This window comes from Dendropsophus ebraccatus, chromosome 10 (genome assembly GCF_027789765.1).
Source record: "Dendropsophus ebraccatus isolate aDenEbr1 chromosome 10, aDenEbr1.pat, whole genome shotgun sequence".
NCBI classification, from domain to species: Eukaryota; Metazoa; Chordata; class Amphibia; order Anura; family Hylidae; genus Dendropsophus; species Dendropsophus ebraccatus.
In genome coordinates, this window is record NC_091463.1 from 85,844,950 (window position 1) to 85,911,732 (window position 66,783).

General features: G+C 44.9%; 3 protein-coding genes across 3 annotated transcripts; all 3 read right to left on the reverse strand.

Annotated features, from left to right (window-relative positions):
* Positions 1 to 16,917: 16,917 nt before the first annotated feature.
* LOC138765683 (3-galactosyl-N-acetylglucosaminide 4-alpha-L-fucosyltransferase FUT3-like) lies at positions 16,918 to 41,548 on the reverse strand. Its single transcript, XM_069942655.1, has 2 exons — positions 41,446 to 41,548; positions 16,918 to 18,005 (listed from the first exon to the last, which is right to left on the reverse strand). Exon 2 carries the CDS (start codon positions 17,985 to 17,987, stop codon positions 16,935 to 16,937), a length of 1,053 nt encoding a protein of 350 aa, XP_069798756.1. The 5' UTR covers positions 17,988 to 18,005; positions 41,446 to 41,548; the 3' UTR covers positions 16,918 to 16,934.
* Positions 41,549 to 52,812: 11,264 nt separating this feature from the next.
* LOC138766467 (olfactory receptor 8D1-like) lies at positions 52,813 to 53,784 on the reverse strand. Its single transcript, XM_069944058.1, has one exon. The coding sequence runs from the start codon at positions 53,782 to 53,784 to the stop codon at positions 52,813 to 52,815; it is 972 nt and encodes a 323-aa protein (XP_069800159.1).
* Positions 53,785 to 58,088: 4,304 nt separating this feature from the next.
* LOC138766468 (olfactory receptor 5AR1-like) lies at positions 58,089 to 59,030 on the reverse strand. Its single transcript, XM_069944059.1, has one exon. The coding sequence runs from the start codon at positions 59,028 to 59,030 to the stop codon at positions 58,089 to 58,091; it is 942 nt and encodes a 313-aa protein (XP_069800160.1).
* Between the last annotated feature and the right edge of the window lie 7,753 nt (positions 59,031 to 66,783).

Sequence of the window (66,783 nt, forward strand, 5' to 3'; positions counted from 1 at the left end):
TTTTTATTAATTATAGGTTATATTATACACCAAGTAGGTTATCTAAAATGGCCCCTAACAAAGAAATAGTTTGTCCCCGCTGCAATATGCCAAGGGTTGGTTTCTTTCATCTATATTATGAATGTAAGAAAATGGAGAGAAGTTGGCAAGTAATTTTAGAGGTTATTAAAGATCGGCTCCAACTAGAAGGTTGGGAACCGGCAAAGAGATGGTTGTTGGGGGTATGGAGTGATGTCCGCCCAGGGAAAAATAAGAATATTCTAGTAAGGAAACTGTTGATGGTAATGAGGCTGTTGGTGGCCAGAAAATGGATGTCTAGAGATAGCCCCACCCTTAGGGAATTTTTGATGGAGGTTAGAAGGATGATTAATTTTGAGTTTTGTTTGATGGTAAAAGGAGGGAGGAGGGTGAATTTTTGTAAGATCTGGGACCCATGGTTGGATAAAATGGACCAACAAGAGAAGATGGGATTGGTTGTGGGGTTAAGAAGAGGAGAGGGCTGAAGAGTTCCTTTTTTTTTTTTTTTTTTTTTTGTTGTTTCTTTTTTCTCTGCACCCAGGGAGGGGGGGAGGTGGGATGAGTTGGGGTGGGGGCGGGGGTGGGGGGGTAGTAGGGGGGAAGGGGGGGGGGGGGGTAGTGGGGTTAAGACCATGTCTGGGCACAACTAAAAAGTAATAGGTAGAAAATGTAATAGGAGAGATGTTAAGTGTAACCGGGGGTGCGGTTCCTGGACACCAATGAGAAATAATGAATATGGGTGATAGGTGTTGTGGTTGGTCTCCGATGTCTGTGCGGGAGGATTGTGGGGGTTTGGATCTTGGTCTCCTGGCTCGGGGCCCTATGTCGTGAGGATCGGGCTCAGGTCTCGGTTGGAGGAAGAGGAGGGGTGTTACTATGTTTTTTTTTTTTTTTTTGTTTGTTTGTTTGTTTGTTATTATTTTCTACTCGGAGGTCCGCTGGTGGTTGATTGGATATGAGATAATAAGCTGGAGTGGGCGAGATGGAGCAGCGGAGGGTTCCTTTGGCTGGGTCCAGATAGCCTGCTCCGGAGTAACGCCACAAGTCTATATAAATATATGTGGGCGGTGGTGTTGGAGTGGTTGGAAGAAGGAGGAGGAGAAGGAAATAAAAAATAAGAAATCCCCAGTGGTGGCTTGGTACCGTGGAGGGCTTGGCTCCCAGAGGGGTGGAATGGTATGTAGTATGCATGAAGTATGTATAAGGCTGGACACGAGAATAATAAGATTTATAGTTTGGATTGTTTAATTTTTTTTTTTTTTTTTTTGGATGCTGGTGACTGTACTCCTTCTCGGCCCGGCGGAGGCAGGGGCCTTGGGGCGGAGGGGATACCCGAGCCAGTGGGGGCAGGTTCTGTCCTCCTGTGGTCCCCGGCGCGGAGGAGGGGACCGGCTGGGGCACGAAGGATTAAGGTAAATTTAGGGGAGGGGAAAAGTTGAAAGAGAGGTTATGAATTGATGGTGACCATGGATAAGCACCCTTTGGAAGGAAAAAAGTTTTGTTAACACTTCTGATGAAGGGTTATGAGGTGAAGTACCGAAGAAGATATTTGGTTTAAGATATAGAAAAATTGTGGTTGTATCCAGACTTGGATGAAGTGGTTTTAATGTTTGTATGGTAAATTCTGTAATAAAGGTTTAAAAATTTAGATAAAAAAAAAAAAAAAAAAAAAAAGAAAATAGGATAGATCCCAGTTTTTCCTCTTTGATCTGATCTTTGTTTATAGTCTGTTCCTGGCTTTGGCTTCAAAGATCTGCCAGATAAATCTGTCTGTGTAAATGCACCATAAGCCTTCTTCTAATTTAGCATGCATTTAAGATAATCTATGTATCACTAATCACCCCATCATATAATATACTAAACTAAACCATACACCAGGGCTACTCAACAACTTTTAGTTAAGGTCCACTTACCGAGGTCTATTGTCAGGTGAAGGTCCGAGCTAAACATCAGTAGGAAACGTGTTTCGTTACTTTTCACAAACGTTCAACTATTTACATACAGAACTGCTGCTTATTAGCGGGAAAACTGGCATTTTTTCTCTCTCACCAGCCCTTTGATATTAGGTACAAAGGGGGTGCCCCCCTGTTGCTCCCCCAGTAGTATATTGCCCCCCTGTGCTCTCCCCCTGTAGTATATAGCTCCCTGTGAGCTCCCCCCAGTAGTATATAGCCCCCTGTGCTCACCCCCTGTAGTATATAGCCCCCTGTGAGGTCCCCCTAGTAGTATATAGGGCCCCTGTGAGCTCCCCCCAGTAGTATATAGCCCCCTGTGCTCTCCCCCTGTAGTATATAGCCCCCTGTGAGCTCCCCCCCAGTAGTATATAGCCCCCTGTGCTTACCCCCTGTAGTATATACCCCCTTGTGAGGTCCCCCCTGTAGTATATAGGGCCCCTGTGCTCTCCCCCTGTGAGCTCCCCCCAGTAGTATATAGCCCCCTGTGCTCTCCCCCTGTAGTATATAGCCCCCTGTGAGCTCCCCCCCCAGTATTATATAGCCCCCTGTGCTCACCCCTGTAGTATATACCCCCTTGTGAGGTCCCCCCTGTAGTATATAGGGCCCCTGTGCTCTCCCCCTGTGAGCTCCCCCCAGTAGTATATAGCCCCCTGTGCTCTCCCCCTGTAGTATATAGCCCCCTGTGAGCTCCCCCCAGTAGTATATAGCCCCCCTGTGCGCTCTCCCCTTATAGATGGCCCCCAGACAAAAGAAAAAAACAAACAACTCACCTAGCACCTCGTTCCCCGCTGCGCCGTCTTCTTCTCTTCTCCTGCCGGTCCGGCCCCCGGCTGATACGCGCTCTCTGGGGACGTCCCAGGTATTCCCCAGCAGAGCGCGCACCAGTGACCTCAGTGTACACTGCCGGCCGGCAGTTCCGGGAAGTACAGGCCGGCGGCGTACACTGAGGTCTTTGGTGCGCGCTCTGCTGGGGAATCCCTGGGACGTCCCCAGAGAGCGCGTATCAGCCGGGGGCCAGACCGACACTGCCCCCAGCCCCACAGGCGTACTGACATCTAAGGACAGTACGCCTATGGGGCGGGAGGCAGTGCGGTGGGGAGCGGGACCAACTAACCGCCCCGGATCCAGTCCGCCTCAGGGCGGTTAGGAGGTCTGACCAGGGGTCCGGTCAGCTGGCTTTCCGCCAGTTGAGAACCCCTGCCATACACAAAGCATATTAATAGACATGTATACATTACAAATCAAATCCACCCAGCAGTCTTTTCTTACACAGCTTCTCTGCAGTTTTGGATACATGCGTAATATGTACCTACTAGATTTCCTACTACTTTCTATTGTGTGAACGGAAACTATACATATTGACATTGCACTCCAGTATGTCTTTACAATACTGTGTGATGGATATGCAAGAACCAAACCAGTACCACCAATGTAGGGTGAAAAGCTGACATACCACGGGTGAGGAGAGGGCAGTCGAATTTAGACCCACCAAGAATATTTAGTTATGATCCTTACAATGTATTCATTGCTATTTGCTATTCCTTATTATACAGTAGCACATAGTTCTACAATATACTGGGTCCCTTACTGGGGGCATCTACCTAATGAAGGGGGGGGGGCTGGTTTGAATGATCTAACTGCTTGGTTCATCTATCTAATTGGGGAGGGGGCTAACTACCTACCTAGTCGGGAGAAAAAACTGCCTACTGTGGACATCTACCTCCATCCACTCCTTTGGTTTAACTTGTTGGACGGATGTTTTTTCTCCCAACCCTACTATAACCATAGGGGGGAAATTATGTACCTACTAAAGACATCTACCTAATGAGGGGGAATTACCTACCTATTGTGGTCATTTAACCTATAGAGGGGAAATTACCTACCTATTAGGGGTGTCTACCTAATGTAGGGGACATTACTTACCTACTGGGGGGCATTTAACTAATAAAGAACAAATTACCTTCTAGAGGCATCGAGTTAATTGGGGAATTACCTACCTACCGGGGACATCTACCTAATGGTGGGAACTACCTACCCGCCTAACCCAATCCACCTAACCCTGTCCACCATTCCACTTACCTTTTCACTATTAGGCTGTTTCCACAATATTTTTTTTTTTAGGTAAAATAACGGCCACTGTGTTTAAAATAGCGGGATGTTATTTTCTAATAGCGGCCACAAATAATGATCATTTTCATTATTAACAGCCGCCATATTAACGGCCATTTTTTTGCCTAAAATAAACATTGTGAGAACAAAGTCTTACAATGGAGAGCACAAAGGGAAGCATTATTTGGGACACTGGATGTACCTGCACTGTAATCAGTTACACAGTTTGCAGAGCCTGTGAAAAATTGGTATCTTCTTTTATTGCGTCAATGGAATATTATATTGCTAATATGCATTAAGCTTGCCCCGGCCGTTGATACATCCACATTTATATAAAAGTTATTTTTACTTACAGTCCAAAGAAGATGGATAAGCAATTATCCATTTGGTAACATTCTAGACACACTATGGGGGAAGTCATTTGGGCGATCCCATCTGGCTTCTCCCCCACCCCACTAAGCTTCATCGACAGACCTGTTCCTATACACAAAAGGATGCCACACCATAGCTTTTCAGAGTGGATTAAAGTTTGTTTTAATGATGGATCCCTTTCACTTCTGACGGGTTCTCTATGACAAATCATTAGCTCAGTTATTATTAGCTAATGCAACATGTAAAGTCAATGTCTGAACATGACGGTAAAATGACAGAGAATCCTACCAACAAATTACATAATTACTACATGAATTGTTTGGACTATGACATGTCTGATCGATGCCTTTGCCTACAGAATCTATTAAGTGTCTGTAGTGTCCTGGTACAGGTGTGCACTAAGTCTTATGCCGCCTGGTTAAAGGTAACTCACTCTGGGATGATGGGTGCCTTTTGCACTTTCACCACTTGGTGTCTCACTCTTCCTTGTTTGTCAGAGCACAGCTGAGAGTCTAAGGGTTAACTTATGTTTTCTATGTTCACTGTTAAACCAGTCACTGTGTGGTGGTGCACGGCTAGATGTTGGTAGCTACTAGGGATGGTCCGAACTCTCCGAGGTTCGGGTTCGTACGAACCCGAATGCTCGGCACCAGATTACCGCTGTCTGCCCGCTCCGTGGAGCGGGTGGATACAGCGGGAGGACTGCCTGGAAAACTGGGATACAGCCTATGGCTATGGCTGTATCCCAGTTTTCCAGGCGGTCCTCCCGCTGGATCTGCCCGCTGCATGGAGCGGGCAGACAGCGGGAATCATTACCGAGAGTTCGGGTTCTTACAAACCCGAACCGAACTCGGTTCGGACCATCCCTAGTAGCTACTCCTTGGCCAGGGATGTTATTTGTCGTGACGCCGGTGCTAGTCCAGGGTTTTCAGAAAGAGAATGATCCCTCAGCAATGGCCCTGGAGTTCCTGGCGTGGGCTAGGGTGTTCCTTGGTGGCTGCTCTCCCCTAGTGTTGCTTAGCACTGCATAGTTGCGAGAGTTGTTGGTTTAGAGGAAATCTTTAGTTGCATCTGAGCTTGGTTCCTGTCAGGGGTCCTGGCATAAGCCAGGCCCTGGCTTAACTACAATACTAACTTGGTTTGGTTGTGTCCTCTCTCACTGAAAACCTGACAAGAACTAAACTCACTTCCTCCACCAGTGTAACTCCTCCTACAGGGACTTTTGTGTACCCTGCTGTGAGTGGTGGGGATGAGTGTGTGTGAGAAAAAAAGCTAGAGAGGATAGGATAGAGAAAGAGCACCTCCTAGTGGCCAGAACATAACACATGGTACAAATAAATTAACCCATTACTTCCTTCAGCTGTGCAAGAGTAGTAATAAATATACATATAAGAAATACTTTGATGGTTACCAAGCCTTGGTTTATCCCTTGTCATTACATTGACTTAAAGGGCCACTTAACATGGTGGTTTTGGTGGTTTCCTAACAGGAGCTGCCCTTTGGCTGGGTCCTTCCCGGAGGGATATCTGGCTAGTCCTGTGTTTTGAGACTCTTTTTAATGAGGCTCCACGGGCTCCTGTTTTGCATATTCATGTTTCCCAGGGGGCAATGCACCTAGGACTTCACTGCATTGAGCACTTTCACTAGCAGCCGGCAGTGTTGTCGTTTGGCTGGTCTCCCTGAGTTCAGCAATCTGTTTTCCTTATGGCTCTACTAGGCATTGCTCCCACCTAGCCAGAATCCTGCTCCACACTGATGAGGGGCAACACCCCGAAACAGCTGTATGTGGATGGTTACCAAGCCTTGGTTTATCCCTTGTCATTACATTGACTTAAAGGGCCACTTAATATGGTGGTTTTGGTGGTTTCCTAACAGGAGCCACCCCTTGGCTGGGTCCTTCCCGGGGGGATAACTGGCTAGTCCTGTGTTTTGAGACTCTTCAATGAGGCTCCACAGGCTCCTGTTTTGCATATTCATATAAGAAATACTGACACCTAGTGGGGAAACTTAAAATACCTCATCCCCCACTTGTTTAACCTGAGTGAGAACTTTAGGACAGGTGCATAAGAGCGACACTAGCAGTGGGACACCACAACTGACGCAGGCACCTCACACACAAACCACCAACTGCACCTCTTCCCTCTCTTCTACACAGTCCCTAAAAATAGGAGGTAAAACCTGGTCACCCCTATTTAAGGTTAGTTAGTTCCTGGTGGGAGGTCTTTTGTCAGTTGTCTGCAGAGAGGAGATACCGGAAGAGTTGCTGTTTTAGTTTCCAACCAGGGCCCTGGGTATTCTGGTCAATAGAGGACTTGGTGTGAGACAGCCACACCGGCATAGGCACCCACAAACTGTGCTACCTTTGCAAGTGCCAGTGTCTGTGTCCGGGGGTGGGTAACGCCGCTTTTGGCCACCATGTCAAGTGCCGCAGAGAAAACACCAGACCCCACCTGCTGTATACTACCTAAGCATCCTGGGCCACAGCATATAGATGTACATGTAGAAGTTGCTGAATCCTGCTGTTTTCCACACTGTGGGCCCAGACACTCACCAGTTCTCCAGTCTCCACCAGCAAGTATGGGAAAAAACAGACAGACCACCACAAAACCACTGGTTCCTTCAGCCATGGCTCTTTCTTTTCTTAGCACCACAGCCTGCTATTTGGATATTCAGGTGTCTCTGTGACTGGGCACAACCAGGCACTGATCACACTACTTTCTCTCTGAATGCTAGTATACGCAGCTGGCCGTGTCTTGTCTCAGCCTCTGGCACAGCTCATGTGAAAAAACACCTTCCCATTTGCCTGAAATCTGTCTCTCCTGTTCTCCCTATATACATATCAACATTTAGCATGACGGAATGCTCACACATTCTCAATGGAGGGAGGAGGCCCACATATGTTATACCCAGGAAGGTGTGTAGTGTCTCTAGGGACAGGGGACAGCTGGGAGTTGTAGTTGTCGGTTGCAAAGTCACAGAAGCAAGGAGTGAACCCTCTGGGCCTAACCCACTTTGGTGGTAGGTGGTAGTAGTCTACACCTGACAATTGGTTTTGTTTCACATTATATTTTATAGTAAAATGAAGGCTGCCCTTAAAATGTATAATTGCTTCCGCCAAAAACAAGCCCTCAAATGGCTCTGTAGATAGGAAAATAAGAGTTTTATAGCAAAGACGCATAAATGAATATTTACTTGGTCATTAAGGGTTAAGTGGTTTTATGAAAATATGAGAAGGTATATTATTAAAATTGCAATCAGTAACTGCTCATAAAATCCTATAACAGCTAGGTATTAGCACAGCCGAAAGTTATGAGCTATTATCAGAAATCTCTGACCTACCTTAAGTAGGTTTTTTTTAAAAATAAAAATAAAAAAAATCTGCTTTCCCCCATAAACAGCGCCACATGCCAGGCTGTGTATTGAATTACAACTGTGTTTCCTTTAGTGGAGTTGAGCTGCAATACTACACAGGACCTCAGGACAGGTGTGGTGCTGTTTCTGGAAGAAAGCAGACATTTTTTATTTTCTAATCCTCACTAATTCCTTTGAAGGTCATGATGAATTTTGGTCTATACAGTGGAAGAAGACCTTTTCTGTTGCTCCATATATCCAGCGACTGTGGGTTGAATGACCTGAAATATTATAATCTTAATGATCTGTGATACTTTTAGCTCAAGTCATCGGACTACAGGATCTGTATCCATCATATGGGTGCAAACATGGCCTGTATTATACCACAGTAATGTGACAAGTAGTAGTACTTACATATACATGATACCCAAACACAGTTTAGAATGAAAAGCGTGAGAATGATAATATTCCTCAGCCACACAACAACCTTTTACATAAAGAAGCTGGGAAACGGGTATCGGGACACTGCGCTCCTGGTTCGTCTTTTCATCTCTATCTGCTAAACATTTTTATCTACAAACTGTCCACCATATTACACCTTTCTTTCCACATATCTACATGTTCCTTTTTTTCCAACCTACCAGTCCTGACCAACATTCACTGCTGATCTTTTATATATATATAATATTAGTAATGAGTGAACTTTTCAGAAGTTTCCACAACAGCCATAAATGTTCTAAAAGCCTCTGTGTCTGCTATGGTAGATCTACTATTACAGCCTGCCACAGATCACTGATCTAACAGTCCCCTAGGAGGGAGGACTAAAAGCGTAAAAAAAAAAAAAGTATAAAAGTGCAAATCAAATCCATTTCCCCATGTTTTAAATAAACAAAATTTAAATGAATGAATAAATAAATAATTGGTGGGTGGGCGGTGCAGGGATTTAGCAGGGTTCATCACTTTAAGCCAAGTCCCACCTATCTATCATGCTGCAGGGAGATGTGGAGTTACAAGACAAAGGTGTTTTGGGCCTAGGGAATGGTGTGTTACATAAAATGCGTTCTTTTTTTTTTTCTAAATAAATACAAAGATGCAGGATATAAAGCTATTATCTGTGTTGTATTATCTGTGACATATCCCTGTCATTAGCTTTTTCAGGGGTGATATATTTAATTTAAATAGTAAATTAAATTGGTCCCGCAAAAAACAAGCCCCTAAATGGCTCTGTAGATAGGAAAATAAAGGTCTTATAGCAAAAACCCATAAACATTTCCTTGGTCACTAAGGGTTAAGTGGTTTTATGAGAAGTGGGCCTGTCTCCTTGACAGGTATGGTATATTTTTATAGTTTCAGTCAGTAATTACTGATAACAACATACAAAAGCTAGCTATTAGCAGAGCCATAAACCCACAAATAAAGCTGCTTTAGCTTCTATTTTTAGTTGAGTGTCGTTTAATTGTCTTCTGTCCAATTACAATGAAACCAGAAGAAAAAGACTTTTCAACTTTCACTGTCCCACTGTAACAGGAACACTGTAAAAGGGAATTCAAGAATAACTATTAAAGGGGTTGTCCAGCGAAAAAAAAATGTATTTTCAATAAACTGGTGTCAGAAAGTTTTTTAGATTTGTAATTTGTTTCTATTTTCAAATCTCCAGTCTTCCAGTACATATCAGCTGCTGTATGCCCTGCAGGAAGTGGTGTGTCCTTTCCAGTTTTACACAGTGGTTACTGCTTTACCTCTGTTGGTGACAGGAACTGTCCAGAGAAGGAAAGGTTTTCAATGGGGATTTGCTACTGCTCTAGACAGTTCCTGTCATGAACAGAGGTGGCAGCAGAGAGCACTGTGTCAGACAGGAAAGAATACATCACTTCCTGCAGGACATACAGCAGCTGATAAGTACTGGAAGACTTAAGTAGAAGTAAATTACGAATCTGTATAACTTTCTGACTACAGTTATTTTGAAAGAAAAACAATTGCTGGAGTACCCCTTCAAAGGAGCTATCCAGGATTAGAAACCCAAAGGTGAGGTAACTGTCACCTGGGAAAACCTTGCCTACACCTGGGGTAACCATCCTACCTATTCAGGACAATTCACATATCCAGGATAGATCTGCAGGGGAGCAAAGTGCCTAAGCTGATGAACTCGACTAATTTCTGCTCGACCTACTCGGGTAACCTTGAGAAGTTAGCTACACCCAGTTGTCCAACCCTCGGAAACATACTACCAGACCTGTCACTCTGTGGGCTCTTATGGCATAAGGCGGGTTTCTTCTTCTTTCTTCTCAGCCCTGTGAAGATGAGTTTCTTCACCACAAGTCACACTTGTCCTGGCAGAGTTCTGCACTACTAGGCAAGGCCCCAAGACAGCCCCTAGACCTTACTGCACCTAATTTACACCTACTATCTACTACGTACACAACAAGTACCTTGCATCAAAAATTTGCGTCAAAAATTAAATTATGGGCAGGGACTGGGGAAAAAATAAAAAAGCTAATATTTTTATGCTTTGCACCGCACAACGGAGCTCCCGACCCCTCCACCTGTCATCTTTTCCCAGGTTTCGGGTATGTCATGACCCTGGCTGAGGGGGGCATCCGTCAGCCGAGTTGTGACGTGGCCAGAGGGGAGCTCAGAAGACAAACGGCAGGGTCCAGGAGTGGGACGCAGGTCTATGAGGGCACTGGGACAGGTGACTATAACTTCTTTTATAATTCCACCCCACCCCCTGCATATAATGAATTTTTGACCCCCCCCACGCCACACTTCCCCTTTAAGAATGTCTGCAGACATTACTGTACAATGTGTTCTCTATATCCTACCTTTGTACTGAAGAATTATGAAATATAATCTTTGAGCTCTTCTACTGATTTCTGTCCTTATTGCCTCTAAGATAAGGGTGCCCTGGAGTATTACATGATGTCACACACATATAGGCCGATAACACAGTGATGTAAACTACAGAGAGCAAACTACTTATCATTTATAGATTTGTACAATGGAGTCTTTGCTTTTGGTTATTGAAGATCTAACATACTGGGGCTGATTTACTAAGTATCCATCAATTTTAAGCTGGTATGCTGTGGGCTGTGTCTGATTTTTAGCAAAAAATTCTGTAAAACTAAAACCCAATTATCCCACCACTCTAGAAGTTGCTGTTTTTTTTTTACAATAGAAAACCCATCAAAGAATGACAGTTTGCTTAGTAAATCTGTTGGTTGTGGCGGGTTTTAAAGGACACACCCATGACACACCCACGGCACACCCATATGGTGCACTTTTTTCCGGGTTTTTGGAAAATTTGTGTCGGAACACCAAACCGACAGGGAAAATGGACAAAAAACCAATCTGTATAATAGGCTGGAATTTCCACAAAGTATAATATTACAGAGGTATAGCTGACATATAGCAGACGCACAATATGCTTACGTGGAAACTTAATTGGTGTGTCAAAGTCTGGGACTCTACCTGGAGAACAATGTCATAAAAGGTACCTGGTAAACTGATTTAGCAAGTGTCATAAAAAGTCATATTATACAGTGTATATAGGTGGCATGACTGTATAAACATTAGCAGATCCCTATTATGGCATATAGTTTTATAAACCTTTGACAATTGCAGACTAAATTGAAGAGAATGTGTCATCTGAAAATGATCTCCTTTTAAATCAAGTTTTTATGTTAAAGAATTTTTGGCGGATTGCTGACATCCCATAAACAGGTCTCTGACTCACACCTGATTACTTGCTATTAGTCTCTGTTGAGCGTGCTGGCATTTCCTTTATCTCTCATATATTGTTTATAGTTCTGTACTTCGTTGTCAAACTGATTCTGACCCCTGGCTTATTTGATTCAAACCTTAATATATAAAAGCAGCACTATCAGCAGGTTCAGCCCAATATTCTTTACCTGATGACTGCACAGCTGGTAATGATTCCTCTCTTCTCCCCTGCAGTCTGTAGATAGCCCCTAATTGCCCCTATGCTAATCAGGGACTTAGGAGCATTTGGCGCATCACCCGACGGCCCGGAGCACCAGCTTGGCCCACCCAGTCCACCCCCTCCTGTGCATAGTGGGCAGCACGAGAGGGAGCGGGCTGGGTGGCACAGGAGGGGGTTGCTTTGGGCGGGCCCAGGGGGTTGTTCCGGGCCCCCCACTATACATATGCATATATGCAAAATGAGCGGCATGGGAGGGGGCAGACTGGGCAGGCCGAGCTGGTGCTTCGGGCGATGCCCCAAATGCTCCTAAGCCTGAACATTGTCATGTTGAACATATTATCCAGCATTCCCAGGTTGGAGATGATTATTGGCAGTTCCATATGGAGCCCACACCCAATGTTGATAAGGATTTCTTGGCCGTTGGGGCAAAAACACAACAAGACACGAGTCTGATTGGCCAGTGTGGATATACTTTTTCTGTAAAGAGCAATGTAAAGTGACAACATTAGAATTACTTCAGATGAGCAAGGTTAGTCTCAAGCATTGGCATTCTGTATGTTTATTTGAAATGAACCTACAATTCACTATTACTATTTATGGATTTTCTTCCTAGGGATACTATATTTCCAATATTTTTAGCCTTACTAAAAATGAATCTTGTCCATAGGGGAAGATATTCTCTTATCTTGAGAAGATCCCAACTCTTTTTAATATAACTTTTAATACATCTGCCAGACTAGTGTTTGTTAAAATCAAGGCAACATTTATAATGTTCACTTTATTATCTGTCTGTCCATTCTTCTTTGTAATGTCCTTTGTAATTTTTTTTCCTTATAAGATTATTACATTGCATATGAATTCCTCATAAAATTTCTTCAATATTACTCCCTTCCGCCTCTCAACCTTATGCTGGAAAACTCATTTAAAGTAAAATACAAATGTGGTAACCCAGAGGCCTACAAATGTTGTGTGAGCTGGGACGAGGGGTTATGTACCAACAAGGCACTCATCACTGTGGCCAGGAGTGGTAGTGCCCCCCCCCCCCCCCCCCCCCGGGTATACTGTCATACAATTTCTTTAAGATAGAACAGGTGTAGGTGCACGGATGGAGTAACCACAGAGTCCAGTACTTAACAAGGAACAACTTTTACTGAAGGTTAAGTGTGCAATACGAGAACAGTGAACTTGGCAGTAAGGTGCAATACAAAAATAGTGAACTTGGCAGTAAGGTGCAATACAAAAATAGTGAACTTGGCAGTGAGGTGCAATACAAAAATAGTGAACTTGGCAGTGAGGTGCAATACAAAAATAGAATATTCTTTCACAAAGGTGACGACACTGATGACTTGAACTGGGTGCTTGGTTATATAGATAAATAGTAGCTTTATGGTTCAATATGATTTTATTTAAGAGTTTACATAATAAACATACATATAAAGAATATGCATCCAACAAGTAATGTCGGCTAGGTAACGAGTGCCAACAGAATGGTACAGAAGCCAAAAAAAAAGGGGAAAAGAAAGGTCAGGAGTTGGTAAAATAACATGTCACTTGGAGCCTGCCGTAATGTGAGGAGTCAAATCACTCCGACTACAACTACTCCATGCAAGATTCCCGCAGGTACCTGATGATTCAACATTGTTTGTACATATACAAGACATCAAGCATGCATCGACAAACACTGAACACATGGAAGAGGATAGAGTACGGGAAGAAGGGAGAAGAGAAGGAGAGAAGGGAGAAAAGAGGGGGGGGGGGTTAGGAGGGAAGAGAGGGAGTAGAGTAGCCCATCACCATCCAGCCACCGGGCATCCGAGGGAACCGGATCAGAGATCTATGTATCCCCAAGGGAATCGTCTCCGGCCAGCCATCTAGTCATCTCAGGGGAGGACTGAAACATCATCCAGATCCTCCATTTAGTGGAGAATTTCTTACTCGCGTTATGCTCGTCCGCCATTATCTCTTCCATTCGCATCAGTGCGCCAAAAGCCTCGGCTAGAGTCTAGAGGGGGGAGTGGTCAACCGCCACAGCCTAGGAATGATTTGCCTGGCTGCCAGAAGGAAAAAGCCCAGTAGGCCTTTTTTAATCATAGGTAATGAACCAGGTAAGATGGAGAGAAGAGCCATCTCTGGCGTCAGTGTCAGGTTACGAGGTGTTGCCCAGTTCCTGCAATTTTTACTTATCTTGGCAGGGGGTGCATCAGATTGCTGGGTGTTTCAAAAGAAGGTACAGTACAGCCTGGCATTGGCCATTAACTGTATTATTAGGAAAACAATGTGATGATTAAACAATTGTGATGATTAATGTGGTATATAATAAGGTCACACCTGCACAGTGATATAGAAACCTGTATAAATAGGTGCGCTTTGATTAGTTAAACCTAAGTGGCTACATGACACAGCAGGCTCTGCTATATCTCTTCAGCAGTACATACATAAAAAAAAAACATATTAACTGGTATAGATATTAAGTATAACAAGTACCTGGGATATTAAGAGCCTTAAAGTCAATAAAAGATATAAGATACTAGCCTTGACGACAGTAGAAGGGACCAGACAAGGCGGAAGTCTACGTGCCAAATGGAACATAATACGTACAATGCTAATGTCGGCCATACAACTTCATCATAAAGATGGGCAAATCCATAAAATTTTGCTTTCAATTCTGCCAAACTGACCGATGGTTTAAATTCAGATTTATTTGCCGTTTCAGCAGTGGCACAGCATGGGGGTAGTCGGTTACCCCGGGTCTAAATTTGTGTGTAATATTTTTATTATATTCTATTTTGGTAGGAATCTGTCTATTAGGGGTATTATGTACATAATGGGGACTGCGGCACAATAATGGGATTACCTATTTACTAGGGACAATTAATTAGGGGGTGGATTACCAACTTACTTGAGATGGTACCCTAATTGGGTGATTACCTATCTACTGGTACATCTTCATAATAAGGGTTGGCAATTATTTACCTAATGGTGGCAATTGCCTACTGGGGTCTTCTATCTAATTAAGGGAGAATTTTTTTAACCTACTTGGAGCTTCTACCTAATGAAGAGGTAGGAATCCCCCATTAGGAAGAAGCTCCCAGTTGTTAGATACCTCCCACCATTATTAGTCTCTGCAGTAGTAATATATGGTCCAGGTGTGGGATTATTATTATTTTTATTTAATCCCCAACACTTAAGGCCCTATTACACAGAATGATTATCGGCCGTATTAGTCCGATATTGGGCCTTACGCCAATAATTTTCGCCCTGTGTAAAAGGGGCTTTAAGAAAATCCTGCATGCCTCTGGTGAATGGTAATGGATACATTGTATGCATTGCCACTCTCTTACATTCCCAGGCCAGGTAGGGGGCACAATACTTTGTCTTGGCCTGGCTGCTGCCAACCCTTGCTACCCACTTGGTTTTAGATTTTGAATAGCCAAAGTAGCCAGGAAAGTGTATTATGACGCATTCTATGGCTGTCTGCAATGTATTTTTGGCCCATTTACATTAAGACAGCCTTTTTTTTGGCATTTAAGTTGGTTGTTGGGGATTAAACAACCAGACTTGCAGCAATCAGTCGATCTCTAAAGGTTGGCTAAGTTAGGACAGTGGATGGATCGCCTTCTCTATACCATGTACCTGGTATCAGGGTTGTATCTAATGGATCAAGATCATGAGAATATAATGGAAACACAAAAACAGGAGAACTTTTTTCCCCATTTCACTACAACAAGAAGTGACTTGCTTTGTTGTCTCAGAATCACAATTCAGATTGTACTGGAGACAACTTATTGTCCATCTCTTACTCCATTTTAACCCAAGTAGAAGTTTAATAAATACTGTATGTTACTTAATGCATACTGGAAACATCCACCTTTCTGTTAGTAGTGAACAGGATTTGCCTCAGTGGTATCTAACCTGTGGCACTTTGGCTGTTAAAGAAGTATGGAGGTTAAAAGGGAACTATCAGTAGGTTAGAGGATTCTAACCTGCTGATATGTTCCTATTACACAGGAGATGCCAAGAAAGAACATATGTCTCTTACCTTCATCCTTGGCAGCGTTTCGGTGCAGTTAGTAATTTCCTCCATGGTCCGGTAAGGGCCCTATTACACGGAGCGATTGGCCGAATTGGGCCGATTTGGCCAATTATCGCTCGGTGTAATAGAGAGGATCAGCGGATTAAACATTACCGGCTGATTGATTGTTTAGGTGCAGACCTAAAATCAATCGGCCGCCAACGGCTGACGATGTCCATGCAGCCCTTGATAAAAGATTATCAGGCCATGTAATAGGCCCAGTAAATGAGCACTGATTTAGTAGATTGGCGCTCATTTACAGTACTGATCGGGCCTTCATCAGCCGGTGTAATAGGACCCTGAGACTGTAAGGAACACTGGAGCACCCTTTAGGGGTACTGCCCGCCCCCCCATAGGGCCAATCTGGCCCGCTTTATTGATTATAATTAGAAAGGGGTGGATTGACACTATGGGGGCAACTACTGGTGCAGAGGATGAAAGTAAAATAAATACCTTCCTCCTTGGCGTCTCCTGTGCAATAGGGGGCTATCAGCTGGTTAGATTAGTCTAACCTGCTTATAGTTCCCCTTTAAGGAACACTGGAATTTTTGGTTCTGCAATAGCGGGTCACACACGGGAGATTTTGGCTTTGCATAAAAAATGTATTATATGTGATAAAAAAATACATATTTTGCTGAAATTTGTCCATAATACCCATTGCCTTGGGCAGGGCAATCTACTTTGTATGTGATCTGAAAAACAAGTATGAGGAATTGTATTATGACTGTCTCAGGGCTTGAGCAGGCCTATCCATGACATAGGGATTCTATCTATAGTCGTCTTTGAATCACCCAAGTACCTGCATTAGGTATAACACAGTCTGGATGGAGTGTTCTTTTCATATTAACAATAGAGATGAGCGAACCTGGAGCATGCTCGAGTCGATCCGAACCCGAACTCTCGGCATTTAATTAGCGGTGGCTGCTGAAGTTGGATAAAGCCCTAAGGCTATGTGGAAATCATGGATATAGTCATTGGCTGTATCCATGTTTTCCAGACAACCTTAGAGCTTTATTCAAGTTCTGCAGCCCCAGTTAATCAAATACCGAACGTTTGGGTTTGGATTGACTCGAACCCGAACCCGGTTCGCTCATCTCTAATTAACAATCTTTACATCTTACAGAAACCACTTTGCCACACTACGGATGACCTGATACCTTGAGCTCTGCTGTATTGCCTCACAAGCTTTACAGAATGAATATGACCATCCCTTCCAAGAGCTCACTTTGTATCGCGATCTCCAATTGAAATACTTTCCGTATTTCTCATCATCCTTATCTAATTCATGTAGGTAGGCAGCCAGCTCCTTTGCAGTTGGGAAGTCATCGACATGTATAAAGGCATCGCCAGGGATAAACCGTTCATAATTTTCACGAGAGGTGCCAAGTACAACTGGAACTGTCCATGAATCCAGAGCATTCACCCATAGTTTCTCCGTGATATAATCCTGGTAGATGGAATTCTCGAAAGACAAGTAGAATTTGTACTCAGATATGGTTGACGTAAACTGCTCTTTGTCTAGTTTCCTGTGTTGGGCCCCATAAATATCAACAGATATGTACTTCTTTAGCTCCTCATAATAAGTTATGCGCCTTATACCAGGGTACCATTTGCTCACCACCCACGATACCAACTTGGATTTTTTCGGAATAGTGAAGTGTTGAGGTTCCTCTAATAATTCAATATAACCATATGGGGTAAAAATATCTGAATCGTGACGGAACGTCATTGTCATGTTGAACATATTATCCAGCATGTCCAGGTGTGAAATGATTAGTGGTGGTTCCATGTTGAGCCACACCCAACGTTGATGAGGATTTCTTGGCTGCTGGGGCAATAACCCTTTTTTGTGCATAATATCTGCATGGTGTATGATGACGCCATCTGCGGCACTATACAAACGTCTATCTGTGGATAGCTCACATCCCAAAATTCCAAAGTCTGTCTCACACTTATCTAATGGAAATCGTGCTCCCCATGGCCAGTTCCAAACCAGGATAAGAGTCTCTTTAGGAGGAGGAATGACTGGTGGTGTCGGAATGGTTACATTTATTGTTGTCCTTGGATAAATTGAACATTTCAGATGAAGGTTTATATAGTCCCAGGTATATCCAAGAAGGAATAAAATCAAAATAAAGACAATTATGATATTACGAGTCTGATGGACCATTGCCAATATACTTTTCTCCTGTAAAAAGAAAAGAGATGTTATATTTAATTTATGTCCTAAGCACATTGGCCAAAGAAAATGAGAACAGCAAGGTTAGTCTTGAAGTATAAGACTGTTGTGTTTGTAATATATTTTATATAACAGTGCGCTTTTATGTATATATTAACCAATTCTTTGATCGAAATCCTCCATGTTTTTTTCTTCATACAGATAATCTGCTAGAAAAGCATTTTATTAATTTTTTTCTCCAACGCATATACTATAAGGCCTCTATGTGTGTCCATATAGTATCAAGGTCCTCGCTGTGCCCCTAAATGGTTTTACGGCCTTTCTGTGCCACCATAGTAGTTACGCCTCTCTGTCCCCACATATTGTTGTTAGACCCCGCTGTGCCCCCATATAGTAGTTTGGATCTCTTCTGTGCCCCATATGGTAATTTGGCCCCTTTGTTTTATATATATATATATATATATATATATATATATATTAGTAGGCCCTCTCTATGAATCATATAGTAGTAAGTGCTCCTCTGTGTCTTCATATAGTACTAAACCCCCTCTTTGTCCTAATATAGTAGTTAGCTCCCTCTTTGTCCTCATATAGTAGTTAGGTCTCTCTATGCCCCAATATAGTAGTTAGTCTCTCCTTTGTCATACAGTAGTCAAGCCTCCTCTGTGTCCCATGTTGTAGTAAATTCCCCTTTATGTCCCCGTACAGGAATTGGATCCCCTCATTGTTACGATAAAGTAGTTTGGATCCCTTCTGTGCCCCATATGGTAGTTAGGCCCCTTTTGTTTTGTACATCTATTTGTTAGTTAGACCCACTCTGTGTATCTATATAATGGTTTGTTCATTTCGGTGTTTCTATTTAATATTAGACTTCCTCTGTGCCCTAATATAGTAATTAGGTCCCTCTTTGCCCTAAAATAGCAATTAGGCCACTCTGTGCCCTGATACAGTAGTTAGGTCACCACTAGAGATTAGCGAACCGGGTTCGGGTTCGAGTTGATCAGAACCCGAACGATCTGCATTTGATTAGTGGGGGCTGCTGAACTTGGATAAAGCTCTAAGGTTGTCTGGAAAACATGGATACAGCCAATGACTATATCCATGTTTTCCACATAGCCTTAGGGCTTTATGCAAGTTCAGCAGCCACCGCTAATCAAATGCCGAAAGTTCGGGTTCGGATCCACTCGAGCATGCTCAAGGTTCGCTCATCTCTAGTCACCACATTTAACTGTGAGCTGTTTACGAACATTTACAGTTGAATGGTTTGTGGACAAGTGGGCCTCTCAGCAACACTGTGCCCTGGTACTTGTACAGGTTCACAGGGGGCTGTTGCCGACCCTGGCCAGAATAAACAGTTTATATACTCAAGAGTCATTCTACACAGCTTTTCACTGCTCCCTGGACCAGCTCAAGCCTTGAAACTGGCAAACTGGGGTTGGAAGCTTTGGCACATATGGGGCAATGTGCGCTCCTGTCTATTTTACACATTGAGAGAGCTGTGGCTGGCTGTGCATGTGAGGCCTGTGCTGATAAACATTTGTTACAGATATGCTTGGTAGGATTAGAATACCCCTTTATATTTATTCTTGCCAGCTACACATCCTTGGTTTAGACAGGGAGTTGTGCGTCTGATGATGATTTTATTGGCTACACAAAACGGAATGAGCATTACAATTAACATTCATTTGCCCAATGATCGGCCTTAAGACACCACAAAATAACAGGTTACTATGCACTAGACGGAGTGAACGTACTTATTGTCAGTCCTTTAATCCCCATTGTGTTATCGCAGCTATAAAAGTGATCCACAGAATCGCAATGTGAATGCGAAACAGCCATCACCGTGCACTGGGCTGGCGTCTGACTGTTTGATGTCTGTACTTGTTACGTGATATGGTTACACGGAAATAAAGAAGTGCATAAAAGTGCATGCTATATGCAGCTATAAAAGTCATTTTGTTTCAGAATAATTGGAAATTATGTATCCTATGTGTAACAATACACTGATAACAATGCGGGATGCCCGCCAGCCTGCTTAACTATTTATTTATTAGGCTATGTTCACACAACATATGGAGACCGCCCGGTCTCCGGCCGGATAATCTTGGCCGGTACTTAAGTACCGGCCGGATGATCTTTCCGGCTGCAGAGCTGATGCGGGCGCATTAGCGCGCGCCCGCATCAGAGCTTCCCATAGCACACAGTGAAGCAAGTGGCCGGAGCCGCTCGCTTCACTGTGTGAACTGACAGGGCTTTCTGCGGCCCTGACATGTCAGTTATTTGCGGCTCCGTATGCGATCCCGGCCGGAGCGTATACGTAGTGTATACGCTCCGGCCGGAATCCCATTCAAAGTAAGGCATTGTTCCACCCCGCAAAAACTACGGCCGTTGTTGCCATCGGCAACAACGTCCGTAGTTTTACGTAGTGTAAACATAGCCTTAAAGGACAAGTGCCATGAAAAACTTTTTCCCAGTAATTGAAGCACATTACAAAGTTATATAACTCTGTAATATGCTTCAATCACCTATCTGCCTCCCTTCCCTGCCTTTTCCCCCCTCCACCCCCCACCAGGAAGTGTTCTGACTCACACAGACCTAATGACTGCCGTCACCAGCTCTTCTCTCAGCTCCTTCTCCTGTTACACTAGCCTCCCCCCTCCCCTGCCTTGTCAGGTGACAGGCTTGCTCAGCTCCCATTGGCTGAACAACTGCAAGCCATCACTTGTCACATCTCACTTGCTTATCTTCCCTCTGACTGACTCCGGCACATAGGCAGCTCCCCCCTCCCCTCATACCCTCTCTCCTGCTGCTGTGGACTCAGTGAAGGAGTCATGTCACTAGAGAAGATAAGCTGAGCAAGCAGAGTCACCTGACAAGGAGGGGGAGGGGGAGGCTGGTGTAACAGGAGCTAGAGCAGCCCTCCTGCTGATGACTCATCCTCACAAGAAGGAGCTGCCTGGTGACGGTGACGACAGTAATCAGGTCTGTGTGAGTCAGGACACTTCCTGGTGGGGGGTGGAGGGGGGGAAAGACAGGGAAGGGAGGCAGATAGGTGATTGAAGCATATTACAGAGCAGTGGCGTAGCCACCGTGGTCGCGGGGGTCGCCGCCGCGACCGGGCCCGCCACAAGGGGGGCCCGCGGGGCCCCCCGATCAATCACTCTTGTGACCGCAAGCATTGTTTTGCTTGCGGTCACAAGAGTCTGGCTCCGTCTTTCCCCGGCTGCTGCGCGGCTGCCGGGGGTGTCGCGTCTTACCCCCGGCAGCGCGCGCATCCCAGAGCTCCCTGCGCGCCTTGGGCCCTGACTTCCGGTTTCCGGCGCGCAGGGAGTTCTGGGATGCGCGCGCTGCCGGGGATAAGACGCGACACCCCCGGCAGCCGCGCAGCAGCCGGGGATAGACCAGGAGGAGTGAGAATCAACGTGGGAGCGCGATGTCAGGTGAGTTAAGTTTTGTTTTTTTTATCAGCCTGTACGGGTGGGGGGAAAGGAGGGGGCCATCTATGAGGGTGGGGGGAAAGGAGGGGGCCATCTATGAGGGTGGGGGGAAAGGAGGGGGCCATCTATGAGGGTGGGGGGAAAGGAGGGGGCCATCTATGAGGGTGGGGGGAAAGAGGGGGCCATCTATGAGGGTGGGGGGAAAGAGGGGGCCATCTATGAGGGTGGGGGGAAAGGAGGGGGCCATCTATGAGGGTGGGGGGAAAGGAGGGGGCCATCTATGAGGGTGGGGGGGAAGAGGGGGGCCATTTATGAGGGTGGGGGGAAAGGAGGGGGCCATCTATGAGGGTGGGGGGAAAGGAGGGGGCCATCTATGAGGGTGGGGGGAAAGAGGGGGCCATCTATGAGGGTGGGGGGAAAGGAGGGGGCCATCTATGAGGGTGGGGGGGAAGAGGGGGGCCATTTATGAGGGTGGGGGGAAAGAGGGGGGCCATCTATGAGGGTGGAGGGAAGGAGGGGGCCATCTATGAGGGTGGGGGGAAAGAGGAGCAATCTATGAGGGTGGGGGGAAAGAGGGGCCATCTATGAGGGTGGGGGGAAAGAGGGGCCATCTATGAGGGTGGGGGGAAAGAGGGGGGCCATCTATGAGGGTGGGGGGGGGGGAAGGGGACCATCTATAAGGGAGGGAGGAAGGGGACCATCTATAAAGGGGGGGAAAGGGGACCATCTATAAGGGAGGGGGGGAAGGGGACCATCTATAAGGGAGGGGGGGAAGGGGACCATCTATAAGGGAGGGGGGGAAGGGGACCATCTATAAGGGAGGGGGGGAAGGGGACCATCTATAAGGGAGGGGGGGGGGAAGGGGACCATCTATAAGGGAGGGGGGGGGGAGGGGACCATCTATAAGGGAGGGGGGGAAGGGGACCATCTATAAGGGAGGGGGGGGGAAGGGGACCATCTATAAGGGAGGGGGGGGAAGGGGACCATCTATAAGGGAGGGGGGGGGGGAAGGGGACCATCTATAAGGGAGGGGGGGGGGGGAAGGGGACCATCTATAAGGGAGGGTGGGGGGAGAGGGGGCCATCTATAAGGGAGGGTGGGGGGAGAGGGGACCATCCATAAGGGAGGGTGAGGAGAGAGGGGGCCATCTATAAGGGAGGGGGTATAGGGGGCCATCTATAAGGGAGGGGGTAGAGGGGGCCATCTATAAGGGAGGGGGTAGAGGGGGCCATCTATAAGGGAGGGGGCCATCTATTTGGGGGGGCAACATAGGGGGAGAGGGAATACACAGAGGGGGGCATATATTATTAGGAGGTCACATAGAGTCAGGGCTACCCACTAAATAAGGGTGTAAAGGGGACAGTACAGATGTGCAGTGTGTAGAGAGATGGAGATGGTGCCAGAGTGTGGAGACTAATATGTCTGTCTGGCAGATTCTGTGGATTCGTGGCTCGGAGAAGTTCTCATAACGGCCTAGGACGGATGGAGAAGATGATGAAAAGGAAAGAACTCCGATCAGAGAAGACGTCTCCTGTGAGTCACCTGATATAACTGCACTGTAATGTATATGGTGTATAGAGCCTGTGTAGAGCTGGGGCCACCTCTATATGACTGGATGAGGTGATTTAGTATACTGGATTTGGTCAGTAACAATATGGTGGTGATGGTAGTGGTTGTGGTGTGGCGGTAATGTTTCCTCCCTATATACTGGTATTACTGGTAATATTGGTCTCAGTATACAGGATTTGGTCGGTAACAGTATGGCGGTAATAGGTAATATCTGTCTTGGTGTGTGTGTGTGTGTATATATATATATATATATATATATATATATATATATATATATATATATATACATACAGTGGTACCTTGGTTTAAGAGTAACTTCGTTTAAGAGCGTTTTGGTTTAAGAGCTCACAGTTTTTCAAAATTGTGACTTGGTTTAAGAACATTGCTTTGGTTTAAGAACTTCCTGTATTGGGTGGGAGCGCGAGTGGAGAAGGGGCATGGCCTGCATAGCGGGGTCTACAGCACTGTACTCTAAACACCTTCCAAATCATAGCAGATCCCCTTCAGGCTGGGGCTTACATCAGGGGACAGGACTGTGGGGGGGGGGGGGGGTAATCTCTCCATAGCTGTAACCCCTCTCTCCCCGGACAGAGAGTGCTGCATGTATGTGCCCACATCTGTACTGCTCATTCCTTCATGCTCCCTGCAGTCTCTGTCAGCCCTTGTGTTTCCCATCCTCTCCATTACTGTACAGTACAGAATAATAAATATATTTGGGGTGCGGAACCAATTGTCTGCATTTACATGATTTCTTATAGGAAAATTTGCTTTGGTTTAAGAGTGGATTTGGATTACAAGCACGGTCCTGGAACGAATTATGCTCATAATCCAAGGCACCACTGTGTGTGTATATATATATGTATATATATATATATATATATATATATATATATATATATATATATATATATATATATACACACACACACACACACAACAATAGCATCACTTGGTCGTGAAAGGAGGGGGGGGGGGGCCCAAGTTGGCCTCTCGCACCAGGGCCCAGGAGACATTAGCTACGCCCCTGTTACAGAGTTATATAACTTTGTAATGTGCTTCAATTACTGGGAAAAAGTTTTTCATGGCACTTGTCCTTTCAACAGTGGTGGCACTGTCTGACAATGTGCCCATAGAATTATAACAAGGGGGATATTTATTAATCCCTCAATCAATTTTTAAATAGCTGTGTGGGGGATTTCTTTTATTTATTGCCAAACATAGCTGAATAAGGATATACACATATATCTTTGTGCATCACCATAGAAAAAGCAGGAGCTATAAAACCTTCCTTTATGAGAGGCACAAATGTAGCTCAGTGTATACATAATAGCACCCTTGCATACAATATCTGTTCTCCTTCATAAATTGATATGATGCGTCCTTATAGGTGTATACCGAAACACTATGGGGGACATTTACAAAGGTCCCACCCGAGGCATATGCCAGGGAGAAGGCGCAGATTTGCCCCTTTTCCCTGGCGTATGCTCGCCCAATGGGGGGGGGGGCAGGGGGGCTCAGAGGGGCGTGACAAAGCAAAGAGGAGGCGTGGCCTCCTCTCGCGCCTCATTTATCATGATTTACACCTGCTATAGACTTTAGTCTGACTACTTTCTGCCCTACAGTGTCGAGTGACTTGTCCTCCGAGGGTGATACAAGCCCCAGTTGTGGTTACCTGGGTGAAGATAAGCTCCCAGGGGTGTCCCAGTTACCTGCACTGCGAGATAGGATGCGTAGACCTTCTGGTAGCTTTGTTCTGTCCAGGATAGTTCCACTTGGGTATCAGGTTACTGCCCTGCACTTTTTAGACTGGTTCATGGCGTGGGTCAGGATGTTCCTAGACTCTTCTCCCTTTGTAGTGTTTAGCACTGCATAGTAGATATAGTATAAGTACTGAAAGAACTAGGTGTCTCTAGTTGCATCTGACCACACGTGTCTTAGACTAGACCAGACTGAACTGCACTGACTTCCTATCGGAGCTAACTCCTCCTACTGGGTGGTGTGTGTGTGGAGAGCAAGGGTAGGGAGAAAAAGAAAGAGCATCTCCTATAGGGCAGCACTGAACACATGGTACAAAAATAACATTAACCCATTGCTAACTTCATCTGTGCATGAAATAACACGACTTAGAAGTAACAGACACCTAGTGGTGAAACTATAGAATACTACCTTCATCACCACTCAACCTGGAGTGAGACCTTTACGACAGGTGCCTAGGGCACTTAACAGTGGGACACCACACTAATAAAGATGAAGACTAAACAGAGTATCACAAAGAGCATCACAGGATGGCAGGGGTTGCTTTACAGAAGCACTCAGGGTCTAATAAGAGTACTGCTGACAATGATGATGGCTAAAAGGAAGGTATAAAGAGAATCCATTGAGGCAGCACTGTGTACATAGGAAGAGCACAAGTATTTACAAGGAATAGCTGTCCAGAAATTTATGGGTGGTAAGAGATTAGCTTTTTAGTCTAGGCTGTTACCTTTGAATAATATTTTCTAAGCCCAGCCCTCACTCCCTGTGCTCCATCCGGGTCAAAATTCTCTTAACAACAGGAAGTGGACAGCAGCTTGCAGAGAAGTGAGACACCTAGTGGCCAAGTCTGTAGAGATTTGTTTTGGAATAATTTTTATTAAATTAATATCGTTACATTTGCTGTCACATGGAGGGCAGTTACCTGAAATTACTGTGACCGTTTAAGGAAAAATTGGATTCTATGTGAAAATCCAAGGCCGACGGTTTGTAGGCTACCCATGGTGGATTGAACAAGTAATGGGTTCTTTAATTCCATTTGGGGCAGTAGCTACTGTCTCAGCTACTCGGATGACTATAAATGTGAACAGTATGTTAGGCCTTTATTCTACTGCTTATAAATGTCCCAAAATGAGCAAACTATCGTGATTGCATTACATGGCTATACTTATGTCAGTATACAGCTATACTTATGTCAGCAGCACATTGGCAATGAAACTTTTTAGAGATTTCAAGGTCACTCAGTAACTTTAAGGGGCTCCCATCTTCCTAATGAAATATTCCCTTACCTGACTTACCATCACCCCACTACTAGCGGGCCATAAGGGACACCTTATCAAACAAGTTTGCCTTTACCCCTAAGCCATAAGCCATTTCTCGACTCTCTATATTCTACCACTAGCCCGGTGAGCAACACACTCCTCTCTAAACCATCAATTGCCCCATACACCATACATTATATACTCCATATAACCCCATACATTATATACCCCATATACACCATACATTATATACCCCATATACACCATACATTATATACTCCATATACACCATACATTATATACTCCATATAACCCCAGACATTATTTACCCCATATACACCATTCATTATATACTCCATATAACCCCAGACATTATTTACCCCATATACACCATTCATTATATACTCCATATAACCCCATACATTATATACCCCATATACATCATGCATTATATACCCCATATACACCATACATTATATACCCCATATACTCCATACATTATATACCCCCCATATACACCATACATTATATACTCCATACATTATATACCCCATATACACCATTCATTATATACTCCATATACACCATAGGACATACACAACATAATCTGAATTGCATGTGAGATAGTGTTTGATCTTGTATTCTTTTTTAGTTGCAGGATGTATGAAGGAGGTACCTTTGGACATGTACCTACAGTTCACACAGCCCATTTTTTTTTTTCTTATATTTTTTTCTTATATCTTTCATCTGTGTGTGTTCACAAGGAGCGTTTTACCCGGTGTGTTTTTTTTGGAGCGTTAGTCTGAGAAAAGGCCTGGAGTGGCCATAGGAACCCAGGATGACGCGGTACCGAATACTTCGGGGTGATGCGATATCCAGATAAGGGCTCCTTAAGTATCGGAACATACGCTACCAGACACACGTATGGGATCACTAAAAACTGGTGACTTTTTAATAAACTCTGGAATCCGAGAAAAGACATGGGAGGCAGCGGTACCGGGCCAGAAAGTTCAGACCCGGGGTGAAGCGATCTCTCAACAGAATTGTTCCTAGTACCGGAGACCACACCAGTATGTGAACAGTGCTCAAGAAAACGTTGCTACACGCAGTAGATGCACTGACAAAGCATTCCACTTTAGTGCACCTGCGTCTGTCTGCCTGAGGTTCCTGAATTTCAAACAACCAGAGTGGTGAGCCGGATCACAGTGTGATGTTATATATAAAAATTTTTTTTTGCATTTATGTTTATAATTTTGTGATTATGTAATCCGCCGTCTGGCTTAAGCTTGATTCTTTATTATCCACTAATTTTCTCACTTTTGTATTATACACTGAGAATGTATTCACATTGTGTTTGCTTGTCAAACTCTGATCAATCCAATACCTGTGCACCAATCACATCCCTACACTAATTAACACACATGTATAAAAAGGTCTGTTGTTTTCTGTTAGTCATGCTTGAAAAAGACGACGGTAGGTCGTCGAAACGTCGCACTTTTTGACTTGTATGCTGTGCTGCACCATCATGGAATAAAATATTTGTGAATTTTCAACTTATCTGGAGTGCTGTGGGCGATCCTTTTTATATCTATCTATCTATCTATCTATCTATCTATCTATCTATCTATCTATCTATCTATCTATCTATCTTCTATCTATCTGTATCTATCTATCTATCTATCTATTTCCCTATCTCCTATCTATCATATGAACATGGTGAGACCTCTAGTTCTCCTATATTCAGGCCCTGCAGTGATATACAGTGTGTGTGTGTGTGTGTGTGTGTATATATATATATATATATATATATATATATATATATATATACATATATACACACACTGTATATCACTGCAGGGCCTGTATATAGGAGAACTAGAGGTCTCACCATGTTCATATTATAAATAAATAAATATATATATATATATATATAATGCTGGTGCTGCTAGTTCTCTAGTATACAGCTCCTGCTCTGTGTGTGTGTATGTATATATATACACACACACACACACACACACACACAGAAGGAGCTGTATACTAGAGAACTAGCAGCACCAGCATGATATATATATATAATCCTGTGACTGGGTCTGATTCCTCCAGAGTCCTGACTACTGCAGAGATCAGGAGATACAGGAGGAGAAAGATATGCAGCAGCCGCATGTTTCTTCTGCTGCAAATCTTTCCTCGCCTGTCTCTCCATGATTTGCTCCTCAAAGGGGCCCGCCGAGGCTCTGTCGCCCAAGGGCCCACAAAAAGCAGGAGCCGGCCCTGCCCTACTCCATCTATACAGTACATGTATATACAGGGCCCCCTACTCCATCTATACAGTACATGTATATACAGGACCTCCTACTCCATCTATACAGGACATGTATATACAGGGCCCCCTACTCCATCTATACAGTACATGTATATACAGGGCCCCCTACTCCATCTATACAGTACATGTATATACAGGACCCCCTACTCCATCTATACAGTACATGTATATACAGGACCCCCTACTCCATCTATACAGTACATGTATATACAGGGCCCCCTACTCCATCTATACAGTACATGTATCCAGGACCCCCTACTCCATCTATACAGTACATGTATATACAGGGCCCCCTACTCCATCTATACAGTACATGTATATACAGGACCCCCTACTCCATCTATACAGTACATGTATATACAGGACCCCCTACTCCATCTATACAGTACATGTATATACAGAACCCCCTACTCCATTTATACAGTACATGTATATACAGGACCCCCTACTCCATCTATACTGTACATGTATATACAGGACCCCCTACTCCATCTATACAGTACATGTATATACAGGACCCCCTACTCCATCTATACAGTACATGTATATACAGGGCCCCCTACTCCATCTATACAGTACATGTATATACAGGGCCCCCTACTCCATCCATACAGTACATGTATACACAGGGCACAATAGGTATACCAAACTGTGACTGGGTAACACTGCCACACCAGACCTGACAAATACCGCCATACTGTGCTGGATAACACTGTCATACCAGACCTGACCAATACCGCCATACTGTGACTGGATAACACTGCCATACCAGACCTGACCAATACCGCCATACTGTGCTGGATAACACTGTCATACCAGACCTGACCAATACCGCCATACTGTGACTAGATAATACTGCCATACCAGACCTGACCAATACCGGCAAACTGACTGGGTAACACCGCCACACCAGACCTGACCAATACCGCCATACTGTGACTGGATAACACTATCATATCAGACCTGCCAATACTGCCATACTGTGACTGGATAACACCGCTATACCAGACCTGAACAATACCACCATACCGTGACTGGATAACACCGCCACACCAGACCTGACCAATACCACCATACTGTGACTGGATAACACCGCCATACCAGACATGACCAATACCGACACACTGTGACTGAATAACACTGCCCTATGGGTAAATACAACCCTGCAGGTATACAGGACACTACAGGTATACAGGACCCCAAAACTATACACTACAGGTGCACGGGACCTCCTCAAAACTATAAACTACAGGTATACAGGACCCCAAACTTTACACTACAGGTATACAGGACCCCAAAACTATATACTACAGGTATATAGGACCTCCACCAACTATATACTTCAGGTATACAGGACCTCCACCAACTATATACTACAGGTATACAGGACCCCAAACTATACACTACAGGTATACAGGACCCCAAAACTATACACTACAGGTATATAGGAACTCCACCAACTATATACTACAGGTATATAGGACCACAAACTATACACTACAGGTATACAGGACCTACACCAACTCTATAATACAGGTATACAGCACCTTCACCAACTCTATACTACAAGTATACAGGACCCCAAATATACTACAGGTATACAGGAACTCCACCAGCTATATACTACAGGTATATAGGACCCCAAACTATACACTACAGGTATACAGGACCTCCACCAACTCTATACTATAGTTATACAGGACCCTCAAACTATTTACTACAGGTATACAGGACCCCCGAACTATATACTACAGGTATACAACACCTCCACCAATTATACACTACAGGTATCCAGGACCCTCAAACTATAAACTACAGGTATACAAGACCTCCACCAACTATACATTACAGGTATACAGCACCAACTATATACTACAGGTATACAGGACCCCCGAACTATACAGTACAGGTATACAGGACCTTCACCAACTGTACACTGCAGGTATACAGGACCTCTCTCAACTATACACTACAGGTATACAGCCCCCCCCAAATACACACTACAGGTATACAGGAACCCCCCCCAACTATACACTATAGGTATACAGCCCCCCCAACTATGCACTACAGATATGCGAGACCCCTAAAAACTATACGTTGTGGGTATACAGAACCCCTCCAACTATGCACTACAGGTATACACTAATTCCACTGATTAACTCAGATGAAACAATACCTTTAGCTTGGCCTCCTGGGCACCTTAGAACAAATCTAATTAACACACTGACACTTTATACCCGGGCAGCGCCGGGTACATTTTCTAGTACATTATATACCCCATCCTTCTTATACTGATACATACATTATATACCCCAGCCTTCTTATACTGATACACCATACATTATATACCCCAGCCTTCTTATACTGATACACCATACATTATATACCCCAGCCTTCTTATACTGATACACCATACATTATATACCTCAGCCTTCTTATACTGATACACCATCTATATCATAAAAATGAAAGTCTGTCTGTCTGTCCCGTATAGACTTCCAAACGCCTGAACCGTTTGACCCCAAATTTGGCACACAGATACATTGGGTGCCCGGGAAGGTTTTAGCGAAGGTCCCGTCCCCGCCAGATGTACAGGAGGGGAGGGGAGGAGGAGGGGGAAGAGCGGCGCCCCATAGAGATGAATGGGAAAATCTCCTCACTGCAAACACAGGTGATATAATTAGCTGCAGCTGCCGAGAGAAAACGGCAGTTGGAGCCTTAGCAACCAATAGGATTACTGCTCTCATTTTCACAGGGAGTTCTGGTTGCTAGGGAAGCTGCCTCACACAGGACCTCCTACTCCATCTATAGAGGTATACAGGGCCGTATAACCAGCTGCTGCTGCCCTAAGCACTAACCCTAAAGACACCCCATCCTCACTCACCAATTAGCATCAGGATTGGTAGGTAATAGCTCCACACGTCACATTTAACACCGCCACACCAGACCTGACCAAAACCACCACACCAGACCTGACCAATACCGCCATACTGTGACTGGATAACACTGTCATACCAGACCTGACCAATACCACCATGCTGTGACTGGATAACACTACCACACCAGACCTGACCAATACCGCCACACTGTGACTGGATAACACTGTCATACCAGACCTGACCTATACCGCCATACTGTGACTGGATAACACTGCCATACCAGACCTGACCAATACCACCATACTGTGACTGGATAACACCGCCATACCAGACCTGATCAATACCGCCACACTGTGACTGGATAACACTGCCACACCAGACCTGACCAATACCGCCATACTGTGACTGGATAACACTGCCACACCAGACCTGACCAATACTGCCATACTGTGACTGGATAACACTGTCATACCATACCAAATAGGACCGCCACACCAGACCTGACCAATACCGCCACATTGTGACTGGATAACACTGCCATACCAGACCTGACCAATACCACCATACTGTGAATGGATAACACCGCCATACCAGACCTGACCAATACCGCCATACTGTGAATGGATAACACCGCCACACCAGACCTGACCAATACCGCCATACTGTGACTAGATAACACCGCCATACCAGACCTGACCAATACCACCAAACTGTGACTGGATAACTCTGCCATACCAGACCTGACCAATACCACCATGCTGTGACTGGATAACACTACCACACCAGACCTGACCAATACCGCCACACTGTGACTGGATAACACTGCCATACCACACCTGACCAATACGGCTACACTGTGACTGGATAACACTGCTATACCAGACCTGACCAATACTGACACACTGTGACTGGATAACACCGCCATACCAGACCTGACCAATACCGCCATACAGTGACTGGATAACACCGCTATACCAGACCTTACCAATACCGCCAGACTGTGACTGGATAACACCACCACACCAGACATTACCAATACCACCATACTGTGACTGGATAACACCGCCATACCAGACCTGACCAATACCGCCATACTGTGACTGGATAACACTGCCATACCAGATCTGACCAATACCACTATACTGTGACTGGATAACACTGCCACAGCACCTCCACCAACTCTATACTATAGGTATACAGAACCCCAAACTATAAACTACAGGTATACAGAACCCCAAACTATACACTACAGGTATACAGGACCCCCGAACTATATACTTCAGGTATACAAGACCTCCACCAACTCTATACTACAGGTATACAGCACCTCCACCAACTCTATACTACAGGTATACAGGACAGGGTACCTGTATCGGTGTAAAAATATTCCCAAATGATCTATTTGCGAATATTTTTTTTGCATCGGGCCCATCTGCGCCACCTTTGCCAGTGGGGTGGAGAGGAAGCGTTACAGGGTTGCGGTATCATGCAGAGGGGACACGGCCTCTGCGTGCGCCACATTTATCATTTTCCAGTGGAAAAATTATACTGAAACCTACACCATCTCTGAGCTGGCGTAGGTTTAAAAATTTTTTGCAACAACGGGCTCTGTGTGCTGGCGCCTCTACATAAATCCTCTGAGCTCCAGATCTGCAGGGACATTTGTAAGCCCGGTGTAAAAAACGCCGGACTTCATAAATGTCTCCCACGGTGTCTTACTCTCCCCTGTCTTGTGCACAACTGAAGGAGGTAAAGAGTAAACTGGGTTCATTATCAAATCAAAGGTGCCAGTACTTCACACGTTCCACCTATTTCACTTCTTCCTTCTCCTCTTTCTAGCATTTTCCCCACCAATAGGAGGTGGGTCCTGGTCACCCCTATTTAAGAGAGTTAGTTTCTAGTGGTGGTGGTGGTGGGGTCTTTTTCCTCTAGTAGTCTGCAGTGTGGGAGATATCAAGAGAGGGTTGCTGCTGCGGTTATCCAGCCAGGTCTGGCTTTGGCTAGGGCCCGGGGTCTTTTGTCCGGTGTAGGGCGGGAGAATGAGACACTTCTTGTTGGGGTTTGTGAGAGAGAACTATGGAGTGATAAGCCCAAAGTGGGGTACTTGTAGCCTGGGGCTAACCTTGCCTATGCCAGGAATCCTTCAAGTCAGGACTAAGCCAAAACAGGGTTAGTCTACAGTGGAGCAAAACGCATTTAAGATGAAGTACTCTCTTGATGTCTGCCTGGCCTTCTCGGGGAACCTTGAGAGGTTAGCTTCAACGCATGCTGGCTGGACTTGTTTGGCATAAAACTTTCTTCTTCACTTTCACTTTCCTTAACCTTGCTTACGAAGTTTGCCTTCCTTTTATCCCCTAGACGACCCTTGTCATACAGTTGGATGGATGTCTGTCACCAGACGACCCATGATGTAACTGTACGTCCTGGGTCTCTAAGGAGCTATGAAGAGCGCTAACGAGCGGAGTGTGCTTCATAGCAGGTGGGGGGCTGCTGCATTTAGCAGCTGGGCCCTCACTGTTAATGACAGGCTGCAGCAATTGCGCCACAGCCAGTCATAAACCCCTAAACGCTGCAGCACAATCACAGCATTTAAGTGACAGGAGCAGCTCCTGTCACTTACCGATCGGGACCCAGGTCCTGATTGCTTTCACGGACCGCCGGAGGTCTCTTACCTTCCTCCATGCAGTCCGATCGGCGCTCTGCTGATTGAGTCTGCCATAGGCAGGCTCAATGGCAAAGAGACTATAGCACTGATCAATGCTATGTCTATGGCATAGCATTGTTCAGTGTATGCAATCTATTGATTGCATGTAAGAGTCCCCTGTGGGGACTTAAAATGTGTAAAAAAAAGTGTAAAAATAAAATATATGAAAATAAATAACTAAATAAACATATTATTTACTGTTAAACCAAGAAGAAGAAGCTATACCAACAATATACTAAAGCACACCAAAAATATATCAAAATAAAAGTACTTTATTATAACAGGTACAATGTTAGAAGAAAATTCTGATCCCACAGTTTAAAAACAATAAAAAAATATATAACAACCATGGGGGTACCCGGTGTGGCACCACCCAAAATGATTGGTGACTGCTATTTATCACATGGTTTTTTTTCTCGGTTACAGCACTGGTATATCTTATTATCATTGTTTATTTGAGTGATATAGTTTTCTTCTTCTGATTTGATTATTATATATTGCATTTCATTTATACAGGGTGAGTGATATACTCGCATAGGGGTGTCATTTTGGGTGGTGCCACACCGGGTACCCCCATGGATGTTATATATTTTTAAATTGTTTTTAAACTGTGGGATCAGGATTTTCTTCTAACATTGTACCTGTTATAATAAAGTACTTTTATTTTGATATATTTTTGGTGTGCTTTAGTATATTGTTGGTGTAGCTTCTTCTTCTTGGTTTGATTATATTGGTCTTTATGCCCATTCTTTAGCACCCTATATTATTACTGAGCTGTACATGTCCAGCACATTTATTAGTCATATTATTTACCGTAGCATGTGTAATTGTCTGATCTATTAAAATATAAAAATCGTTATCGCAAACGGCATAAACGAAAAGAGGGAAAAAAGCGCTTGGATTGCTGATTTATTTTTTTTGTTACGTTATACATATAAAAAATTTATAAAAAGTGATCAAAACATCGGATCTACACAAATATGGCATTAATAAAAAGTAGAGATCATGTTGCAAATAATACAGCCCCGTAGGTGAAAAACTAAAACCGTTATAAGCGTCACAACAGGACCGTTTTATTAATAATTATTTGCAAAAAAAAAAAAGGATTTAATAAAAACTATATATAACATTAGAGAATCTGTGTAACCTGCATATGGTTGTGTTCGGGCTGACCTATAGAATAATAGTATCATGTCACTTTTACCGTTTAGTGCATTACGTAGACACAGGAATCCCCCAAAAGTTACCATATTGCATTCTTTTTAACGATTTCACCTATTTATATTTTCATAAATAATAATTTTGGGGTTCCCTCATACATGTTATTGTAAAATGAAAGACGCCATTACCAAATACACCTATTCCTGAAAAAAACAAGCCCTTACATGGCCCTGTAGATAGAAAACTAAAAGTGCTAGAGCTCTTAGAAGGGGAGGAGGGAAAAAGAGAGCGCAAAAATGAAAATTGGCGCGGTCCACTGGGTCATTTACGGCCTGGTCCTCAAAGGTTTAAACCAAGTTAATAACACCCCCCCCTCCCATTTTTTATACTTAACCCGGCAGAATACAATACTACATTGGACAAGGCCTCGAGACGGGCCCTACACCTGCACTGAAACAAGCTTTACTTCCTTCACTACTCTTCACCACTGTCCCCTGCACCTGCTAAGCTCTCTACTGTATTCTTGTGTATTGCACTGAAGTTCTATAAGTAAAGTCACCGTTGACTAACTGCTGATCCTATTTTTGTGTTACTGGACCTGCACTTACACCTTGTGCTACCCTTTCCAAGTGCCAGAGCCTGTCTGTCTGTGGGTGGGTATCGCCACTCCTGGCCATCGTGACAAGTGAACCAGAAAAACACCAAGCCCACCTTTAGTGTAACACCACCTCCAGCACCCCTGGCCACTGCAATTACACCAACACAACCAGCTGCTGGGGTCCAGCCACGTAAACCCTTAAGTGGATTGTTGTCAGTTCACATTATATGCATTTTTGATCTGTTTTCTTATTCAAAAAATCTCATATTTCTCATCTTTACAGAAGTAAAAGTTCAGGATAACCAGCTATATACCAGCGGAGGTATCCAAACCAGTACACTGTCAGTTAAAACATTGCAACAACTTAAGCTAAAATAGTAGGTCACTAAGATAATAAACTTTGTAATGGCACTTATAATAGTACTGTAACGGCACTTATAATAGTACTGTAACGGCACTGATAATAGTACTGTAACGGCACTGATAATAGTACTGTAACGGCACTTATAATAGTACTGTAACGGCACTGATAATAGTACTGTAACGGCACTGATAATAGTACTGTAACTGCACTTATAATAGTACTGTAACGGCACTGATAATAGTACTGTAACGGCACTGATAATAGTACTGTAACGGCACTTATAATAGTACTGTAACGGCACTGATAATAGTACTGTAACGGCACTGATAATAGTACTGTAACGGCACTTATAATAGTACTGTAACGGCACTGATAATAGTACTGTAACGGCACTGATAATAGTACTGTAAAGGCACTTATAATAGTATTGTAAAGGCACTTATAATAGTACTGTAACGGCACTGATAATAGTACTGTAACGGCACTGATAAAAGCTGCTGTCAGCACAATGACATCATTTATAAGCTTCCTGTAATTATAAGAGTTTGTGTAATCATTATAGGCAGGTTATAAATGATGTAGGTGTAGAGATAGCAGCTTGGATCAGTGACTGTTAAGCCTTACACAATCCCGGCCACAGCAGTACATCTCATAGGCAATAGATGAGTAAATATTGAGGGACATGGGCCGCTTAGTTCAAGTCAATGTAATTCAAACTGCCGCAACTTCTCTAAGGGGACAGTGGGACAGAATATAAAGGGACACTGGCACAGGATATAGAGTTAGAGGAGGAATATGAGAGCGGACAAATCGTAGCGTGTTGCCACACTGCCCTCTAAACTGGTTCCATGTGAGCGGCTCTGGTGCCGATGGAAAGCTGATAGTATTGCCACTGAGCAAGGCTTCTGTGTTGTTAAGTGTCTAGTGTCCTACTACGAGTGGTTCTCCTTGTATTACACACACCCAAATAAAACTAGTTTACTCAGGTGCCACAGGTAGGTAAGTTAGTTGCTGTACCCTGCTCTCATCCAGGGGCGGTCTTGGCATTTCTGGGGCCCCAAGCAAAGTCATGTCTGGGGCCCCCCCATGCCCCCCCTCCTCGACATGCGCTGCCCCCCCCCCCCAGTAGTCCTCTTATAACCCTCCTACCACCATACAGAGATTACATATCACCTCAAAACTGCTCTGAACAAAACAGGAAGATATTACCAATGATGAAATAACATAATACTGCCACACCATGACCCCTATCACTACAAGCCTATAACAGAGTGCAGTTACATCCAGTGACTTACAGGAGGCGTCTTCTCTGATCAGCGTCTTTTACTTTTTTTTCTTTCTCTCTCCATCCAGCGTGGGCCACCTTGAAGTCTTCTCCCGGCTGGTAATCTTCCCTCCAGAATCATAGAAATATTTTAGGCTCCAACACATACAGTAGTTAGGTCCCCTCTATGTCTATATAGTAGTTACGCCCCTCTGTGCCCCCACAGATTAAAGGTGTCCCTGTGCCCCCACTTAATAATTAGGTATGTTCTGTGCCCCAGTATAGTAGTGAGGCATATAGGCACTTCTGTGCAGTCCCAATGTAATTAAGACCGCTGTGTGCTGCCCCCAGTTATATAGACCCCTTGTGCGCTGCCGACAGTAGTAAATACCACTTGTGTGCTGCCCCCAGTAGAATATACCTCTTGTGTGCTGTCCCCAGTGGTATATAGACCCCCCTGTGTGCTCCCGCAGTTATATATAGACCTGTGTGATCACCCAGTTATACATAGCCCCCCTGTGTGCTCCCCCAGTATACTATATAGACCCCCTGTGTGCTGCTCCCAGTAGTATATACCCCGTGTGCTCCCCCCAGTTGTATATACCCCCCGTGTGCTGCCCCCAGTTTTATATACCCCCTGTGTGCTCCCCCACTTGTATATAGCCTCCCTGTGAGCTCCCCCACTTGTATATAGCCCCCCTGTGTGCTCCCCCCTTATATAGCCCCCCTGTGAGCTCCCCCACTTGTATATAGCCCCCTGTGAGCTCCCCCACTTGTATATAGCCCCCTGTGAGTTCCCCCACTTGTATATAGCCCCCTGTGAGCTCCCCCACTTGTATATAGCCCCCTGTGAGCTCCCCCACTTGTATATAGCCCCCTGTGTGCTCCCGTTTATATAGCCCCCCTGTGCGCTCCCCCCGTTTATATAGCCCCCGTGCACTCCCCCACTTATATAGAGCCCCCCTGTGTGCTCCCCTGTTTATATAAATAATGGGATGCATCAAAAGAGGTATAGATGCTAAAGATGAGAACATAGTTTTGCCTCTTTATAAATCACTGGTCAGACCACACATGGAATACTGTGTACAGTTTTGGGCACCGGTATATAAGAAGGACACAGCTGAACTGGAGCGGGTGCAGAGGAGGGCAACAAAGGTCATTAAGGGAATGGGTGGGTTACAGGACCAGGACAGGTTATCAAGCTTGGGGTTATTTACGCTAAAAGAAAGACGTCTTAGGGGCGATCTGATCACAATGTACAAATATATGAATGGACAGTACAGAGATCTTTGTAGTGGTCTTTTTACTCCTAGGTCTGTAACCATGACAAGGGGGCATCCTCTACGTCTAGAGGAAAGAAGATTTTATCATCAGCATCGACACGGGTTCTTTACTGTACGAGCGGTAAGACTGTGGAACCCTCTGCCACATGATGTTGTCATGGCCGATTCATTAAATAAGTTCAAGGGAGGCCTGGATGCTTTTCTTGAACAATATAATATTACAAGTTATGGGCATTAGATTTCCGGTGATACGTTGATCCAGGGATTGTTCTGGTTGCCATTGGATTCGGGGGGGGGGGGAGTTTTCTCCCTGTGGTGGGGTGGTTGTCGTCTCCCTAGTGGGGGTTTTTGGCTTCCCTGGATCAACACAGTAGGGTTTCCCTAGGTTGAACCTGATGGACTCTTGTCTTCTTTCAACCTTATTTACTATGTTACTATGTTACTATATAGCCCCCCTGTGCGCTCCCCCATTTATATAGACCCCCACTGTGTGCTCCCCCTGTTTATGAAGCCCCCCTGTGCGCTCCCCCGTTTATATAGCCCCCTGTGCGCTTCCCCCGTTTATATAGCCCCCTGTGCGCTCCCCCCGTTTATATAGCCCCCCTGTGCACTCCCCTGTTTATATAGCCCCCCTGTGCGCTCCCCCCGTTTATATAGCCCCCCTGTGCGCTCCCCCCATTTATATAGCCCCCCTGTGCGCTCCCCCCGTTTATATAGCCCCCTGTGCGCTCTACCCCGTTTATATAGCCCCCCTATGCGCTCCCCCCGTTTATAGAGCCCCCCTGTGCGCTCCCCCGTTTATATAGCCCCCTGTGCGCTCCCCCCATTTATATAGCCCCCCTGTGCGCTCCCCCCATTTATATAGCCCCCTGTGCGCTCCCCCGTTTATATAGCCCCCTGTGCGCTCCCCCCGTTTATATAGCCCCCCTGTGTGCTCCTCCCGTTTTATATAGGCCCCCACTGTGTGCTCTACCTCCTATATAGTATATAACACAAAAAACATTTTTACTCACCTGGGACCGGCATCTCCTCTTCTCTTCTCTTCTCTTCCCTCTTGTGGCCGCGGGAAGTGTTTCCCCTGCGGTCACATAAGGCCGCTCTCCCGTTGTCATGGCACCGGCGCTCCAGTGACGCCTCAAGCGCCGGCACCAGAGACACAGAGCAGCCTCTTGTGACCGCAGGGAAAACACTTCCTGCGGCCACAAGAGTGACTGACAGGGAGGGAGCCAATGGCTCCTGCCCTGTCAGTGCCGCTGCTGCCTGTAACTATGTGCGCTCGTTACGAGCGCACATAGTTAGTCGCAGCGGTCTTGGGCACCAGAGCGGTGCCCCCCTGGATGTCGGGGGCCCCACGCAATTGCGTGGGATGCGTGGTGCCCAAGACCGCTACTGCTTTCATCACTAGATGTCTCACTCCCCCTGTGCTGCAGTACAGGTAGGAAGCTTAGCCTGTTTTTACTCTCTTGCACACAGTCCCTGTCACACGGTCCTATATAAGTTAGGGGTTTCCTGGACAGAGCAGTACAGAGTTGTGGTTGTAGTTCAGAGAAGGGTCAGAATAGTTCCAGTATGAAAGACTACAGCAGTCATGCACTGCTAAACCTAGACCCAGGCTAACTGGACAAATAGGAACAACAACCCATGCCAATGCTGTGGATTCTCACTTCAGGACAGTCACCCCCTAGAGAGAAAAGGCAGTGTTGATCCAGGGGAAGGCAAAAACCCCTATGAGGCAGATGCCAATTGCCCCATCACAGGGAAAAAATTCCTTCCTGACTCCAATAGCGATCAGAATAATCCCTGGATCAACGTATCACCAGAAATATAATGTCCATAACTTGTAATATTATAGCCTGTGTATACCGTAGATAGGGCATAACTTCTTAGAGGGGAATGTAATGGCCCAGAACGGTATTTATTGTCAGGCGTCTGGAGGTGTATTGTTGCCATTGGCAACCCTAGACTGTGTGTATTGGGGCCTATGTATTTGCTTCTTTTTCCTAGCTCTCTTGTAGTGATATTTTTTTCTGTCATATTTTTTTTTTATATGTTGTTATGTATTAATCTCTAATGAAACAAGTGTTGAGCTTGATCAGTGCTTGATCTAGTGATTGGCCAGGGGAAAGCTAGCTCCGCCCACCTTCTACCCAGAGGGCTGTGCGGGTCTGGTCAGTTGGCAGTTGGGGATCTGGCTCTATGCGTCTTCCTTCTGCAAGTCAGTGAGTGTTGGCAGCGTCATTTTCTCTCAGTAACTCAAGTATCTGTTCACACGTACCCTTATAAAGGCTGGAAGCCATAAAGTCCCTGGAACAGGTCTGTCCACGTTATCCTTGAAATCCCCTTTACCATGTATGCTGATCAGGCCAACATATGTTTACTGTGAGATGCCTCTTATATTGGAGTGTACTAAGCTGTGTAAAGACTTTTATTGAAGATTCCCCTGTGTATATGCTGAGAGGAGAAGGGCCCCGCCACCCTCGGACCCCACTGTGACAGGAAGGTTACAGAAGGTGAGCCCTAAGGTTGCACTACAACACCCAGCAACAACTCCTCAGTATATTACAGTACACCGCAGGAATACCCCTTTAAATAAAGCCTGAGCCTCACAAGACAGACCATGAGGAGGCTTGAAATTGAAATAAACCCCTCTCAGTCTTCTGACCAGGAACCTGAGCAATGATCCGGATTCTGGACTGGTGCATTCTCCACCCTTAATAATATATCATCTAAACTCCACATTAATATTCACGTTCTCTCTCTTCCTTCCATTATCTCCGGGACAAATCACATATCTACATGCAAGGAGATGATGAATATTATCCGATAAAAAACAGCAAAATCTTTATAACTTACCTGAAAAGATGACGGACAGGCTGAATAATAAAATTTATTTCCTTGTTTTTCTCGATAAGACACCTCAAGGAAGCGTTAAAAAATAGTTGTCAGACGCCGTGCCAGGAGCTGTCCCATGTTAGTTAAACAGGCATGTTATGCTATATGTGTCAGGATTGTGCTGTAACCTGGTGTGAACTGAACCTGTTTTTGCTTCTGTGTGCCACACCCGCTTGCTTCTCAGCTATCTGGCAATGCGGATCAGTTAATCTGATTTTCTAGGAGACTTGATCTTTCCAGGTCTTTAGACTGACAGGAATCTCTGACTATCTGGAACCTGGATATCTGAGTGCCGCTCCAATGGGGATTCGGACTGGGCTCTGGTTCAGTATAAATAGGAAGCTAAGACAGAGTTCCAGTGCTGGTTATTAGCTTAATACCCTGATCCCAGCTTCCCTTGTCTACTCCTGCGATCCCCACTCCTAATCCCTCTGTTTTGCTTGACTTGATACCTGACCTCCTGCCTGACTTTTTGACTACCCGTTTGCTTGCTGATTTTGTACTGCATTGCCTGTTTGGATTTTTGACCCGGCTTGTTTGACTATTCTTTTGTGTTGTTTGTCCCTCTTGTTCCGTGTGCACGTATTTAGCGCAGGGAACGTCAACGTGGTTGTCCACGGCCGCCTAGGGCCGACTGAGGCAAGCAGGTAGGGACAATGGGTGGGTTCAGACCTAGGGCCCACTGTCTTGTCGTGTCTGTACCTCCCTGTCCTGACAGAATAACCAGCCAAAACTGCCTTGGGGTCATGGACGCCCTGACAACGATAGTGGACCGTATGCAGCAGCTCAATACCTCAGTCCTGGAGCTTGCTGAACGGGTCCAGGTACAAGAGACGGTTCCCCGACAAATTAACATGACCTTCCCGGTACCTCCTGAGCCTCCCGTCCAGCTCCCAGAGAAATTCCAGGGGGTCAGGAGAAGCTTCCACGCCTTCCGGGAAGGTTGTAAACTATTTTTTAGACTGCGTCCTCGATCCTCAGGTAACGAGGCTCAGAGAGTGGGTATTATGTCCCTTCTCCTGGGACCCCCTCAGGAGTGGGTTTTTTCTTTGTCACCTGACTCCCCTGACTTGCAGACAGTCGACCGGTTCTTCTCTGCTTTGGGACTGCTTTATGATGACCCGGACAGTGCAGCCAATGCTGAGCGACGCCTGACTATGCTACGGCAAGGTGACGACCGGTTGAGGACTCTGCCCTCCGGTTCCAATTCCGGGCCGGGTTGAGCGACCGACTTATGCCTCCCATTGCATTGCTGTGTCTCTTGCAGAATGTTCCCCTGGGGAGGGAGAAATTCCTGAGTTCTTGTCTGATTATGTGGATGTTTGATGAAAGTGCAGTGGACGGATTGCCTCCCCACAGACCATGTTGTGTATCTTGATGATATTTAAATTTTTTCTCCCAATTGGTCCTCACACATCCTGCATGTCTGTACAGTCATGGAGCTTCTGAGAGCCAATAACCTTTGTGCAAAGCTGTCGAAATGCCAGTTTGGTATACAAGAAGTCTCATTTCTGGGGTACAAAATAACTTCAAACTCGTTTGGTATGGACCCCCTTAAGGTCATAGCCATTGACCCAATAACCTGAAGGCTCTGCAGAGGTTTTTGGGGTTTGCCAATTATTATAGAAAATTCATTAAGGGGTTTTTGCTTATAGCCAAACCCCTGACTGATTTAACCAGGAAGGGAGCGGATCTGGTAAACTGGACCCCAGACGCTATCAGGGCATTCAACAAACTAAGACAATGTTTCTCAGAGGCTCCAGTACAGGCACAACCGGACTTTGAGCGTCCTTTTATTGTGGAGGTGGACGCATCTGAGGTGGGGGTAGGAGCGGTCCTGTCTCAAGGGTCAGCTACTCTTACCAACCTCCGGCCCATTGCTTTCTTCTCTAGGAAATTCTCTAAGGCAGAGTGTAACTACGATATTGGGAACAGAGAGTTACTAGCCATAAAAATGGCATTCGACGAATGGAGACACTTCCTAGAGGGGGCAAAACATAAGGTGGTTGTGCTTACCGATCACAAAAAGCTAAACGTCTCGAACCAAGGCAGGCCAGATGGGCCCTGTTTTTTACTCGCTTCAACTTCGAGATCACCTATCGGCCTGGCTCCAAAAATGTCAAAGCTGATGCTTTGTCTCGCAGCTTTGACCTCCAGAGCACTCATAGGGACCAGCCCGATACTATTCTGAACCTTGGTGTAGTAGTGGCCGTCTTACAACCTGACCTGGTGACTTTGATTGCAGAGTCTAAGTCCCTTGCACCCCAGAATACTCCAGAAACTCTATTGTTTGTACCCCCAAACCTTCGTCTCCAGGTCTTGGAGGAGATTCATGGTTCGGTGTTGGCTGGTCACCTGGGGGTGGCAGGAACTAAGTATTTGCTCGCACGTCATTACTGGTGGCCTTCCTGGGCCCGAGACTTAAAGTCTTTTGTTGACGCTTGTGAGACCTGTGCTCGGTCTAAGGTTCCCCGTAGGCCACTTGAGAGTCTCTTACGTCCTCTGCCGGTGCCTACGAGACCTTGGACACACATTTCAATGGATTTTATCACTGACCTGCCGCTGTCTAAGGAAAAAACTGTAATTTGGGTTGTTGTGGATAGATTTTCTAAGATGTGCCATCTCATCCCTCTGTGTAAACTGCCTAATGCTCGCACCTAAGCTACATTGTTTGTTAATCACATTTTGCGCCTTCATGGTATCCCTGAAAATATTGTGTCTGTAGCAAAATTTTGGAGAGAGTTCTGTGGGTGGTTGGGAATCTCCTTGTCCTTCTCGTCGGCCTTCCACCCGCAGACGAATCGAATGGGCAGACCAAGAGTATCAACCAGTCTGTAGAGCAATTTCTGAGATGTTTTGTGGCTGATGCCCAAGACAAATGGAGGGACTTTATCTCTTTGGCAGAGTTTGTCTTAAACAATCAGGAACAACGTTCAATTAAAATGTCGCCGTTCTTTTGCAATTACGGTTTTAACCCTAGGTACTCTTCTACTCACTCCGCAGAGTTAGTTAACCCTTCGGCTGAAGCCTTGTTCACAAAACTGTGCACAGTTTGGGCCCAAGCTCACCAGAGCTTGGTTAAAGCCCAAGAGTTATATCAAAAACATGCTAATAAAAGACGCATATCTGGCCATCAATACGTACTGGGGGAAAAGGTCTGGCTCTCTACCAGGAATCTAAGGTTAAGAGTACAGTCTGCTAAACTAGCACCCAAATATATCGGTCCGTATACCATTGTGGAAATTATTAATCCTGTGACTTTTAGATTAAAACTGCCTGCATCACTTCGAATTCACAATGTGTTTCATAAGGCTCTCCTAAAAAAGTATGTTCCTCCAGTGTCTCCGTCATCTCCCCCTGCTCCACTCATCATCCAGGGTGAGTTGGAGTATGAGGTGGAGAAGATTCTGAATTCTCGTTGGGTACAAGGTTCATTGCAATATCTAGTCCACTGGAAGGGCTTTGGGCCAGAGGAACGAACGTGGGTTTCTGTCAAAGACATGCATGCTCCACGCTTGGTTTGGCGATACCATATACTAAATCCTTCCAAGCCTGGTCCATTGGATAAGGGTCCTGAGGCCCCTCGTAAGAGGGGGAGGGGGTTCTGTCAGGATTGTGCTGTAACCTGCTGTGAACTGAACCTGTTTTTGCTTCTGTGTGCCACACCCGCTTGCTTCTCAGCTATCTGGCAATGCGGATCAGTTAATCTGATTTTATAGGAGACTTGATCTTTCCAGCTGAGTAGGTCTTTAGACTGACAGGAATCTCTGACTATCTGGAACCTGGATATCTGAGCGCCGGTCCAATGGGGATTCGGACTGGGCTCTGGTTCAGTATAAATAGGAAGCTAAGACAGAGTTCCAGTGCTGGTTATTAGCTTAATACCCTGATCCCAGCTTCCCTTGTCTACTCCTGCGATCCCCACTCCTAATCCCTCTGTTTTGCTCGACTTGATACCTGACCTCCTGCCTGACTTTTTGACTACCCGTTTGCTTGCTGATTTTGTACTGCATTGCCTGTTTGGATTTTTGACCCGACTTGTTTGACTATTCTTTTGTGTTGTTTGTCCATCTTGTTCCGTGTGCACGTATTTAGCGCAGGGAACGTCAACATGGTTGTCCACGGCCGCCTAGGGCCGACTGAGGCAAGCAGGTAAGGACAGTGGGTGGGTTCAGACCTAGGGCCCACTGTCTTGTCGTGTCTGTACCTCCCTGTCCTGACAATATGGTTACCCTGAAGTTGCAGAGCGGTAAGCCAGTGAGATCAATCTGCTGCTTTATGACACACCAAGCTCAGCTACATCTGCTCACCACCACATGCACAAACAAAATCACATTACAAAATAATTGTCCGTCCACGGAGAAGCAGGCGGCGGGTTGTCCTTAGACATGTTTAACCCTTAGAGCAGTGATTTTCAACCAGTGTGCCGCGACACATGGTCAGGTGTGCTGCGGGGCAAGTTCCCCAAACTATGGTTCCCCTGTGTTTTGTTCCCTGGCGATGCGCAGCGATCAGTGGCGGATTATAATGTGGGCTGCTGTCCGCCTCACCTACTGGCCGCCTGTAGCACCCAGACGTGCTCCTCCTATCCAATCAGCGGAGATCGGGAGCGTAGTGCGCTGCGGAGGGATGTTATGCGCGCATCCAAGCAACGTGTGTGCTACGGCCCGCCGCAGCGCACCACGCTCCCAGTCTCTGCTGATTGGAGGAGCACGTCCGGGCCCTGCGGGCGGCCAGTAGGTGAGGCGGACAGCAGCGGCGACCATCTCGGAGGAGGTGAGGAGGAAGGGGGGGAGAGAAACCTGGGGATGGGGGAGAGAAACAGGAGAAAACAATGGGGGAGAGAAACCTGGGGATGGGGGAGAGAAACACAGGGATGGGGGAGAAACAGGGAGGGAGAGACAGGGAGAGACAGGGAGAGAAGCATGGGGAGAGAAACCTGGGGATGGGGGAGAGAAACAGGAGAAAACAATGGGGGAGAGAAACCTGGGGATGGGGGAGAGAAACATGGGGATGGGGGAGAGAAGCATGGGGATGGGGGAGTGCGATGCCCTGGCCCCTGGGGGCCACTTCCGCAGTGCTGGTGTTATGAGCGGGCAATGACCGGGGCAGCTGCAGGGGTTATACTTATCACGGTATAGGCCTGAGGGCAGCACAGCTGTAGGGCCGGTCTGTGGAATCTGCGGGTGATGATGGGCATGCGATTCTTCGCTGCACTCAGTCAGGGCACCAGTTAGTGGACACCAATGCCAGGGTTCAGTAACAGCGGTTTTATTATAGATGAGGTAACTAGTAGCAACAGTTCTGTCCGGATGCAACCGGGTACATAGCAGGCTTTGACAAATAAAGCAGGAGTGGTGCTGCATAGGCTGTGAGAATACGTGCCGGATGATGGGAGTAGGAGTATGAGAGGAATAGCGTTGCTGGGTGGATTAGCTTGAGAATAATACTTGCTGTGAATCCTTGTAGCGATGAGGAGAGATAACGGAATGACACCCAGATGAGAGAGAAGACTCTGGACACTTGAGCAGGCAGATACAGCCGAAGACTTGAATATAGCAGAGCACCTGATCCACACTTCTAGTGGTGAAGTGGGAGCTGCAGAGAAGAAGCCCAACTCCTCTGAGGCAGGAGAGGGACGACACACATCCTCCTTGCTTGGAAGCAGGGGGAAGACTAACTTGTTAGGAGGAAGTGGGAGGTCACATGGTTGCTCCTGGCCAGAGCTAGTCGGCCATTGGAGGAACCATGGTTACAGGTCACGTGATCAACAGCCTTGCATACCACTGTACAATGCAATAATACACAGGAATACATGAGAATACACATGAGAATGCACATTACCAGAGAATACTAGGGGAAAACCAGCAGCAATTGCAGTGCAAACACTTACCAGAACAGGCATTGACACAGCAAGAGAAATGGCCATAATAGGAGTAGTAGTCTGCATGTTCTGGGACACTGCAGGAGAAACAGGGGGGGAGAGACAGGGAGAGAAGCATGGGGGAGAGAAACCTGGGGATGGGGGAGAGAAACATAGGGATGGAGGAGAAACAGGGGAGAGAAGCAGGGGGGAGAGAAGTTTGGTGGAGAGAAGCAGGGGGGAGAGAAGTATGGTGGAGAGAAGCACAGGAGGGAAGCATGGGGGAGAGAAGCAGGGGGGCGAAGTATGGTGGAGAGAAGCACAGGAGAGAAGTATGGTGGAGAGAAGCAAAGGAGAGAAGTAGGGGGGAGAGAAGCACAGGGGGGAGAAGAAAACAGGCCCAGGTCTCACACTGAGTGAGTATAAATACATTTAGAATCTATATTAATAACTATATGTATAATATGTAATGTTTTATTGTCATTTTGTGCCATTTTGGTTGGTGGTGTGCCCCGGGATTTTTTAAGTATAAAAAGTGTGCCGCGGCTCAAAAAAGGTTGAAAATCACTGCTTTAGAGGACCGGGCCAATTTCAATTTTTGCGTTTTCGTTTTTTCCTCCTTGTGCTTAAAAGGCCATAGTACTTGCATTTTTTCACCTAGAAACCCACATGAGCCCTTATTGTTTGCGTCACTAATTGTACTTTGCAATGACAGGCTGAATTTTTTCATAAAGTACACTGTGGAACCAGGAAAAAATTCAAAGTGTGGTGAATTGAACCCCCCCCCCCCCCCGCATTTTGTTTATTTGGGGGGGTATTTGTTTTTCCACCATTCGCCCTGGGGTAAAACTGACTTGTTATATATGTTCCTCAAGTCGTTACGATTACAACGATATATAACATGTTTAACTTTCATTGTATCTGATGGCCCGTAAAAAATTCAAACCATTGTTAACAAATATATGTTCCTAAAAATCGCTCCATTCCCAGGCTTATAGCGCTTTTATCCTTTGGTCTATGGGGCTGTGTGAGGTGTCTTTGTTTGCGCCATGATCTGTTCTTTCTATCGGTACCTTGATTGCCCATATGTGACTTTTTGATCACTTTTTATTACAATTTTTGTGGATTTGATGTGACCAAAAATGCGCAATTTTGCACTTTGGGATTTTTTTGCGCTTACGCCATTTACCATGCGAGATCGGGAATGTGATCAATTAATAGTTTGGGCGATTACGCACACGGCGATACCAAACATGTTTGTTTATTTATTATTTATAACCTGGGAAAAGGGGGGTGATTCTGACTTTTATTAGGGGAGGGGGCTTTTTATTAATAATAACACTTTTATTTTTACTTTTACACTTCTACTAGAAGCCCCCCTGGGGTTAGGGTTATTCCCCCTGGGGTTAGGGTTATTCCCCCTGGGGGACTTCTAGTATAACCACACTGATCTCTCATTGAGATCTATGCTGCATAGATATGCAGCATAGATCGATAAGTTAAAGTCAGCAATCGGCGTTTGCTGATCGCTGGCTCTGTTACACAGGGAGATGTCTACATGTTTTGGCAGATAATCTCTCTGTGTATTAGGACCTTTAATCAAGTCAAGTGGTTGGGGACCACCCCTATGACTCGTCGTTGAGGCAGCATAAAAGTGATGAAATGTTTTCTATAAATTGTCCCTGTCAAAATTTTTGTTTGGTTAAGGTGTGGGTGTTTAAACCCCCACTGATCACCAGGTGAAGGTGTGAGGAGTGATCGGCTAAGCGTTTCTCTACCTGTTTTGATCATCACTCGATTAGAGGAGGTCTCTTCAAATCTTGAGAAACAGCAACAAACCCAGGACATCAAATTTTAGTTCCAATGCTTATAATATATTCACAATTTTGCTCCACGCAATATCTTTCTTACTGAAATGTGCCTAGAGAACACCCGTAAGTTCAGGGCGGTCTTCGGACTCCTGGAGGCTCCGTCATCGCACTGCAAATCAATGACTCTTAGTAACAAAATTGTGACTATATTGCAAACATTGGAACAAAAAATTTGGTGACCTGGATTTATTGCTATTTGTATGCAATAGTGCGGCTGATAGCGAACCCAGGGAGAACACAGCATCTTAAGTGTTTCTGTACGGTAGTTTTCTAATAACCTTGACTGTTACCTTGAGAAGTGTGCCAAACAAGAATACGGTATAGAGATATACAAGCCATGCATTGATCCACTGTGACAGCCCAATAGACTTACATTATTAGTCCGTACCATCAGTACGAAAACACTGAGCTGGGAGAGGATGAGCTACAGACTTTGCAGACTTTTTCAGACCCCAACTGATTCAAACTTTTGCCGCAGTCCAGCAAAATTCACAATGGAAGTCTATGGGAAATTATTGATGTTCTGAGCTGCCGGCCATTGGAATTGGATCGTGCTGCAACAATCTTTCATCGCAAATATAAGAGCGTGTGTCATCAGTGAAATCCCCTCTGAGCAATAACTTTTGACATGAGCTGCTTCAGCTGCTGGTTGTATATTATATTTTTTAACTTCTTTGGAGTGCTGGAGCCTTCACTATGTTTACTTTTCTGACTATAAGGCAGAGGGGGCATGGATTAGGCTCAGGGAGTGTTAATAAAAAGCACAGTCAAATAGGTGGTGGGGAGGAGAGGGAGGCGGTGTTTGGGGGGGGGGTGTCAAAAATATCTATAATATAGTATTATCTATATCTATAATACTATACAGTATATATATAAAATGATATAGTATATACAATAAATTATTTTTGGAGGGATTTACCCCACTATACTACACTATATGGCTATGTTCAGCACAGAACTTTTTATGAAAAGAACGGCTGTTGCTTTCGATTAAAACAAAGGGGATTCTTTTCATAAAGCAATGATTTGCATTGAAGTCAATGCAAACAACGGCCGTTGTTTCACGCAATGTATTAAACAACAGCCGTTGTTTAGCTACGACCGTCGAAATATTGTTCATATGTCATTTATTTTTGTCCATTGTCCATAGACTGTAATTTTTTATTTAAATCAATGGCCGTTGTTTTGCATGCCAAATAATGGCTGTTGTTTATACGTAGTGAGAACATAAGTGTAATGTTCTGTTTTATTACAGCACCTGCAAGGTGGTGGACTGAAGTACCCAACAGAGGTAAAGGCCTCTTGGGCTGCCGACCACCAATGAAGATGTACTTCAGGCCCAGTACTAGCTAGGAGATGGGTGTGGTGGTGCCGGTTCACTGCTCCGCCACGCTGAGAGGAAGGAGCCTGGCAAAGCCTGGTAAACTTATATTTACTACACATAAAAACAATACAAATAATATCAGAAATAATTGTAGGCCACTTTACTATAGTTAAGTTGTGTTCCCCATACCTTCATATCTGCGATAAGTTAGGGTGGTATGGCGCAGATGTCCATACAAATACAGTGTTACCTTGGTTTAAGAGTAACTTGGTTTAAGAGCGTTTTGGATTAAGAGCTCACAGTTTTTAAAAATTGTGACTTGGTTTAACCCTTTAAGGACATGGCCCATTTTCGTTTTTACGTTTTCGGTTTTTCCTCCTTGTGTTTAAAAGGTCATAGCACTTGCATTTTTCCACCTAGCGACCCACATGAGCCCTTATTTTTTGCGTCACTAATTGTACTTTGCAATTACAGGCTGAATTTTTGCATAAAGTACACTGCGAAACCAGGAAAAAATTCAAAGTGTGGTGAAATTGAAAAAAAAAACGCATTTCTTTTATTTGGGGGAAATGTGTTTTTACGCCATTCGCCCTGGGGTAAAACTGACTTGTTATGCATGTTCCTCAAGTCGTTACGATTAAAACGATATATAACATGTATAACTTATATTGTATCTGATGGCCTGTAAAAAATTCAAACCGTTGTTAACCAATATACGTTCCTTAAAATCGCTCCATTCCCAGGCTTATAGCGCTTTTATCCTTTGGTCTATGGGGCTGTGCGAGGTGTCATTTTTTGCGCCATGATGTGATCTTTCTATCGGTACCTTGATTGCGCATATACGACTTTTTGATCGCTTTATATTACATTTTTTCTGGATTTGATGCGACCAAAAATGCGCAATTTTGCACTTTGGGATTTTTTTGCGCTGACGCCGTTTACCGTACGAGAATCGGTAATCGGAGGCAGCTGTCAACTTTGACAGCTGCCTCCGATTAGCTAATTAGCGGGCACGGCGATCCGACCGTGCCCGCTAATAGCAGCGGTCCCGGGCTACTCGCGGCACCCGGGATCGCGGCACTTCAAAGCGGGGCCGCCGCGCGGCCCCGCTTTGAAGTGCAAGTGAGGACATATGACGTAGGGGTACGTCATATGTCCTTAAGAGGTTAAGAGCATTGCTTTGGTTTAAGAGCTCCCTGGACTGGGTGGGAGCGCGAATGGGGGAGGGGCATGGTCTGCATAGCGGGGTCTACAGCCCTGTACTCTGACCCAGGAAGTCTCCCTCACCTTCCAAATCATAGCAGATCCACTCTAGGCTGGGGCTTGCATCAGGGGACAGGACTGGGGTAATCTCTTCATAGCTGTAACCCCTCTCTCCCTGGACAGAGTGCTGTTATACTGCGCTCGCATCTGCCCTGCTCATTTCTTCAGGCTCCCTGCAATCTCTGTCAGCCCTTGTGTTTCCCATCCTCCTCATTACTGTACAGTAACTTATAATATTACATATTCTGCTGTTTCTGAATGTTTGTTTCATTAGATTTACCTGTTATTCAGAATAATAAATCATTATTTTTAAGGGTGTGGAACCAATTGTTTGCATTTCTATGATTTCTTAAGGGGAATTTTGCTTTGGTTTAAGAGCGGATTTGGATTACAAGCACGGTCCCGGAACGAATTATGCTCGTAATCCAAGGCACCACTGTATATGAGAGACATTGAAGCAGCCAAATACTCTTACTTAAGGTGCCCCATTCAATTCAATGACCCGAATAGAGGAAGCTAATGACTTTATTTGGGTAATTTTCGAGGCACATATGAGTTTTGGTTCGAACTGAAATTGTGGTTTGCCATGCCTTTTAGTCCCACAAAAAACTCTTAGGGTATGCTCACACTGAGACATGTCAAATTTTTGAGTGGAGGCGCTCAAGCCCTCCCATAGAGGCACTATGGGACACTGAGGCAGACGGGATTCCACGACGGAGAGCTCCGCCGCAGAATTCAGCCGCTTTTACTCAGTGTGAACATACCATAACGCTCAGAAAATGACTCCCGCACCGATCCATGCACACATACTGTATGTTGACGGTTTTTTAGATTCTGATGATGTATCCGTGCCTCGAAGGCTTAAATTGTAATGTGAATGAGACCTTAATGACCTTATGTACTTGTTCCTGTAGTGACAATACCATTTTTTCGGGTCATGTTCCTCCTGTGCTTGTAGAAAATAGTCAAAATTACCAGAAGTAATGATGTCAGTTCATTTCCTCCAGTCAACCTGCTACTTTTTTATTTTTTCCCTCTTCTACACTCGTCCTAAACCAACATAACCTTCTCTTTATCGCCGCTATAACATCCTTGTTTTTTAAGCTGTAGATCAGGGGGTTTAATATGGGGACTGCAGCCGTATTAAACAATGAGTAGAGTTTATTGGATCCCAATCTGACTGATGAAATGGGTCGGAAATATTGGTAAGACAGAGTGCCATAGAGAAGGGAGACCACTGTAAGGTGCGAGGAACACGTGTAGAAAGCTTTACGTCTGCCGTTACTTGACCGTATCCTCAGTATGGTTCTAATGATAAAAGCGTAGGATATGAAAGTGAGGACAAATGGGGTACAAGTGGCAAATAATAATCCTTGTAGGAATATGTAGAGTTGTAAAATGGTGGTGTCATTACAAGTGAGCTTCATGATGGGCATGATATCACAGAAGAAATGGTTGGCTTCCATTGAGGTGTAACAGGTAAATGATGATATTTCAAAGGTTGGTGATATCATATTTATGAAACCCATGACCCAACTAGCACTGGCCAGAAGAGAACAGACCTTGTTGTTCATGATCTGATTGTATCTCAGAGGGTTGTAGATCGCAACATATCGGTCGTAACTCATGGTGGTCAGAATCAACAACTCATCACAAGTGAAGGCGGAAAAAGAATACATTTGGGCAAAACAGCTGCCGAATGAGACTCTTCGATCTCCTGATAGATATGCAACCAGAACTTTATGTAAAACTACAGTAGAACAGGACATGTCCATCACTGACAAGTTCCCCAGGAAGAAGTACATGGGGGTGTGGAGATGATGATCCAGGGTGACCAACACAACAATGGTGATGTTACCTCCAAGAGTGATGAGATAAATGAGCAGGACCAGGAGAAATATTGGAAGTTGTAGCTTCTGGATGGTGGATATACCTATAATGATAAAGTATGTCTCCATGGAGTTGTTGCTTGGCTCCATCCTAATAAATACATATTTTAGTTAAAGTAATTTGTTTTATATATAATGTTATATTATGTAGTGTATAGCTATTTGGATAGTGTAGTTTGGAAGTAATCAGGACCTCCAGGGCGCTGAAAGTTAGGGGGGCACCAGCAGCAATACAAATCCCCCAGTACTCTTAATCACCTCCCCCCTCCCGGTCTCAGTTCCCAGCCCCTCTGGACCTTTAGATTGCATGTACTGATCTATGCTATGCCATAGCATAGCATAGATCAGTGTTATTGGCGATCTATGTATAGAGCATGCATGAGAGCAGACTCTATACACAGATCACCGAACCGACAGGACAGAGGTAAGAAGCTCACCCCGCGCCCATTGGTACAAAAGACTGGGACCCCCACAGCATGGATGTGGGGGTCCCGATTACTCAGTGACAGATGCTTGTTCTGTCACTGAGTACCTTAAACGCCGCGATTGCTATAGATTGCGGCGTTTAAGGGGTTAATGAGTCTCAGCTGTGGGATCGCAGCTGCCTCTCATTATCTCCGGCCCCGAACACACTGATGCGTGCAGGACCGCTCTCACTGCAGCAGTCCCGCACACATCTGTAACCCCCTGAAATAAGGAACATATATACACATTTCTACTACAGGGGGTATGTGCAGTAGGAACTTATATGTACAGATGACTGACGGGAAGGGGTTAAAGAAGTCCTATGGACACTAAAATCGACAGGCAGGCAGGGGGGTGAGAGAAAATAATAAACAAGTAAACTCACTAAACTTCCCCTTTAAGTGATTGAAGTGGCGGTGCTGGACAGAGCACAAAAACAATAGGTGACTAGTATACCGTAGCTTATTATATTTACACAGTAACAGAGTATAAAGAAAATTTGGCCAACATCTTTACCACCCTTTTAAAGGGGTTATCCAGCGCTACAAAAACATGGCCACTTTTCCCCCTACTCTTGTCTCCAGTTCAGGTGTGGTTTGCAATTAAGCTCCATTTACTTCAATGGAACTGCGTTTCAAAACCCCACCCAAACTGGAGACAACAGAAGGGGGAAAGTGGCCATGGTTTTTTAACGCTGGATAATCCCTTTAATGCTTCATTATAAGAAAATGTGAATTAGGATGGTTGGTATTCTTTCTATAGGGAATTTTTTAGGTTATAGTAATTCTGTCTCTGTGGAGCCTTTACACACAGATCAAATCCTGGCTGATAAATTTTGACATAAGAAATAAATGTGGATCCAGTTTGCTAAAATGCAAGTGAAATTAATGTAAGTAAAAACTAATCCCAGTAAATCCCTACAGCACCGGACAATGAAGGTCCTATGGGGTCCATGTTCCTTGGCCAAGTGTATTCAAATTATTTCAGTGTATTTAAGGGTTAAGGGTTCATAATAGCACCCGTCATTGTCAGTACATGGCAGATCATAGGAGGAATCTTATCTTACCTGGCCACAGGCATGGGAAGGAGCCAGTGGGAAGGAGTTAGTAAGGACGCTGCACATATATATCCTTGGTTCTGAATAAGTATATTAATAGTTTATCATATGTTGGGAAATAAATCCTTAGAGGGAGTTGAACTTTGTGTAACTAGTTTTTTTTATCTTAACTTTTATCAATAAACTTTTTCATAAATTCATCTGAGTTTCCTATTCACTGTATGGCTACAATAATATGTTTTTTTAGGAGTCTTCCTTAAAAGATAAAGTTGGTCTTAAAGGGTTTGTCATTGGTTGGGCAGAATTTAAAAATAGTGACCTTTGTTTTAAAGGGGTACTCTAGCAAAAATCTTTTTTTTTTTTTTTTCAAATCAACAGTCTTCAGAAAGTTAGATAGATTTTTAATTTAATTCTATTTAAAAATCTCCATTCTTCCAGTACTTATCAGCTGCTGTATGTCCTGCAGGAAGTGGTGTTTTCTTTTCAGTCTGACACAGTGCTCTCTGCTGCCACCTCTGTCCATGTCAGGAGCAAATCCTTATAGTAAACCTCTCCTACTCTGGACAGTTCCTGTCTCAGACAGAGGTGGCAGCAGAGAGAACTGTGTCAGATTGAAAAGAAAACACCACTTCCTGCAGAACAAACAGCAGCTGATAAGTACTGAAAGACTAGAGATTTATTTTTAAATAGAAGTCATTTAAAAATCTATATAGCTTTATTAAACCAGTTGATTTTAAAGAAATTTTTCGCTGGAGTTAATATTAGTTAATAGTCATGACCAGGGTATTGACAAGGCCATACGGACATTGCCAATACTTATCTCCCCCACTCTCCCTCCCACTCAAAGTTCCACACAAACACCACGCTTTGGATTCCAATGGCCACAGCAGCCGTTTATTAATAAAATAACATCCTGTTATAATATCCATAAAACATTTAACTCTTCAAACATCACAGATATAATTTACAGGGCGGTCCTCGAGGCCTAAAACTCAGGCACAGGATTTGTCTCTAGTCGAAGAGCCATTTGACTCAGAGGCACCAAACTAAACACCTGTGTAAGGACCACTAAATCCCCTTCCATGGAGGCCATATGGGAGGGAGGCTCTACTAGGCATTGCTCCCTCCTAGCCAGAATCCTGCTCCACACTGATGAGGGGCAACACCCTGAAACAGCTGTATGTGGATGGTTACCTGGCCTTGGTTCTTCCCTTGTCATTACATTGACTTATAGGGCCACTTAATATGGTGCTTTTGGTGGTTTCCCTACAGGAGCCACCCCTTGGCTGGGTCCTTCCCAGAGGGATATCTGGCTAGTCCTGTGTTTTGAGACTCTTCAATGAGGCTCCACGGGTTCTTCTTTTGCAGAACCACTACAAGGCTCCCTCCCACCACATCCATGTCCAGTTCGCTGACTCCAACCTCGAGGACCCCTACTGCCACACAGCTGCCGTGACAAGCAGTAAAGGAAAACACATCCCTTTCCTAGCTGCCGGGCCGAGCCACAATTCCACTATAAAAGAAAAAACAACCCTCCACCCCCAACAATGGGCAACTTCTTGGCCAGGCTGCTGTGGGTGCGGGGGACATGTCGGTAGTTTATACTTGTCCTGTTCCCCGCTGCTGCTGGATCCTGGGCTGCCCACTCTGCACAGATATCTGTGTTATCCAATGATGCTGCACTCCCATAGAAAACAGCCACTCAGTATAGAGTCTATCCTGAGCAACCATTTCCTGCTGGAGGGTAACATCATCGTATGTTATGACAACACAGGCGGCGGTGCTGAGGGGGCAGCCCAGGCTCCGGCAGGGAACAGGACAGGTAAGTATACATTACTGACATGTCCCCGGCAGCCTAGCCAAGTATTGATTTTCCCCTGACAACCTTTTTAATGCACAAGTAATAATATGCAATATATTGAGTTTACCAGAGGTAAATTATCTACGGCAATTGATTTCTTGGAAAGTACACAACCTAACTTCTTTCTTTACAACTTGGTAGGTCTTCTTCAGGAATGGTCACACTGGGACATGTCAAAGGCTTTGATCACTTGCAGGACAGATCAGGAGAATAATGTGAAGAGTCACACATTAATACACTGGAGGTCATAGGAAAAGCACAGCGAAAAAGACAAGTGATATACAGAAATAGCGTTAGTATTGGGAGGGAAATGTGTAATATCATCAGAAAAGGGTAGAATGTAAAGTCTTTTGTTGGGAAGTGGGTTAAAGGGGTTGTTCACCATTTTTTTTTCTTTCAAATTAACTAGTCCCAGCAAGTACCAGAGATTTGTAATTTACCTCTATTTTAAAATCTCCAGTCTTCCAGTACTTATGAGCTGCTGTATGTCCTGCAGGAAGTGGTGTATTTTTCCAGTCTTACACAGTGCTCTCTGCTGCCACCTCTGTCCATGTCAGGAACTGCAAAGAGCAGAAAAGGTTTTCTAAAGGGATTTGCTACTGTTCTGGACAGTTCCTGTCATGGACAGAGGTGGTAGCAGAGAGCACTGTGTCAGACTGGAAAGAATACACCACATCCTGCATGACACACAGCAGCTGATAAGTACTGGAAGACTGGAGATTTTAAAATAGAAATAAATTACAAATCTATATGACTTTCTGAAACCATGTTTTAGAAAATTCATGTCAGAGCAGTTGCAAAATCACCGTAGAAAACTTCTCCTGCTCTCCAGACTGGAAAGAATACAGCACTTCCTGCAGGACATACAACAGCTGAAAAGTACTGGATGACTTGAGTTTTTTTTATGGAAGTAAATTACAAATCTCTGGCACTTTCTGGGACCAGTTCATCTGAAAGAACTTTTTTTGTGTGAACTTCCCCTTTAAGTGGTAGTCGAATTGTAAAATCCTTTCAAATTGGTAGTAAAGAAAATCTCATCCTCCTCCTAAAGGCAGCCTTGATGTCTTTATTTCTTAAGCTATAAATCAATGGGTTTAATATGGGTAAGGCTGCGGTGTTAAACAGAGATATCAGCTTGTTAGAGTCTAGGTTGACCATGGAATGGGGCCTCATGTACTGAACAGCGAGGGTGGTGTAGAGAAGAACGACAACCGTGAGGTGTGAGGAACATGTGTAGAAGGCCTTACGTCTACCAGTGGTGGAGCGGATCTTCAGTATTGTGACAATAATGAAGACGTAGGAAACAAAAGTCATGAGAAAAGGACAAAAAGCTGAAATAAGAACTCCTACAGTGAGGATGTAAAGGTCCAGAAAATGGGTATCACTGCAAGACATCTTCAGCACTGGCATTATATCACAGAAAAAGTGGTTGACTATGTTTGACTCGTAGCAAGAGAAGTGGAGTAATTCCAAAAAAATTGGGATACTTTCCACCGTGCCCATCACCCAGCATATGGCGGCTAGTAGTGTACATATTCTACCATTCATGATCATGTGATAATGCAAAGGATTACATATGGCCATATATCGGTCGTAACTCATTGCGGCCAAGATGAGAAGCTCCCCGCACGTCAACGACAAAAAGACGAGGATCTGTACCATGCATCTGAGCACCGACACGGTGTTATCTCCTGACAAGAAAGATAGAAGAATGTTACTCAGATTGTTCGTGGAGCAAGTGATGTCTACAATGGATAGGTTACATAAGAAGAAGTACATCGGGGTGTGGAGCTGAGGGTCCAGGCAGACCAGGAGAAGAAGAGTCAAGTTGCCACCAAAAGTGAGAAGATAAATAAGAAGAACCATAAGAAAAGTGATGGTGTGTATCATAGGGACGTCAGAGATCCCAGAGATAATGAAATATCTAACCACACTTGTATTTGGGTGGTCCATTGCTTACATGTGAAATATTAAGGTTTGGAATACAAAAATTTATACTAATTTTTTTATTGAAATAATAATAAAAATTACATTTTTCAGAAGAAATTAAATTTTGAAATCTAAAAGGAAAATAGTGTAGCTGGTACTCGCTGTTATACATCTCTAACTCCTCTAACACCCCCACTGAAGTCAAGCGTTAAATACAAGCAGACTATCCTGAGAGAGGTTCCCTTGGGCGAGGAATACCCAGAAGTGTACATTTTAATGTAATCAAAATATAGACAAAGTCTTTTTCAGAAATCATTTAATTATTAAATTTTAAAGATAAGGTTCACAATGGAAATTTTAGTAAGAGACTTAAAGTGACACTGTCACCCCATTTTTGCGTTATGACTTCTCTACACAGGTGTAAAGGATAAATTTTGCAGTTTTCATACCTTATTTTATATCATACGTCATGGTGCTTAATCCAGTAAAAAGTGATCTTTAAGCATCTGTGGATTGTGATACCTGGGCGGGGCTTCACATCCGCAGTGCCACATAGCTCCACCCACATCACCTCCATGACATCATCACCGCATAGGCCTCGTCTCTTCAGGAGCCACTGGTGTGGGCCAGAGGGGGGGGGCTTGACCTTTCGGCCCACCAGCTCCAATGGCCACTATAGGGGCAGGCCTATGTGTGATGATGTCACAGAGGGGTGGGGCATACGGTGGCGATGTGGATGGGGCTAAGTGGCGCTGTTGCTGTGAAGCCCCACCCAGGTAGCACAATCCTCAGATGATAAAAGATCGCTTTTTACTGGAACAAGCACCATGATGTCTGATATAAAATAAGGTGTGAAAATTGCAACATTTACCCTTTACACCTGTGTAGAGATGTCATAATGCAAAAAGGGGGTGACAGTGTCACTTTTAGGCTATGTTCAGACTACGTAAAACTATGGCCGTAGTCCGAACCGCAAACACACACACACGCTCTTTCACACACAGACTCTCACACGCGCGCACACACACACACACACAATGCTCTCTCACACATAGACTCTCACACACACTCTATCTCACGCACACACACACACACACACACACGCTCTTTCACACACAGACTCTCACACGCACACACACAGTGCTCTCTCACACATAGACTCTCACACACACTCTATCTCATGCGCACACAGGGCCGGCATTAGGGGGGGCAAAGAGGGCAGTTGCCCAGGGCCCCCATCCCCCAGGGGCCCCCTGCCACAGTTACATTATGTGTCAGAGGCTGGACCGCACAGACAGCGCCCTGCTATCAGGGGTCACACAGAGGCTGCAGGACGCTCTGCTCCCAGAGTGTAGCTCCCCCTCCCCCTCTTACTGCATCATGTGACCTGCCACCTGTACCATGTAACCTGTCTCTGTCCTCCTGGTGAGACTGCTGTAATGTACCAGCAGTCGGGACGATGAAGGAGAGGGCTGCAGTGAGCGGATCCCTGCCTGCTGTTGCTGCCATGGACAAGGACCACCCAGCAAGCTGCTAGAGGGGGTGAGTATACTGTAGTGTAATGTGTATGAATGTAGGTGTATAATGCATGAATGTAGTGTGTGTTACATGTCATGTGTAGAGTGTATGGACTGGATGGTTTAGATTTGTATAATGTGTTTTTATGGATGTGTTAGTATGCGTGTGTGTGTGTGTGTATATATATATATATATATATATATATATATATATATATATATACACACACATGGCGGTGAGAACACATGGAACCATTCAAACACAGGTAGCATATGGACCACCCAACAACTTAGCCTGACACCACTGACCCAGACCAAGATGGACAATGCAATCATCCAATTAAAATAGCCGGATTATGGCTAGATTTAGCCTCACACCCTCATGCAGACAAGGATGCTAATTTGAATTTGATTTTGAATTTGACTGTAGCAGTTGGGGTATCATTCCCTGCATAATGTGACTCCCCACTTCTCCCCCCACCGCTGTTTTGACTTGCAATTTGATTTTGAATTTGACTGTAGCAGTTGGGGTAACATTCCCTGCATCATGTGACTCCCCACTTCTCCCCCCACCGCTGTTTTGATTTTCAATTTGACTGCAGCAGTTGGCGTAACATTCCCTGCATTATGTGATGTTCATGGAGTATGGTTGTCTCAGCACAATACTCAACATAACTGCAGAACCGATGTGGCTCAGGTATCCTGGTTTTAATCCCTTGAGGATCTGGCAATTGTCTCATGCAAAGGGATCATCACTTGAGGTCCTGCCTTACTAATTATGTGCTGCCCAACAACTAGAATTGTCACTTGTTTCTTTAGTTTGAGCAGGGTCTGATTTTTTTTTCTTCCTTTTTTGTTTTGTTATCATTTTATGCCAGCCGACAGACACAGGTCTATATACAGACACAAACAGGTCTGTATGCAGACACACACTTAAGAACAGAATACTGGCAAAGTTTACCACAAAAAAAAGAGTGAGAGAGACAAATACAGAATTAGGCTATGTTTACACTATGTATGTGTGCGGCTGTATTTTTTATGCGGCTGGAAATATGCGGCTGAAACTACGGCCGTGGGAAAAAATTGGTGCTCCTGGACCGGGCGGCAGCAGGCTGGTAGTATTTAGGCTGGGGAGGGCCTAAACCAATGGCTCTTCCCACCCTGGTGTTACCAGGCTGCTGTCGTTTGGTTTTTAACCCGGCTGGTTATAAAAAATAGGGGGGACCCTATGCGGGTTTTTTTTAAAATAAATAAATAAATAAAAAAAAACGCATAGAGTCCCCCCTATTTTTATAAACAGCCGCGTTAAAAACCAAACGACAGCAGCCTGGTAACACCAGGGTGGGAAGAGCCATTGGTTTAGGCCCTCCCCAGCCTAAATATTACCAGCCTGCTGCCGCCCGGTCCAGGAGCGCCAATTTTGACGCTCCGGGACCACTGGCACCCGGCTCTTCCCAGTACCCCTGGTGGCATTGGGTACTGGGGTAATAATGGGGGGTTAGTGTTAGCCATTTTATACCGGCTAACACTAGGCCCCGACTTAGTAATGGATTCCATCTATTAGACGGCTTCCACTACTAAGTCTATAAAGTAAAGAAATAAAGACAACACACAAGTGAAATTTTTTTTTTATTCAAATAAAAACACCCCCACACCCCTCATTGACCATTTTATAAAAATACACACCAAACAACCGCTGGTCATCGACGTAGTCCACGGAATCCGACGTAATCCACAGGATACCGATATCTGAAAAACAAAAAGGGAGAAACACACAAAAAACACACAAACAGGAGCACAACACCTATCATTGTGAGCGGTGTTGTGCTCCTTACAGTATGCAGCATCTTTACAGATCGCTGCTTACAGTCTGGCCCCCAAGGGGTTAAGGGGTTAAGGACCCCGATGTGTCCTCTTCGCTGGTCTGCAGCACAATGAAGTCACTGTGCTGCGGACCGGCTCTTTATATATGCGCTCAGCCGATCAGGCAATCAGCTGAGCGCACATATAATTCAAAATGTTTCTTCTAATAATGCTATTAGAAGTCCGTTTACGGGTCCGTTTACGATAGGGCCGTAGATTCATACATAGTGTGCACTGTGCAGCCGTATATCCTATACTTTCCAGCGTACACATGAACCGGAAAAATCCGGCCGATTTACCGCCCGCAATACAGCCGCACAGATACATAGTGTGAACCTAGCCTAAGACAGCAAAGTTTGCATTGTTCATTGTAGCACAATTTGGTAATAAAATAAACACATGTTTGTGCATTTTTATGTGAAGATCCTTCTCGTATTTCATTTGGAAAGATGGGCAAGGTCAGCTTCCTTCATTTTATTTCCCCTGTTTTTGAAAGGCAATTTTCTGCCATGTTCTGCCCCTTCACAGCCAGAGGAGTATGTATCTCCTTGCAGGCCCCTGTGGCAGGGAATGGGCAGACAAAACCAATAATCCACTCTTAAGGACAAAGATATTGCCGCAACCTTTGGACAATTTTCAGAGTTGTGTATCACTGAGCTTCATCTTTCCAGAATGAGCAAAACAATGTGCAGTCTTTGTTATGATTTTGTAATAAATTTGTAATAAATGTGCTCAGAATCAGGGAAGGGTCCAGAAAAGAGTTCCTGGGAGCATGGTGGTGGTGGTGGTGGATCTGTATCTGTTCTTTCCCTGGAAGGGGCCAGGCTGTGGGGAAGGAGGCTGAGCTTCTGGAGCAAGGGTTCCACTCCCTTGGGTAGCGTGGGTAGACTGCGTGGAAGACTGGGTGGTGAATAAGGTACTGGAAAAATTATCCGCTCTCCACGTCAGCACCTGTTCACGCTGCTGCGGTTTCAATAGTGGTGTACCCTGAGACCCCGTAAGTTGCGAGAAGAAGCTAGGGATTGAATGTCTGCTGTGTGCCACTGCTCCCTCCTCAACGGGTGCTGCTGTGTCACCCTGCCCTGAACCACGGCCTCTGCCAACTGCATCGCTTGGAACCCCACGGCCTCGTCCTCGACCCTTACCCCTGGGCTTCACCATTTTATGGACACTGCACAGTCAAGACTGAGATAGCTGCACTACAGATCACAGCAAGCCAAGAAAATTAGCAGTGAGCTTGGATATGCCCACAGTAAGAAATACAGAAATAAGAAAATTTACCGGTGGTCAGGTCCCACTAGTTTTTTGGAGGCTGTGGTATACAATTTGGTGATGGCTGCACCTATACACTCTGTGACACCCCCCTTTACACTGTGCATGCAGTAGTGAACTTAAATATGGCTTGAGTAAGAAAGACAGAAATCTGGAATTTACTGGTGTTCAGGCCCCACTAGTTTTTGGGGGGCTGTGAGATACAATCTGGTGGTGGCTGCACCAATACACTCTGTGACACCCCCTTACAATGAGCACTGAAGTTCTATGCAGGATGTACTACAAATCACAGCAATACAATGTACTACAGCAGCACCACCAGCCACAAAATCATAAAAGGGTACTGAGCACTTCTTAGGGGTCTGTATGCAACACCTAATGCCCCCTTTCTGCCAGCAGCCGATCACCACAGTGTGCTGCTGAAATAGTAGCTGCACTGCAAGTCCCAGCCAGCAGTCTGTAGTAATACAATTTAAAAACAATTTGAAGCCCTTACAAGGGCTGTTTGGTTCTTTGTTAGTATTCCCTGCCTACTGAAACGCTAATTCCCTCCCTAACGCTCTCCCTGACCAGCAGCAGCTCTGTCCCTGATCTCTTCCAGCATACATGTGAGCCGAGCCTTGCCGGCCACGCTTTTTATATGGCAGGGTCATCTGATTTGGCCAACCAATCGCTGCTATCGACATGTATGGGTCCCATGTGATCGCAGGATGTACCAAAGAGTCTCCTGCATGTTTATTGGCTGAGAAATATCATCCAAACTTACAGGAAACGGATAATGAGATTTTCTCGAGTATCGCGAAATTGCATACACAACGGACTTTGTTCTACAGCACATCAGATCCTTTATTTTAAACCAAACTCCACCCAAGTTTACTATCTTATTAGGGAGGAAAAAAGGTCACCAGGGACAGTCCCCACATTTAAAGTTACCTTTAGGGGTTGAACCTTCTAAGCAATTAGGATTGTCTTTTTTACTTTTATATTTACTAGTAACTAAAATGTTTTTCAGGTTCTGCTTTTCAAATTATATCTAACATCGAATTGTATCTAATGGAAAGGGCAAATCTAGGGTAAGAATTTGTCTTTTTATAAATGCTACTTTTTTGTACAGTAAGTCTAACCAATTTTTATTATAGCCCTTTTTGCAGGACTTCTCCAGAAGTTTTCGGGTCTGTTCCAAGTGTATGGTCAATTCTTCAGCTTGAGACAAAAATGTCTCGTCTGGATTATTGATCCTTGTTAGCCTAAGGTATTGTCCATAAGAGACTGCCGAGTGATGAGGGTGGTGATTAGGCTTATGGTAGCTGGTCGTCTCTATTTCTCCATTTTTCACTGATACCAGCACATCTGGAAATTTCACTTTTTCCGTGTCTATTTTATTTGTGAATTTCTAAATTTATTATTGTTTTTTAATCCTCTTTCACCTTTGCACAGTAAATTTATGTTGTTGACGCCTATGCCTGAGGCTACAGCGACAGCTATGCTCCGGTGCTGACAGTCAACCCTATAGATACTGCAGTCGACACGACCGCAGCATCTATAGGGCTTCAGACATAGAATTCTCTGTCTGATAACCATCAAGGCTCTGCAATTTGGTCATAGAGCTCTGATGGTAGCCATGGACACCAGAAGCCTGAGGCTATGGAGGCTGGCAGGGAAGGGAAGGAAGGCCGGCGCGCGACCACTTGCAGCGCGTGGCCGCAAGCTCTGCCCCCTACCCTCTCTCCCCTGCCACTGTTACAGGCTTCTAACAGCGGCAGGGGACAGAGGAGAGGGGGCAGAGCTACAGATCTCAGCTTTTGGGATCAATATGATCCCATAAAGTGAAGTCCAAAAACAACCTGCGCATTGATGCATTAATGTCCAATGATCGTGAAAAGGTTAAATAGACCTAATTCAGCTACTGACACCCCCCACCACCACCCTTCCAATGGCAGACATGTCATCTACAAAGCGGTAGTAACATTTCAATGCATGGGAAACATTGTTATTGGATAATTTTTTTTCTTTTTCTCAAACATAGCCAAGAACAGATTTTAAAAGTACATGCAATGAGTGTACCCATTGCTGTACCATTGCTTTTTACATACCATCTATCATCGAACGTGAAGACATTGTTCTACAGGATAAATGAGAGAGAGCCTAGACATACAAATCGCTAAATTTATAACTCTAAAAACTTTAAAAAATTCATATATTGATATGATTTTGACTATATTTTAACAAAGTGTCAGGAACCGGACAGCGGGACAAGAAAAGACAGTGAGCCCTAAGCTCAGCCCCGCCCACTGTCCTCTACCTACTTGCCACAATCCGCCCTAAGATGGCGGCGAGCAACTTGGCGGCGGTCCCTGCACTGGCTAGGTGAAACACAAATACAAGACAGACAGACAAACACAATGAAGAATAGTAAACAGTCCGGGTCACAACAATCGGGCAGCAAAGTACAAAAATCACAATCCAATAAACGTAGTCAAAGTCCAGGCAATATGGTCAAGGGCAGGCGGCAAGCAAGGGAGGTCAAGGAATAAGGCAAAAAATCAGGGATCACAAATACACAGAACATACAAGCAGGCAGAGACTAAGTCAACAACCAGCAATAAGTGCACAGACTGAGGTTTGTTATGTAGGAGGCCAAGGCTTTGGTCCCGAAGTAATTGGACCATCCCCCTGATCTCCAAGCACAGACAGCTGAGAACAAAACAGATCCACTGGCAGGATGACCTGTCAGTCACAGCAGAACCAGAACACAGATTAACCCTGACATGGCCAGACAGAACTCAGCAGGTGAAGTCGGGTGTGTCTCCCAAAGAGAGCAAATAAACCAGTGTTCAGACACAGCAAAACAAAACACAACAGAATAAGAATATCAGCGCCTTCTCGGCCGCACAGCATGAGCAGAGGGACGCATAACGCCCCGCAAAGATACCATCCTGACAGTACCCCCCCCTTTTATGAGGGGCTTCAGGACCCTCACAGGACTCAACTTCACTTAGAAGATTGCCATCTGACTCCCATTCATCAGAAGAAGAGTCCATGGCATGGAGAACAGGCTTACTGACAGGACGAGCAGAACAACATGTTAAATTCACATCAGATACAGGCAAATCAAGTACAACAGA

What these genes read in the sequence shown, in the direction of transcription:
- LOC138766468 (XM_069944059.1), bottom strand. Translation starts at nt 59,030, where the DNA reads ATGGACCACCCAAATACAAGTGTGGTTAGATATTTCATTATCTCTGGG.
- LOC138765683 (XM_069942655.1), bottom strand. Translation starts at nt 17,987, where the DNA reads ATGGTCCATCAGACTCGTAATATCATAATTGTCTTTATTTTGATTTTA.
- LOC138766467 (XM_069944058.1), bottom strand. Translation starts at nt 53,784, where the DNA reads ATGGAGCCAAGCAACAACTCCATGGAGACATACTTTATCATTATAGGT.